The sequence below is a fragment of the Stegostoma tigrinum genome, chromosome 12, assembly GCF_030684315.1.
Source record: "Stegostoma tigrinum isolate sSteTig4 chromosome 12, sSteTig4.hap1, whole genome shotgun sequence".
Taxonomy (NCBI): Eukaryota; Metazoa; Chordata; class Chondrichthyes; order Orectolobiformes; family Stegostomatidae; genus Stegostoma; species Stegostoma tigrinum.
In genome coordinates, this window is record NC_081365.1 from 32,523,291 (window position 1) to 32,595,379 (window position 72,089).

At 40.9% G+C, this 72,089-nt stretch overlaps 1 protein-coding gene across 1 annotated transcript; it reads left to right on the forward strand.

The window, feature by feature from the left end:
* The first annotated feature begins 23,785 nt into the window (after positions 1–23,785).
* Positions 23,786–40,752, forward strand: LOC125457346 (uncharacterized). Its single transcript, XM_048541499.2, has 5 exons — positions 23,786–24,097; positions 29,209–29,580; positions 32,821–32,847; positions 39,890–40,008; positions 40,495–40,752. Exons 1-5 carry the CDS (start codon positions 24,016–24,018, stop codon positions 40,567–40,569), a joined length of 675 nt encoding a protein of 224 aa, XP_048397456.1. The 5' UTR covers positions 23,786–24,015; the 3' UTR covers positions 40,570–40,752.
* The last annotated feature ends 31,337 nt before the right edge of the window (positions 40,753–72,089 follow it).

Here is a 72,089-nt window from a genome sequence, read left to right on the forward strand (position 1 = left end):
ATAAGGGGAGGTCGTGCCTGAAAAATCTGTTAGAATTCTTTGAAGAGGTAACAAGTATGTTAGACCAGGGAAACCCAGTGGATGTTATCTATCTAGACTTCCAAAAGGCCTTTGATAAGGTGCCTCACGGGAAGGTGCTGAGTAAGGTGAGGGCCCATGGTGTTCGAGGTGAGCTACTGGCTTGGATTGAGGATTGGCTGTCTGACAGAAGGCAGAGAGTTGGGATAAAAAACCCATTTTCAGAATGGCAACCGGTGACGTGGTGTCCCACAGGGTTCAGTGTTGAGGCCACAGCTGCTCACCTTATACATTACTGATCTGGATGAAGGGACTGGGGGCATTCTGGCGAAGTTTGCCGATGATACAAAGATAGGTGGACAGGCAGGTAATACTGAGGATGTGGGGAGGCTGCAGAAAGATTTAGACAGTTTAGGAGAGTGGTCCAGGAAATGGCTGATGAAATTCAACGTGAGCAAATGTGAGTTTTTGCACTTTGGAAAAAAGAATACAGGCATGGGCTATTTTCTAAACGGTGAGAAAATTCGTAAAGCAGAAGTACAAAGGGATCTGGGAGTGTTGGTCCAGGATTCTCTAAAAATTAACTTGCAGGTAGAGTCTGTGATTAAGAAAGCGAATGTAATGTTGTCGTTTACCTCAAGAGGGTTGGAATATCAAAGCAGTGATGTGCTTCTGAGGCTTTATAAAGCTCTAGTTAGGCCCCATTTAGAATTCTGTGTCCAATTTTGGGCCCCAAACCTCAGGAAGGACATGCTGGCCCTGGAGCGTGTCCTGCAGAGATTCACACAGATGATCCCTGGAACGGTAGGTTTAACGTATGACGGACGGCTGAGGATCCTGGGATTGTACTAATTACACTTTAGAAGGTTGAGGAGAGATCTAATAGAAACTTACAAGATAATGTATGACTTAGAAAGGGTGGACACTGGGAAGTTGTTTCCGTTAGGTGGGGAGACTAGGACCCGTGGGCACTGCCTTAGAATTAGAGGGAGTAAATTTAAAACTAAAATGAGACGACATTTCTTCAGCCAGAGAGTGGTGGGCTTGTGGAATTCATTGCCGCAGAGTGCAGTGGAGGCCGGGACGTTAAATGTCTTCAAGGCAGAGATCGATAAATTCTTGATCTCACAAAGAAACAAGGGCTACGGGGAGAGTGCAGGGAAGTGGAGTTGAAATGCCCATCAGCCATGATTTAAATGGTGGATTGGACTCGATGGGCCGAATGGCCTTAATTCCACTCCTATGTCTTATGGCCTTATGGTCTTACAATCCTTGAAAATAAACCAGCCGAATTGCAGCAAAAGCATGCTATTGCATAATTGTATTTGTTTCAACCGGCTTCATTTGCTTGAATGCCTACTTTAAAATGGGTGAAAACATGCAAAATATGACATAGGGGTTATATAAAATCATTAATCACCTAAGAGTACAAATAAAAGTCTCATTTCCCACTTAACCTATGAGTCATTTCAGTCAGAACATTTATCTTATTTACTAAAAGTGAGAACTGTAACTTTCAGAAAACAAATCTCTGATTCTTTGTGGTTTAGCGTTGGTAACTTGAAGCTCCTACATTCGCAGCTCATAATTTTTAAATAGCAAATATGCACTAAAGTTTATGTTTGAGATTATAATGTTAACAATCTTCCATTGAGAAAGAATGAGAAGCATATACAATTATGGCAAAATAGGCAAGTTAAGCGTGATGTCAAATAGAAAGAAAGGGTGCACAATGTGGCAAAGATCAGTGGTAGCCCAGAATATTGAGAAAATATTAGCAGCCAGAAGGAGAAATTTGAAAAAGGCTGAAATTAAAAGTATGAGAGAAAGCTAACAAGAAATATAAAATCAATATTAACAGTTTCTACAAGTTATCCAAAAGGAAAAGAACAGCTAAGTATATGAATCACAAAAGCTTGTAAGGAAAGCAAGGATACGTGGAACAGTCCCTCTTCTGCTGCCACACTGGCACTGACCCCCACTTCTTCCTCCATTACATTGATGACTGTATCGGCGCTGCCTGTGCACACACAAGGAACTTGAATAGTTCATCAACTTTACTAACTCCCTTCACCCCAACCTCAAGTTCACCTGGACCATCTCAGATATCGCCCTCCCCTTCATGGACCTCTCTGTCTCCATCTCTGGTGACCGCCTCGAAACTGATATCTATTTCAAGCCCACTAACTCCCACAGCTACTTGGACTACACCACCTCTTACCCACCCTCCTGCAAGAATGCAATCCCCTACTCTGAATTCCTCCATCTCCACCACATCTGCTCCCAAGATGGGACTTTCCACTCCCGATCATCCCAGCTGTCTTCTTATTTCAAGGACCACAACATTCCCCCCTCAGCGGTCAAAAATGCTCTCAATTGCATCTCTTACGTTTCTCACCCCTCTGCCCTCACATCACCTCCCCGCAACATAAACAAAGATGGAGTTCCCCTCGTTCTCACATATCACCCCACTAACCTTTGGATTCAATGTATCATTCTCCACCATTTCCGCCACCTGCAATCCAACACCACAACCAGAGCTATATTTCCCTCCCTACCCCCATTTGCCTTCTGTAGGGACCGCTCTTAGCCCTACCACCCCCAGCACCTTTCCCTGAAACCGCAGTAGGTGCTACACCTGCCCCTACACCTCCCCCCTCACCTCAACCCAAAGAACCAAAAAAACCTTCCACATCAGGCAAATGTTCACCAGCACATCCGCTGATGTGGTCTACTGTATCCACTGCTCCCAATGTGGCCTCATCTACATCAGTGAGACCAAGCAGAGGCTCGGAGACCGCTCTGTAGAACACCTGCACTCTGTTCGCGACAAATGATAACACCTTCCAGTCACGAACTATTTAAACTCCCCCTCCCACTCCCGCTCCGACTCCCACTCCCACTCCCATTCCCTGGGTCATATATCCATCCTGGGCATCCTCCAGTGTCACCATGATGTCACCCACAAACTGGAGGAGCAGTGCCTCATATATTCCACCGCGGGAGCCTTTGCCCAAAGTCTCAATGTGGTCTTAACTAGTTTCAAAACCTCCCCACCCCCAGCCTCATCCCATGACCAACCCTCCCTCTCATCCCTGTCTCTTTGACCTGACACAACCTGTCCATCTTCTCTCCCACCTATCCATTCCTCCCACCTCACTGACCAATCCCCACCACTGCCTTCCTGCACCCACCTATCACCATCCCATCTACCTTCCCCAGCCCCACACCTCTCTCTATTTATTTCAGAGCTCCCTTCCCCCTCCCTCATTTCTGAAGAAGAGTCCTGACCTGAAATGTCAGCTTTCCTGCTTCTCTGATGCTGCCTGGCCTGTTGTGTTCCTCGAGGTCCACACTGTGTTATTTAAGTAAAGGAGGTTATTTATTGATCTTCATTTCATTATGGATAAGTATAAAACTGCGCAGGGAATTCATGAGACCATACCTCAAATACTCTCTGCCATTTTGGTCACCACACTCATGAAAGGATGTACCTAAACTGGAATCAGTTTAGATTAAATTCCCTACAGTGTGGAAACAGGCCCTTCGGCCCAATGAGTCCACACCACCCCTTGAAGCATTCCACCCAGCCCCATTCCCCCTGTAATCCATGCACCCCTGAACACTATGGGCAATTTAGCATGGCCGATCCACCTAGCCTGCACATCTTTGGGCTGTGGGAGGAAACCGGACCACCCGGAGGAAACCCGCACAGACAGTTACCCGAGACTGGAATTGAACCCAGTTCCCTGTGAGGCTGCAGTGCTAACCACTGAGCCACTGTGCCGCCCGTCAAATTCAGTGAAAATTTACTCGGCTGATCCCTGGGATGAAGGGGATTACCTGATACAACCGCCTCCACATAACATACACTACAGATAGTGGCAACAGCAGGGCAAAAAAAATGAAAACCAGCACATGCTTTCCTGACCATTGTAATTTTCTCCCAGGTGTTTCAGAAGCTGACTGTTGCCACTGGATGTAATTTTCAGGGCTCAATAATTGCAATAATGATAGCCAACCTGCTTACTACTCCCGTCAATCATGATAATATCATAAAAAGCTTCTATCTTCCATATCAAAGCACTACATATACTGGAAAATTGGAGGTCACAGCAGTCTACTCAGGAAAAAGCTCCAATTACACATGCAGGAGAGGTTCATAATTAGCGATTGCCATGTGAGAGGAGATCCAACTTAGTTTCATGATCCTATATCCCATGAAAGAGTTTATTTAAAAACTACTCCATTTTACTTTCCATTGACTAAAATTGAATGCAGTATTACAGAGTCTACTGATTTAATCACACAGCTTCCTGCTGAATGAATTAAATTAAAAAGACCACCCTCCGTGATTCTATACAATGATTTATTTTGTATGTTACAGTAATCATTTTCTGTCTCGTTGAATTCAACTGGATTATTTCAAAGATAATGGGAACTGCAGATGCTGGAGATTCCAAGATAATAAAATGTGAGGCTGGACGAACACAGCAGGCCAAGCAGCATCTCAGGAGCACAAAAGCTGACGTTTCGGGCCTAGACCCTTCATCAGAGATCTCTGATGAAGGGTCTAGGCCCGAAATGTCAGCTTTTGTGCTCCTGAGATGCTGCTTGGCCTGCTGTGTTCGTCCAGCCTCACATTTTATTATCTTGGATTATTTCAAAGTAATCTTTGAAGAAAGAAATTGACACATGTCTCATTATCAAATTTGCTTTAAAATGAGAACTGGAAGTAGTGTGCATATAGTGCCAAAACAAATCATGATACAAAAGCTCAAAAAACAAATGTTCAATGGGAAATAAATAGCTTATGTTTCATCTCTCAGTGATGATCATATAAACACTTCCATTTCATTCTAAAAACAGGTCCTTGACTCATTATCTGCTGATGTTTCATCCTGACATGATTTGATTTGATTTGTTATAGCCACGTATCCCTATGTACAATGGGCAGTGTTGTCTTACAGGCAGATAGTACCATACAAGTGCATTATGGTAACAGAACAGAATTTAAGATACAGTGATACAGCTGCCGAGATAGTGCAGAGAGAGTTCAACATTAACATTAAAGTGGCCTATTCAAAAGTCTGATAATTTTGGGAAGAAACTGTTCTTGAATCTGTTCATATATGGAGACAAGTTTTCTATCTCCTACCAGACCAAAGAGGGTGGAAGAGAGTATAACCAGGGTGGGAGGAGTCTTCGATTATGTTGGTTGCTTTTGAGAGGCAGTAGGCAGATGGAGTCAATGGATGGGATGTTGGTTTGCACGAAGGTCTGGGCTGCGTTCACAACCCTCTGTAATTTCTTTTGGTCTTGGGAATTGCTCACTGACTGCAGGGGTATTGTTTGACTTTCCCAAACTATCTTTCACTACAGGGGAGCTATTTTCTTTCAAGCATGGTCTACATTTCTAAAGATCACGATTCTTTGGTTGGAAACTTGGAGCCTAGTTCAAATGTAAGTAAAAGTGAAATGGAGTGGCAATCTGATTATGGTTGCCAATGTTTGGAATATCCAGGCCACAAATGTTAATTACAACACATACAGGTTTTAGAGATAACGTAGAGCAGGATGAACACAGCAGGTCAAGCAGCATCAGAGGAGCAGGAAAGCTGACGCTTCAGGCCTAAACATACAAGTTTTAGTCTTGTTCCAACAAATTAAAAGGAGCTTGCATCGTTCTAATCTGTTCATTTAATGAATCCTCACAAGATGATTAAGAAAGATCTGACATTTTAGTTGTAATTTTAATTAAACAATAATATTCTAATACAATTTTTAAAAAATTAAAAACAAGGGGCAAATTCAACCTTGTAGGCAGTGATGAGGTTTACCAGAATAATACATGAAATGGGCAGGCTTCTCTCATGAGCAAACATTGGACAGTTTAGGCTTGTATCCACTGGAGTTTTTAAGAATGAGAAGTGACTTGATCAAAATATGTAAAATGCTGAGGAATTTTGACAGGTTAAGTGTGGAGAGGATGTTTCCGCGTATAGAAACTAGAACAAGGGTCACTGTTTCAAAGTGAAGGGATCTTTTAAAGCAGATTGGGGAATTGTTTATTCTCTGAGTTGGTCATGATTCTTTGAAATACTTTTCTTGAAAAGATAGTGGAAGCAGAGAACTTGAATACTTTTTAAGGCAGAAGTGGACAGATTCGTGTTAAAAAAGATGTTGAAAAGTTATCAGGATAGGCAGGTATGTGGATTTGCGGCTACAGTCAGATCAGCATGATCTTATTTAATGACAGAGCAGGCTCAAAGGGGCTGAATGGCCTACTTCTGCTTCTGACTCATATGTTTGCACCTAATAGGCAATGTCAAGATAACCAACACAATTGCAGGTTAATTTGTAAAATATTTGCAAAGTACTGCAGAGTCTCACAAATAATTTGCATCCTTTTCTTTTCAGAGTCTTCTTTTAAAACAGAGATATAAAGCCACAGCTTTTTGTAATGTTTGTAGAGTACATAATGTTGCTACTATGAACACGTTTTTACTGTTCCAAGTCAACGATTGTTAGAAATTATTTCGAGCACAATGGAAATCAACGACCTTTTATGGTAACTCTACGTCCTTTTTTCAATCAGACCTTCCTGGCACTAGTCCAGTTGCTGCTCTTTAATTACATAAATATTGGGCAAAATTTTCAGTGGGCGTGTAATCTGCATGTAGAGCAAATTTTATGCCCACTTGCTGACTTCTATTTGCACTCAAATCTATGCTAACTGCTTTGGCATTCTTTGGAAATGAATATGTAAGTAAACCAGCAGCAGAAATGTTTTGCTGTTGTGTGAGAGTATCAAAACTCCCCGTGTCTTCCTTCCTGAAATATGAATTAAAAATCCATGTCACCTAGCCAACACATTAAGCACAATGCGATTAAGAACATGCATTGTGGAGCATTTACACTTTTATTCAATGTGTACTGATACCAGTAAATGCAGAGAAGAAACAAAAAATACAGGCATGATCGAAAAGGAATGAAAACAAATGCCTCAAATGTATCATAAAGCACTGGAGGTTGAAATTTCTTCTGTCTTGAACAATGCACACAACAGTGAAAACTGGAGGAAATATGGTGAGATTGAACATAACTGATTCTTGACAACAAGAAAAGTTTTTCTGGTTTTTCCCTCAAGTTTTCAATGGCAGGAATCAAACCTTACTGATAAGTGATAAAACCCTCAGTTCAGTGTCTTTGCATCTCGTTTATGTCTTAACTTGCCTAATTTTTGTGCAACTTACAATTCTCCCCTCCTCTTCTGAGAAACTAAACAGTGACAATTCCATACTGGAGAAACAAAGCAGGTAAGTGGTAGATGCAACTTGCTGCTTGCTTCTCCAGCCTGTCACAAATGCTTCCTTGAATGGTCCATGGACAATTTCATCATCCAGCCTTTATCCAATGAAGATAGCATCAACTAACCACCAGCCTCGTCACATTTTTGAGGCTGATCTTGGACTGACTCACAATCTACTTCAGCCCTTCAACACTTCACTTTGGACCTCAAGCATTCCTTTGATTTGCAGGCTCCTGGCATGTTGCTTCATGCACTGATACACAGCCGCTGCATGCATCTACATAAGATACAGATTCTGGCTCTTAGCTTCATTTCTTAATACTCAATCACTTTGCCATTATTTGGAGGCTGCAGCTTCTGTGGAAGGCACTTTTTTTTAGCCATAAGGCAGGAAAGGTCAGTGGTTGTAGGGGATTAGATGGGTGAGAGCCATTGAATGAAGATGCTGCATGCAATAGGGAGGTCGAGAAACTGGGGGGTTTGGTGAAGTTTGTGCGCACTGGAAGATTTAGAGTGAGTGTGTGAGGTGGTGAAGAGGGGACAGTTGCACTTACCCTTGTGGAACACAGAATATTAGTCACAATTATCCTGTGTTGCTGTGCGTACCATATGACCCAGAGACAGCCCTGATCCAGGGCCACTACCTGTGTCCACGCCAGTTTTGTTTTCTGCTTTAGCCTCCTCTAGTGGCCTGCCCGATAGAAGCTGGCTCGCCTCTTCCCATTGTGTTTAGACAGATCTCTAGGGCCCTATCTGGAAGAGTAGGCACCAGCTTCCCTCTCTGAGGCATTTCAGTTTCCTAACAGGACAGCAACCAAGATAGTCCCTTATGTTATCACATAGTGAGTAACATCAGGTGGTGTATTGGTCGGCTGATAGTCCTCATTAACAACTACTCAGCCCGCCCCAGCCTGATTGTTATCAACTCCTTTGTATGTCTAACTGAGTTTCTCACTCCTAAGGCTCTATCCTTCATTTCCTCCCCACCCCACCCACCTCCCTATTTTGTGCATATAAACTGGCATTTTCCCAGCCGCCATCAGTTCTGAGGAACCGAAACGTTAACACTGTATTTTCCCTCACAGATGCTGCCAGACCTGCTTTTCCAGCAACTTTGTTTTTGTTGTTGTTGTGAAGGTAGTTCCTAGCATTGCAGCTGCTGAAAGGGCTTGCAACTGGCGTTTTAAATCTTCCTCCAGCGGTTTGCACACTGGAAAGTCCCAGCAGCAGTGGGAATTTCATCTCTCCTGCAGTATGATTACACAGGAAGGATACCATAGAAGCCAGGTGGATAATGAATGAGGTGTGGAGTGAAAGAGAGCGAGAGAAAAATCAGTGCAGCTCGTGATAGTATAGCTGCCAAGAACCCTCACAATCATGTCAGCGCTAAAAATGGGAACATAGAGCAGCAAAATACTGATTTTCTTCTCTGTCACAGCCGGCATTCTGGGCTAGGTGTTACAGTCATGTTGATTTGACATAATGAACGGAAATTGACCAGTGTGCTCTTTAACCTGGAAATGAGTCTGTTATAATGAGGTTCGATGCATACAGGAAACTTAGTGCATAAAGAATATCAAGAAGCAATCAAAAGCAAGAACACAGAAAGTAAAACTCCCAAGGATGAAGCAGGAAGGATATCTGGAATATACCACCAAAAAGCATTAAAAACTCAACAGCAATGAAATGTACTAAGGACAAGAAAAGAAATGCTGAAAATCCTCAAGAAATGCTTTAACTTTCATCTCACTTCCTCATGAAGCCAAGGATAACTTTTGGAAATAATACAACAAAAGTGAAAAAAAAGACAAGATTGGTCGAAATAGTACTTTGTACTCGTACCGTCAGTTAGCTTTGTGCATATGAAATCTATACAATTGTAGAGAATAGATTACTGCTCTGAAGATACACTGTACTTTAAAGTGTCCAGAACTGGTCTTGGCCTGAACGGCTGAGGTAATTGATAATATTCAGACAAGTCTTAGACAACTAAAGGCACTGCAGTTTCAGGCGTTATAGCTTACCCTCTACACGTGGTTTGTCAGCATAATTTCTTCCTCTCGTTCTTCACCGTCCCAATCAATAGACATCCAAATTGTTCCAATATAGGCAAGAGCAAAAAAAAACAGATCCACAGTCAATTCTAGCCATTCTTATGTCCACGAGCATTATAATGGAAAGTCAACTAAATTACTTAGTAATATATTATGCACTACCTATTACAATGTTCCTTTTGTAAAGAACTGTGTTTTCTTCAACTTTAGTAACACCATGAGTGATCTGCTAGAATTCATTTAAGTTGCGAAGACTATACTTAGCACTCTAATGGTGGCTACTGTAATATACGTCAGACTCATTCCCTACTTCTGGCATTATTAGCATCTCTCAAAATATTAACATGGCATAGGCCTGCACTTGTTTTGAAGTTCTTTTATAACACACAGAAAATGTCAAATATTGTAACTGCTGTAAATTACATGATTCCTTAAACATGCAGAAGTGGCTTTATAACTCTTTCTAATTGTAAACCATGCAATATGAACACCATTCTGTGCTCTTCGTATGGTTTTTGAGGATTAAATAGCTTTTCTTCACACAGGAAAAGGTTCTCTTCTTGGAACATGACTGAGTGGATGTCTCAGCGTCTTTATTGAGCTGTGGCAATTGCAATGTACTTAAGAAGGTAAAAGATTTTATGTACAAATGGAGGAGGCACATTAAATCCTACTTTTAATTTATTCATTCTGCTTATTATGGTTGGTTTGGGATGTTAATTATGACTTTCTTGATTATGTAGTTATCATATACCTTTGTCTTTGGCATCAAACTGTGGACAAATCATTTATGTTTTCCTACATTTGAAAACGGCCAACTTTCCAAAAGTAGTCGGCCATGTGAAACATTTTGGGATGTCTCAAGCTCAAAGAAGTGCTATCTAAGTTCAAGGTCTAGATTTCTTCTTTCTGTGAATCATGCAGTGACACACATTTCAGAACACACTGAATAAATACACCCAACAAGGAAGGTAAAAGTGAGGGAGATGACCTATCATTCATGGCTAACTGAAGGACATATCATTCATTGCTAACTGAAAAAGTCTAATGAAAGTTCTAAATCTGAAGAAGAGATACATAATTTTGCGCTGATAATAACAGCTTTGTAGATATTCAAAGATGAAAATTGAACACTGGTCATTTGGAAAGTGAGTCTGCTGAATTAATAATGGAAATCAAGGGGATGGCAGATGAATTGAATGGGTATATTGCACCAGACTTCACTGTAGAGGATACAAGGACATCCCAAAAATAGCTATACATCAGAAAATTGGAGGGAACGAGGAAGCCAGGAAAATTACAATTACCTAGGAAGTGCTTTCTTTTATTCATTCATGGGATGTAGGCGTCATTGGATGGGCAAAGATTTATTGCCCTTTAGAACGTATTCTTGAACTACTGTGTTCTCCATTTGGTGTAGGTAGGCTCACAATGCTGTTAGCGATGGAGTTGCAGGATTGCGACCCAGTTACACTGAAGAAACAGTGATATGCTTCTAAGTCAGGATAGTGTATGTCTTGGAGAGAGGCATGGAGGTGGTGGTGTTCCCATGTATCTACTGCCCTTGTCCTTGTAGATGGAAGTGGTCATGGGATTGGAAGGTGCTGTCTAAGGATTTTGTTGAATTTCTGCAGTGTATCTCATGGATCACACATACTGCTACTAATTAGCATCGATGATGGAGGATGTGATCGATTCTTAAATGCCCTCTGGGCAATTAAGGATGGCAATAAATGCTGGCCTAGCCAACAATGCCCACATCCCCTGAAAAAATTTTAAAAAACTAAATATTTGTGAGCGTAATGCCAATCTAGTGGGCTGCTTTGTCTTAGATGGTGTCTAGTTTCCTGAGTGTTGTTGAGTTGAACTCATCCAGGCAAGTGGAGCATATGCCATAACGCCCTGACTTGTGCCTTGTAGATGTTGGACAGGCTCTCGGAAGTTGTGAAGTAAGTTGCCTGCTGCAGGATTCCAAACCTCTGATTTGCTCTAGGTCCTGCTGTATATGGGCATGGACTGTGTCTTTGTCCGAGGAGTCATGAATGGTGCTGAACGATGTGCAATCATCAGTAATCATCATCCCCATTTCTGACCTTATGATGGTAGGAAGGTCATTGATGAAATAGCTGAAGAACGTTGGGTCTAGGACGCTACCCTGAGGAACTACTGCAGGGATGTCCTGAAGCAGAGATGACTCAAGTCCAATTAACAGCAACCATCTTCCTTTATGCCAGGTATAACTCCAACCAGCAGAGAGTTTTGCTCTCGTGATTCAAATTGACTCCAGTTTTACTACGGCTGCTTGATGCATCTCTCAGGTAAATATGCCCTTGATGCCAAGAGTAGTCACTTTCACCTCTCGAGTTCAGCTCTTTTGTCCACGTTTGAACCAAGGCTGTAATGAGGTCAGGAGTGATGCTGCATGAATTGTTAGTGCTCCAACCTGACAAGTCATTGCATGTGGATGGACTTCAAACAAGTGCTTAGTGAAATAATTGATGCATTAATTTTCATTTTGCAAAATTTTCTATATTAGAGCAAGCTTCTACTAGAATAGAAAGTAGTGAATGTAATTTGTCTGCTCAAAAATGCATAAGACCAAAAGAAGGAATCTCTAGGCTAGTTCACTTAACATCTATTAGAAGGAAGATGATAAGAGATATTAAAGCACAGCATATGGAAAAATTCGAGGTAATCAGGCAGCATCAACATGATATTTTGAAAGGTAATCCTGTTTAACCAATGCATTCGAGTTCTTTGAGGAATTAACATTTGCTGTGGATAATCAGTGGTTGCATGGTACTTAAATTTCTCAAAAATGTCACATCAAAGGTTATCCTGGAAAATAAAGATTAATGGTGCATGTGGTGACAGTTTGGCATGGATAGAAGACTAGCTAAAGAACAGAAAACAAAAACTCGTCATGAATGAGTCATTTTCTGATTGGTAAAATCTAACAAATGGTATACCACAAAAGTCACTGCTGGGACCTCAAAACATTTTATAATTTACATAAATTAATTGGATGGTGTCAACGGTAAGGTTAGCAATGACACAAAGGTAGATAGGGAATTAAAATGTATAGAAGACATAAAGAAGCTACAAGGAGATATTAATAGATTAAGTGAATGGTAAAGATCTGTAGTATATCATAACACGATGTAATATTGCCCATTTTGACAGAAAGATTAAAAACGTACATTATCCAAAATAACGAGAGATTTCAGAGTTCTGAGATGCAGAGGCATCTAGGTATCATAGAACACAATTGGCAAAATGTTAGAATGCAGCTAAAGCAAGCAGAGATAGTAAGAGCTGCTGATGTTGGAGCCAGAGATACCACGGCATGGAGCTGGAGGAACACAGCAGCCCAGTCAACATCAGAAGAGCAGGAAAGCTGACGTTTCGGGTCAGGACCCTTCTTCAGAAAATTAATTAGGAAAGCTATTAGAATGCTGTGTATTGTGAGGAGAATTGAATACAAAAACAGGGAGGTTATGTCTGAATGATACAGAGTATTGGTGATAGCACATCTGGACTGTTAGGTATTTGCCTGCTAATTTAAGAAAGGATCCAATGTGTTGGAAGAAGGTTTACTGAACTAATTCCCAGAATGTGATAGCTTGCCTTACGAAGCAAAGTTGGAGAGGTTGTGCTTATTTCCATTGGAGTTTGGAAGAGTAGGAGTAATTTCATTTAAAAAAATCCTGAGGGGTCTTTACAGGATGCATGTTGAAAGGATGTTTGAAAATCTAGAACCAGAAGTCAATGTTTAAGAAGAAGGAATTGCATATTTAAGACAGACAATGAAAAGAATTCTTTTCTCAAGAGCAATGGAAGACAGAGGAAGCCAAGTCTATGAACATTTTTAAAGCAGATGTCAAGAAATCCTTGATAAGTAAATGAGTGAAAGATTATTTGATGTGGATTAATCAGAAAAACCAGAGGATGAATCTGATGTTTCATTGGCTAATGGTGAGTTGCAGCAAGCTTTTTGGAAGGATTCTCATCACAAGGCCCTTTGAGGTTTCTTGACATATCTTGCCAAATGAACCTCATTAACTATCTATCTTGCCCCGATGGCATCCTTCATATTTAATTCTGTACTTATGTTAACATTCTATTCCTGGAACAGCTTACAAGCCTAATATCAGTGGTGGAGAAAATGCGAAAAGTTTGAAAGAAGTAATAACAAAACATTTAGAAAATATTATCAATATGGAAAAATCCAGCATGGGCTTATGAAACATGCTTAACAAACTGACTGGAGTTTTTGTTTTAAGACATTAACTGGTAGAATAGATAAGGGAAAACCAGTGGCTTTGGTATATTTGGATTTTCAGAAGGCTTTTGATAAAGTCTCTTATAAAAAGTTAGTGGGCTAAGTTAAAGGGATGGAGGTAATACATTGGCATGTAGTGAGAATTGGTTGACGAACTCAAAAGAGAATGGGAAATAATGGATCATTTTCTGAGGGGCAGACACTGGGATAGTGCAAATGGGATGGGGTAAGGATCACTGCTTGGGCCCCAACTATACATATTATAAATAAATGATTTTGATGAGGGAAAAAAACACAATAAAAATGGGTGGGATTGAGTTATGGCAAGGATGAAAGGAGACTCCAAGGTGAGTTAGAAAAGTTAAACCAGTGGTCAAACACATGGTAGATGCATTACAGCCTGTCTAATCACGAAGTTAACTGTGTGGAAAACAGAAGGGATGAGTACTGTATTTACATGGTGATATACTGTGAAGTGTGAATTATAAAGGGACACCAGTCAATTAATGTAGATAGGTGCATACAGCAAGCAATTAGGATGGTAAATGGTATATTGGCCTATTACAATTGGCATGTTACAAGTCACTTTGAGTTCAGAAGTAGGGGATGTCTTCCCTCAATTATATAGGATGTGGAGGAGCCGGTGTTGGACTGGGGTTGACAAGGTCAGAAGTCACACCTGACGAAGGGACTACACTCTGAAATAAACCTGTTGGATTATTACCTGGTGTTGTGTGACTTCTGACATTCAATTATACAAGGTATTGGTGAGAACACACCTGGAGCATAGTTTACAGTTTTGGTCTCCCTGCCTAAGAAAGGATATCCTTGCCATTGGAGGTGCAAGGAGGTTCCTGAGGCTGATACTGGAGATTGCAGAGCTGTTTTATCAGGAGAAATTGGATTGACACCTCTGTACTCAATAGAGTTCAGAATAACAAGAGGGGACCTGATTGAAAATCATAAAATTGTAACAGACCTGTATTATTGCAGTCTCCAGCATCGGCAGATCTTACCATCTCTGGATGCAGGGAGGATGGTTTTTCCTGTTGGGGAGTTGAGAACCAGGAAACACAGTCTCAGGATATGAGGTAGACTAGTTAGGACTGAGATGTGGAAGGATTTCGTGTACCAGTATTTACCATACGAATTTAGTAACTTGTCATCATCGGTAGTGTGCACAGCAGATGCTACAAGTATCAGATAAGAGGACCTGGTGTTCCAGTGACAGGACTGAGGGATCCCCAAGTCATTTTGAGGCTCTGCTTTCGACCATCACTGCTGTCAACTGCAGGCCTGTCACTTGCCAGAAAATAAAAGGTCAGGAAGAACCTGGGCTTATCACCAAGGCAAATGGTGTAAGCACACAGTCTATCATGACTCAACTGATGAATACACAGCAAAAACTGTTAGAAATGGGAGGGATAGAACAACAGACGAGTATGAATAGATGAGAGACAGGGGCTGTGCAGAATTAAAGACAGTAACAAGAGGGCAGCTGGAAAACAAATTTACTTAGCAGGACGGAGGAAATGCTTGACAACTGAAAATATCACAAATAGATATTCATGAACAAGAGAGGAGAGAGAAAAAAAGTACTGTCTGCCGCCAGACTCAGGAACAGTTGCAGGCAGGGGTTGTGGAAAGGGCAGAGGTTAGGCAGGGTGAGGGACTGCGAGGGTAACACAGACCAGTGAAAGGAGGGTTGTGAGGAGGGTAAACACAGAGAGAGCAGAGAGATAGCGAGTGGAAGAGGGTGTAGGAAAGCCAAAAGGTTGAGAGGGCACAGAGAAAGTCAGACACATTTTGGTACACACGGCCAGAAAGGTTGATTGATTTATGCAATGGTGCTGTTGAGGTATGCAGTGAAATGTTTGTGCCTAGCACTGCTTCTGTTTCCTCATGCCATACAAGCGGCACGGTGGCTCAGCGGTTAGTACTGCAGCCTCATAGTGCCAGTGATCCGAATTTGATTCCGCCCTCGGGCAACTGCCTGTGTGGAGCTTGTACATTCTCCCCGTGTCTGCGTGGGTTTCCTCTGGGTGCTCTGGTTTCTTACCATAGTCCAAAGATATGCACCCTAGGTGGACTGGCCATGCTAACTTGCCTGTAGTGTTCAGGGGAGTGGAGATTAAGTGGGTTAAAGGGGATGGTCTGGTTGGAATGCTCCAAGGGTGAGTATGGACTTGTTGGGCCAAAGGGCCTGTTTCCACACTGTAGGGATTCTATGATCTAAATTCTTCACTCAAAGGATAGTGAACATGTGGAATCCTCTATCACAGAAGGTTGTGGGGACCAAATCATTAAAAATATTCAAGAATGATATAGGTCCCGTTTTAGATTTTAAAGGCAGCAAGGGATCTGGAGAGAAAATGGGAATAAGGCATTAAGAAAGAAGATCAGCCATAATCCTCTTGAGTGGTGAAGTGCGCTTGAAAGTTGAATAGCCTATTCCTGCTCCAAGTTTCGATGTTTAACTTGCTACTCACTGGAAATTCTCTGAAACATCACTGAAAGTGATCCCTTGTGCCTGAGCCGCCTTTGAAAGGCTGCAATGCGCCTGGACAGACATTGTCAATCTGGCATTGCCCCTTTCCAGCAAAAACAAACACAAAGCAATGCTTGTTCCAGGCACATAGCCCACATGTTTACCACTGCCTCAAACCTGCATTGACTCACCTTTGTCACTGTTTAAGCCCCAGGCCACACAGTTTGCCTATTTGTAACAACATCCCATCTATACGCCCTCGCTAAGTCACCTCTGTTGTGTCCCCAGTGCCCATGACACCAGCAGCTTGTTGGTGTCCAGCAGGGGAACATCATGCATGGGAAAGTAATTGGACAATTCCAAACAATGAGCTTTTATTTACCGACCACCAAAATAGGGCACAAACAAAACCAATAGAGGCATGAGTTCACCCCGACAAATAAACCAAATGCTGGCACTGCAGTCAATGACTGTTTTACATTCCATGATGGTCTGCTGCGCCCAGCTCTCATCTATGGGAACCAGGTGTCAGTCAGGCCTTGTCTTACTTTAAGCATGTGGTACAGCTCATGTACAAGAAGAGATTCCTCTTCCCCAAAGTCTTCACTCCTCTACTTGGAAGATTGCTCCAATTCTCCATTTTCCTTAGCATTGAATGCATCACCTACTCGTTATTCAGAACACAGGATGCCAGGATGGTTCAGCATATTCTATCCAGACTGTATTGGAGGATCACCCTCCAAAACAGTTCCAGGCAGCAGAAATGCATCTTCAGTGTTCCTACCATCTGCTCCACCATGTCGCTGGTTGAGGCATGAGCAGCATTTTATCTGTGCTACGCTCTGGTCAGGGATTTGCACAATGGTTTCATGAGCCCCGAGTTCCTGCTAAGAGACAGGGATGCTACCAACTGCACCACAAAATCTCCCTTGCCTTGGTTCATTTTATTATGATAAAAATGCTATTTAAATACTAGCTATTATTTTTGAACATAATCAGCTGGCGAAACTTAGCAGAATTGCAAGAATAGCCAGGGCAAATAATCCATGTAATGTAAAGACTGCTGGTGTTTTGGGAGAAAGTGTCAGGCTATTTTATGCATGTTCAGTTGTGCAAGATTTAACAGATGCAGCACTGGTGTCAGCAGAATAAAAGATTTTCATCTAAAGGGTGCAGGAGCAGAAATGAGCACAAAGCATTGAAGTTAGCGGGGCAGGCTGTGAAAGTGGTTTATAAGGCATTGATAAAGAACGACATAGAGCACAAAAGCAAGAAGTATATGGTGAGTCTTTTAAAACGTCGAATTAGCCTCAACTAGGATATTTTGGGGTTGGAAGTATGGGTGGGGATGGAGGGTGTTACATTGACCTGTAAGAGTAGGAAACATGGTGGGCAGGGTGACAATTAAGCAGGAGTTGAAATTTCACCTTCTTGAATGTGGGTTCAACTTTAGAGATTCATTTGACAACTAATTTGTGGGAATCAGATCTCATAGTGTCTTGTAGTGGGTTTCTATTTGTAGTACATTCGCATGTTATGAATACCCATGATAGTGTGTTTTGTTTGTAATTATGTCATTCCTATGTGATAAGTCTGTGGGTCATGAGAACCTTGTGTTGCACAGTTCATGTTCGTTTAATGGTGGTATGTAAATGTCAGGTTTGTGCAGTTGTAGCTGAGGTTTGCAATTTTTCTTCCTGAATGCTCCAGCACGAGTCAGTGAAGCAGCTTACATGAGGGTTTGGGACTAGAAAGAGTGAGTCATTGGGAGAGGTTCTTATGGTGAGGTTGGGGTCGAAGCGGAGGGCTGCCCTGATGAAGGGTCTAGGCTGAAGCATCAACTCCCCTGTTCCTCTGATGCTGCCTGACCTGCTGTGTTCCTCCAGCTTCATACTGTATCAACAAGGGTGAGTCATTGGTGGGGGTGAGGATGGTTTGGAGTGGCAATGGGAGCAGAGAAGTGAGAAGGAGCTGGCGCCTTGGGTGAAGGGGAGTGGTGGGATCAGTCGGATAAGGTGAGAAAATGAGGACCTAAAGTATCGTGGATAATGGGAACTGCAGATGCTGGAGAATTCCAAGATAATAAAATGTGAGGCTGGATGAACACAGCAGGCCAAGCAGCATCTCAAGGAGCACAAAAGCTGACGTTTCGGGCCTAGACCCTTCATCAGAGAGGGGGATGGGGAGAGGGAGCTGGAATAAATAGGGAGAGAGGGGGAGGCGGACCGAAGATGGAGAGTAAAGAAGATAGGTGGAGAGAGTATAGGTGGGGAGGTAGGGAGGGGGTAGGTCAGTCCAGGGAAGACGGACAGGTCAAGGAGGTGGGATGAGGTTAGTAGGTAGCTGGGGGTGTGGCTTGGGGTGGGAGGAAGGGATGGGTGAGAGGAAGAACCGGTTAGGGAGGCAGAGACAGGTTGGACTGGTTTTGGGATGCAGTGGGTGGGGGGGAAGAGCTGGGCTGGTTGTGTGGTGCAGTGGGGGGAGGGGACGAACTAGGCTGGTTTAGGGATGCAGTAGGGGAAGGGGAGATTTTGAAACTGGTGAAGTCCACATTGATACCATATGGCTGCAGGGTTCCCAGGCGGAATATGAGTTGCTGTTCCTGCAACCTTCGGGTGGCATCATTGTGGCAGTGCAGGAGGCCCATGATGGACATGTCATCTAGAGAATGGGAGGGGGAGTGGAAATGGTTTGCGACTGGGAGGTGCAGTTGTTTGTTGCGAACTGAGCGGAGGTGTTCCGCAAGGCGGTCCCCAAGCCTCCGCTTGGTTTCCCCAATGTAGAGGAAGCCGCACCAGGTACAGTGGATGCAGTATACCACATTGGCAGATGTGCAGGTGAACCTCTGCTTAATGTGGAATGTCATCTTGGGGCCTGGGATAGGGGTGAGGGAGGAGGTGTGGGGACAAGTGTAGCATTTCCTGCGGTTGCAGGGGAAGGTGCCGGGTGTGGTGGGGTTGGAGGGCAGTGTGAAGCGAACAAGGGAGTCACGGAGAGAGTGGTCTCTCCGGAAAGCAGACAGGGGAGGGGATGGAAAAATGTCTTGGGTGGTGGGGTCGGATTGTAAATGGCAGAAGTGTCGGAGGATGATGCGTTGTATCCGGAGGTTGGTAGGGTGGTGTGTGAGAACGAGGGGGATCCCCAGAGGAGCTCGAACAGTTCATCCACTTCACCAACACCTTCCACCCCAACCTTCAGTTCACCTGGGCCATCTCCAGCACATCCCTCACCTTCCTGGACCTCTCAGTCTCCATCTCAGGCAACCAGCTTGTAACTGATGTCCATTTCAAGCCCACCGACTCCCACAGCTACCTAGAATACACCTCCTCCCACCCACCCTCCTGCAAAAATTCCATCCCCTATTCCCAATTCCTCCGCCTCCGCCGCATCTGCTCCCATGATAAGACATTCCACTCCCGCACATCCCAGATGTCCAAGTTCTTTAAGGACCGCAACTTTCCCCCCACTGTGATCGAGAACGCCCTTGACCGCGTCTCCCGTATTTCCCGCAACACATCCCTCACACCCCGCCCCCGCCACAACCGCCCCAAGAGGATCCCCCTCGTTCTCACACACCACCCTACCAACCTCCGGATACAACGCATCATCCTCCGACACTTCCGCCATTTACAATCCGACCCCACCACCCAAGACATTTTTCCATCCCCTCCCCTGTCTGCTTTCCGGAAAGACCACTCTCTCCGTGACTCCCTTGTTCGCTCCACACTGCCCTCCAACCCCACCACACCCGGCACCTTCCCCTGCAACCGCAGGAAATGCTACACTTGTCCCCACACCTCCTCCCTCACCCCTATCCCAGGCCCCAAGATGACATTCCACATTAAGCAGAGGTTCACCTGCACATCTGCCAATGTGGTATACTGCATCCACTGTACCCGGTGCGGCTTCCTCTACATTGGGGAAACCAAGCGGAGGCTTGGGGACCGCCTTGCGGAACACCTCCGCTCAGTTCGCAACAAACAACTGCACCTCCCAGTCGCAAACCATTTCCACTCCCCCTCCCATTCTCTAGATGACATGTCCATCATGGGCCTCCTGCACTGCCACAATGATGCCACCCGAAGGTTGCAGGAACAGCAACTCATATTCCGCCTGGAAACCCTGCAGCCATATGGTATCATTGTGGACTTCACCAGTTTCAAAATCTCCCCTTCCCCTACTGCATCCCTAAACCAGCCTAGTTCGTCCCCTCCCCCCACTGAACCACACAACCAGCCCAGCTCTTCCCCCCCACCCACTGCATCCCAAAACCAGTCCAACCTGTCTCTGCCTCCCTAACCGGTTCTTCCTCTCACCCATCCCTTCCTCCCACCCCAAGCCGCACCCCCAGCTACCTACTAACCTCATCCCACCTCCTTGACCTGTCCGTCTTCCCTGGACTGACCTACCCCCTCCCTACCTCCCCACCTATACTCTCTCCACCTATCTTCTTTACTCTCCATCTTCGGTCCGCCTCCCCCTCTCTCCCTATTTATTCCAGCTCCCTCTCCCCATCCCCCTCTCTGATGAAGGGTCTAGGCCCGAAACGTCAGCTTTTATGCTCCTTGAGATGCTGCTTGGCCTGCTGTGTTCATCCAGCCTCACATTTTATTATCTTGGAATTCTCCAGCATCTGCAGTTCCCATTATCTCTCATCCCAGTGAATCTCTTCTGCACTCTCTCTAGTACTATCATATTTTTCCTACAGGCAATCAGAACTGCACAGAGTACTCCAGCTGTGGCCTAACTGTACAGTTTCATCATAATGTCCCTGCTCTTGTATTTCTCAGTACAACACAAGACAATATCCTTTTATTGTCATGTGTATTACATTGCACCATGAAAAACTTTTACTTTGTCTGCCTTCTTATGACAAAACCTTAGGTACAAGTACCTAAGTATAATTTTTGGATACAGCTGAGGAATAAAAGTAGTTGCATTATTTACAGAGTTGAAAAATAAGTTAAAAATAGGACATCATTAAAGGGTTGACAATCACAGTAAGGTAGGAAATTTCTATTAGACCCAGCAGTGTAACAGCTCAGTGCAGGACCTCCACACGTGGTCTGACCACTCACACCAGACCTCAGTCCAACAGCTGTCCCCGCTCTGCTCTAAGACCCAAACCACTCCATGCCAGCACGGAGCTGCTCCAAGGTAAGTGCCAGGATCGCCTCCCTTGCGCCAGTCTCCGCCTGGGAATCACTGCCTCTGTGATGCTGTACAATGGCTCGCTGATCATGATGTTCCTTGGCTTGCAGCCCACGCACCATTCTAGGGCTCGTTGCTCCGGGAACCAGCTGCTGCACCAGTATTCACCTCTGGTGTTGAGGGGAGAGGAGAAGAAAAGAAGGGGGATCAAGAAAGAAAAGGAATAGGCAGAATGGAGGAGCTCTGGCAGGTGTGTCCCACTCTGCCACCATCTTCGCAGTTAGGAAAGAGCTGAGGTGCACTTATTCTGCCAGGGAGTAGTGAATCTGTGGATTTCATTTTGCAGAGCGTTGTAGAGATTCAGTCATTAAGTGTATTCAAGGCTGAGATAGACTAATTTTAATCCACAAGGGAATAAAGGATTATGGGGGAATTGTTGAAAAAATGTGTAGCTGATGAAGCGACAATGATCAGTGCTGTGTCCATTGCTTTTTGTCATTTATATAAATAATTTGAATGTAAACATGGAAAGCATGGTTAGTACCTTTGCAGATGACACTAAACTTGGAGATGTAGTGGAGAGTGAAGAAGGTTACCTCAAAGTGAAATGGGATCTTGATCAGCTGGGCCTATGGGCCGAGGAGTGACAGGTGGAGTTTAGTTTAGGTAAATGTGAGGTGCTGCATTTTGGAAAGGCAAATCAGGGCAGGATTTATACACTTAATGCTTAGGTCCTGGGGAGTGTTGCTGAACAAAGGGATCTTGGAGTGCAGGTTCAGAGTTCCTTGAAAATGGAGTCAGGTAGATAGGATAGAGAAGAAGGCAATTGGAATGCTTGCCTTTATTGGTCAGTGCATTGAGTGTAGGAGTTGAGAGGTCTTGTTGCAGCTGTACAGGACATTGGTTTGGCCACTTTTGGAGTATTACGTGCAACTCTGGCCTCTTTGTTTTAGGAAGGATTTTGTGGAACTAGAAAAGGTTCAGAAAAGATTTACGAGGGTGTTGCCAGGGTTGGAGGGTTTGAGCTATCGGGAGAGGCTGAATAGGCTGCGGCTATTTTCCAGAAATTCTGGACACTGAAGGGTGATGTTATACAAGTTTATAAAATCATGAGGGGCACGGATAGGGTAAATAGGTGCAAGGGAGTCCAAAACTAGAGGGCATAGGTTTAAGGTGAGGGGGTAAGATATAAAGGGGACCTAAAGGGCAAATTTCATGCAAAGAGTGGTGCATATATGGAATGAGCTGCTAAAGGAAGAGGTTGAGGCTGGTACGATTACAACATTTAAATGCCATCTGGATGGGTATAGGAAAAGGAAGGGTTTAGAGGGACAAGGACTAAATGGTGGCAAATGGAACTGGATTTATATAGGATTCATGGTCGACATGAAAGGTTTGTTTCCGTGCTGTATCTCTCTATGACTTTATGATTCTGTCATCAGATCAGCCTTGATTCCATTGAAGAGTGGCACATTCTTAATGGGCTGAATGGTCTACTTCTGCCTCTACATGTTATGGCCCTTATCCTCTCAAATTTTGAAGGGTTGAAATTAGTTCAAGAACACCTGTGATAATGAGGTGAGGCTCAAGTTTGTTGATGCTGATTTGTGAGGACAAAAGGTCACACAGGATGGTGACCATGGGGCAGCTAGGGACCCGATGCTGCATACAGAGCTGCACGATGACCAGTGCAAACTTTGTGAGAGCTGCAACCATTGGTTGGAGCTACATGTCAGGAATTTGTGCGGTCTGGATTCTTGTGTAAGTAGAGGACAATTGCAAGTGGTATGTAAATAAGAGTAGTCAGGCTGATAATTAGAGTGAATAGAAATAAGGTACTTGCCATTCAACATTGAGGTTCTAAAGTCACTATTTAAAGCTTAAGGGGACAATTACAAAACGTCTCATACTTGCTGTAGTTTCACAAATTTCCCACCATTGCGCATGGTACATCTTACTTTAAGAAGTGCAAAGAACAAGCAACTGAGAAGCAAATGATTCTTTTTCCTGGTTAGGCAGGTGATAGAACATTATTTTAGACAATAACTGTGTTGATAGTAGCTTGTATGAACAATCACCTCTTCTGGTAAGTAACCTAAATTTACATTCTGACTATCCTTCAAGGCTGTCCCATCCTTGCTGAGGATTTTATTATGGCTTTGTTGGAATACATTATCTATTGATATTAAAGATGAAGTTCAATTGCAAATGTTTTCTATTGTAGAAACATGATAATTAACAACAATTCTTTCAGTGGATGTAAATTTAAAATCTTAGAAAATTAAATGGCTTTTATTCTGTTTAAGTCTGTATGTAGGAGAATGTTCCGACCACAGACAAATTGCAATTCATAACGGTGGTTACCACAATTCCGGCACTTAGAGAATTCAGATCTGCACTCACTCTCGTTACGCCCATGTGCTTTTACTTCCTGTCACCTGTGGTGCTTAGCATTTTAAATCTAAATGTTCCAGCCAAGAGCTAAAATTCTTTTCACAGTTGTTGTATACACTATTTTAAGTATTAGCTTTAATGATTCTTCAGCAGTAACAGGAACGTGAGCATTAAAAACGACTGTAGGTTTTAAATGAAATGAAGATTCGTCCACCCCAGTGATCTGGGAGACCGAGACCATTGTGCAATCTGTGCTTCCTTCACTCTTAGTGAGAGTAGTAATTCCAACAGCAAAATTCCTCAATATTCTATTCAAATGAATCCAATTGGAATGACATCTCTGGCAGCTTTTATTTTGCTCTGTTTCGCCATTCAGAGTAAGCTCATCATCTGTAAAGGTAGGATTGAGCAGACTGTTGGCTTGAAATTCGTATATTCTGTTTCGTGCACTGTAAATGAAGGCTGCGGGTTTCAATCTGAGTGATACGAGGACTATAGGCTTCGGTCTGAATGATGTGAAGGCTGTAGATTTCAATCTGAATGATATGAAGACTAAGCTTCAGTCTGAATGATATGGAAAGATATATCTGAGATTATTGTTCTTTATTTGTTGAGATAATTCCGTCCAGATAACATTATTCATCCGCTTTTGATTTTTGCTAGTTTTATTATTTCATATTGTGAATGCATTTTTTTGCAATTATCTGAATGAGGTTCCAACAGTAGAAAAAGTCACAGAAATGTATAAAAATATGGAGAAATAGATAATGGAAACCATTAATGGGATCCTTTAAATTAAATCTGCTTGCTTCCTTTAAACTGTCCTAATATTAGTTCATATTGCACTTATACTTAAGAAGTATAATGGGTGTGTAGATTCTTTCTGCAATACAGATAGTCAAACTAATCTTCATTTTCCTCAAGACATTCATAAATTTCAATGACAGTTTTTTTTCACCTTTACATTTCTGATCAGATTTGTTTCAAACTGTATTTTCTTCAAAAGGCTGTGAAAACATTCGCAAATACATTAATTCTGACTTGAAATCAACCAGTTATGTTGTTTTTCATCAGATCCTTTCTTCAGTGAACACATTTTCAATTTTCAAGCTGCTTTATTTTCTAAGTCTCACTGTTTCCCAGATAGAACCATAGAAGTGGACAGAATTGAAAAGATTGGCTTGCCTTGAAGATCCGCCTCGAATTATATATTTTCAATTATGCTTATATTCACACAAGTAAAGTCTTAATTCCAAAGTTTCCAAATCTTTATCTTGCATATTTTGTACATTCTCTGTCAAAGGTACTGTAGTAAAATAATCACAAATATCAAGTTATTTTTGAAAAATAACAATAAAATGTAAATTCCTGTTTTTAACTACAATATTTGGCATGTGTTTCTTTTTGACAAAGCTGCTAAATTTTACTTTAGTTGCTAGTCAGCAGGTGTTACTATTATTCTTGCACCCACAAACAGGATTTTCTTAATAGATTTCTAAGTAATACTACACTGTTTATATTCTTCATCTGTCAAAACTCACAAGTTTTAGTGCATTGTGATCTAATTATTTACAATTTTCCTCAGTTGCTTAGCTGTTAGTCAATATTTACCCTCCAAATAATTTGTGAAATTTGGGTCATTATGAGGCAGCTTGAGTTGCCCACTGATGCAAATGGCGGTTAAATTTAACAGCCATATGCCAAAGTATACCATCACAAATCAATGTGAAAACTCTTTCTGCAGTTCAACACACACCACCCAGGTTCAGTGCTGACCACAGAATTGTTTTGCTCTGGCATTTGGGTGATAAGGTTCACAGGCATTCGCAATGCACATTAAAATCAGTGAAGATGCTAATATTTATTCCTGTTATTAATTAATTACTGAAGTGTGGGTATTATTTGGGTAACAGTGGATTATTAAGACTATATGCATTCATATAAATCTGCATACGCGTAGCTTGCATCCAGAGTGTAAATCACAACCAGCAGAGATTTACATTTCAACAAACACCAGACTGCCCACACTTTATTCTCAGTTGATGTAAAACAGTTGCAGTCATTGTTTTTGAAGCATTCATGGATTTTGTAAACTAGGCTGAATGACCAGAGATCCTTATTGTTTGATCATGACTTTATGAAATGTGGTTAAATTTGGCATATGTGGTAATATGGAAAGATATGGGTTATATAACAAAGTGTTTGCAAATAAATCCAGGGATGAAATCACTGGGAACTGTATTCCAAAATTACAGAACAAATCAAAGCTACAAATCATGGACAAAACACAAGTGGAGGGCACTAATTTAACTTGGGTTCCTGTACGTGTAGATCTCAAACGTTCAATTACATAAAAGCTGGACTAAATTCTGTGAACGTCACATGCTGAAACATGATATAGCATTTGTGAGCTTTAAGAAATATTATTACATTTCTTTGCATTGTTTTATATTCTTTCATTTGTATTTCTGGGAAGATTACATTTAAGGCAGTATTTCACAGAAAGTGATCAATACATGCCTGCAATTACATAAAAAAGCAGAATATTTAGATACATCGTACCAGAACATAAAGTCTTCACCTCATGCTGTATGTGGTACAAAAATGCTTAATGTGTGATTTGGTATCACACCAAAATGAAGATGAGCTTATCCTAATGCAATAACTTCATATGTTACTGCTCAGCTCTCTTACTGTTTACTTCAGTGACAATGAAAAGGGCAAATCATGATTTTAACTGTTTTCCTAACTAAAGCTATAAAATGTAAACTATTACATTTTTTGTGTAGATACTTGATCAAGTCCCCATAGTAAGTATAATGACTGAGTTCAAAACGTAACTCGAAATTATTGTTCAAAACTGCCAGAGAAATAGGCACTTAAAAATTTTTTTGGCCTATGTCTGAATCTTCATCAGAAATCACACAACACCAGTTTATAGTGCAATAGAATATAATAAAATGTGAAGTTGGATGAACACAGCAGGCCCAGCAGCATCTCAGGAGCACAAAAGCTGACGTTTCGGGCCTAGACCCTTCATCCTACTGTGTTCATCCAGCTTCACATTTTATTATCTTGGATTCTCCAGCATCTGCAGTTCCCATTATCACTTATAGTGCAATAGGTTTATTTGAAAGGAGCTGCACTCCTTCAGGTGTTAGTGACAGGGGTGATATCAGACACCGAGTTTAGAAGCAAAAGATCAAAAGTTCACACCATGGATGAGAATGAACTAAACATACCTAGGATACTGTTAAATCTCTAACCAGTTAGAAGGTTTTAGTTGAATAATATGTATATGTAAATTCCTGAATTCCTTTCAAATCACTGTCTTGAGAGAACTAAAGGTGTTATCAGTGTGAAGAAGCGGTGACATTTTAGGCCAGACAATGCATGTTAGGTGTGAGGCCTTGTTTAGAATCTGTTTGTGTTTTTGTTTGCAGTCAGACTGGTTTTATTTCTAAAGTCGGGAATTATAAAACACCACATTGACTGAACAAAATAGAACATATCTGCAAATACAAATTCATGCCATCGGTTCACGTGTGTGTGTGCGTGTGTGTTTGTGTGAGAGAGAGAGAGAGAGAGTGTGTATGTATGAGAGAGGATCTGTGTGTGAGTGTGTTTATGTAAGTGAGCATGTGTGTATGTGTGAGAGTGTACAATGTGCTGGGGTCACCTATAATGCGACATAAACCCAACATCTCGGTTAGGCCATCCTCATGGATACCTAAGTTGGCTATCAGCCTCTGCTTGGTGACTCTGCGTTGTTATGTATCCTGAAGCCTGCCTTGGAGGATGTTTACCTGAAGATCCAAGGCCAAATGTCCTTGACTGCTGAATTGTTCCCTCAATGGGAGAAGACATCTCTGTCTGGCAGTTGTAGCACGGTGTCCATTCATCCATTGTTGTAGCGTCTATATGGTTTCACCAATATACCATGACACACACACACACACACACACACAGTGGTAAATTTGTATTCGCAGATACGTTCTATTTTGTTGAAAAAGCACGCAATTTATAGACAGTCAGTCAATATGGAGTTTTATGAATTCCCACTTTAGAAATAAAACCAGTCTGACTTCAAACCAAAACACAAATAGATTCTGAACAAGGCCTCATACCTAACATGCATTGTCTGACCTAAAATGTCACCTCTTTTTTACACTGATAAAACCTTTAGTTCCCTCAGAGCAGTGGCTTGAAAGGAATTTGGGGATTTACATATACATACTAATCAACTAAAACCTTCTAACTGATTAAAGAGTTAAATCTTGAGTTTGTGTAATACATCCTCATCAGTGGTGTGACCCTTTGATCTTTTACTTATAAATTCATTGTCTGATACTGACCTTCTCACTAACACCTGAAGAAGGAGTGAAGTTTGAAAGCTTGTGTTTTCCAATAAACCTGTTGGACTATAACCTGGTGTAATTTGCTTTCTGAGCTGGTCCACCCCACTCCAACACCAGCAACTCCACATCAATCATCGTCTTATCTGCAAAACGTAAGGACTAAAACTACTTAATACTTCTCTGCATTTCACAATTATTCAGGTCCTAAAATTGAAACATAGATTTCTGTGTTTTAACACAGTTGTTTATGAGATGTGGCTATCGCTGGATAGGCCAGCATTTATTGCCCAACCCTAATTGACCTTGAGGTGATGGTGGCCTATCTTCTGAAACCATTATGATCCTTTTAGGTGTAAGTACCCTACCCATGATACTGTTAGAAAGGAAGTTCCAGGATTCTGACCTGGTAACAATTGAGAAACGAGAGTTATAATTCCATTTCAGGGTAAATTTGATTTGGAGGAGAACTACCAATTGGAGGTGTTGAATGAATCTGCTGCCCTTATCCTTCTGGGTGGTAGAGAGTTTGGAATGTGCTATAAAAGAAACTGGGTGAGTTGCTGCAGTGCACGCTGCTGCATCGGTGGTGAGGTGAGTAAATGTTGAGGGTGATGGTTGAGGTGCCAATCAAGCAGGCTACTTTGTCAAGCTTCTTGACTGTTGGCATTGCACACACCAAGGCAAGTGGAGAGTATTCTTTTACAGAATTCTGCTACAGCTCTAGGTGTGCAACACAGTATCTGAATAGAGCATTTGGATTCTTGAGTTTTATTTATCAATTCTACGGAATGTTCTCAATATAGGAGGGTTATGTATTTCAGGGAATGGGAGTTTCCAAATAATATTCTGAAACTTGCACTTAATGCGAGCAGAAGGAAACAATGCAAGCCAGCGTGCAGTATGTGAGCACAAAGCTCGAATGTAATCAGCTATAAAACGCTGAGAAGAGATACAACTTATATAAATCATTATAACACCTGAAATTTATGTCTGGAAGCCTTTACTAATGTCATGTTTAGATTCCTAGAAGTGCAGAGACTTTTGGATGCATTTATCACAAAACAAAAAGAAACAGAAATGTGTTTTTAAATCATCATTAAATTAATAACAATTCATGATTTTTCTTTTCTCTTTATCTTTTACCTCTACAGAGATTCCTGTAAAACAATACCCTTTGCATCTTCATGTTGAACCTGGGCACTCAGCTACCTTAGTTTGTGCTTTTGAACTTGATGTTGGGAATGAAAATGAGATTGATGTTTACTGGACTAAGCAAGTAAACCAAAGTGAAACCCATGATGTACTCCACATTTCTTCAAAGAGCTTTCAAACACTGAAAACAAACGCAATTCATAATAGCTCTGAAGGATCCTTCAGTTACTCTGGCAATCTAAAACGAGGTGTAATGGTTCTTGAAATGAAAAACATGCAAAAAACAGACTTTGGCTTGTACATATGCAAAGTAGCCAGAACTATACCCCCTCCACCCATGGAAGGAAGTGGGCATGGTACTAACATAGTTGGTAAGAGTCATTTTTTGTCACTATTAAACATTTGTATTCATTAAAATGAGTTATGACCTGGTTAGGCCATAACACCTTTCAGTCGCTGCTATTGAATAACTTGAGAATTTACCTGAGAATGTGGACATGTTGAAATGTAATGTGCAGTCTACTCTACACATCAAAACATTATGCTTTACATCTCATCATAAGCAGTGCAGTCACAGTGTGTGTCAGCTTGTTATGCACTGAATGATTGTAGATGTTTAGTAGGAAATAATCCATATGAATCAATTCAGGACTGTAATTTCAAAAATTTCATTAACCCTCCGATTTGAATATAAGCTACTGTTCTATCGATAGGATGTGAAGGCAGCAAAGGAGTTTTACAAGAATGGTTCCAGGGTGAGAAACTTCAGCAATAAAGAAAGATTTGATAAGTTGTCATTATTTTTCTTGAAGAGAATGCTAAGAAGAGATTTGATAGAAGTTTACAAAATCATCAGGGGTCTGCAGCGAATAGATAGGGAGAAACTGTCCCCACTCAGAGGTAAATTGAGAACCAGAGGGCACAGTTTAAAGTTTTTTGCAAAAGAAGCAAATGCACAGTAAGAAAAATCATTTTTATACGCGAAACCGGAATGCACTGCCTGGAAGTATGGTGAAGGCAGGTTAAATTGAGGCACTCGAGATCGTTGGATGTTTATATATAGAGCAACAATATGCAGGGGTTAGGAGAAAAAGCTGAAGTTTGGCTCCAGGTCAAAATGCTCACACAGCCAGTGCAGACTTGATGGGCCCAATGGCCTTCTTTTGCATGATCTGTGATTTCTGTATCTGCAGAACCTTGCATTGTTACATGACTTCTACAACTTTGAGCTTACCTTTGTCCTAACTTTAGTGCATATGCATTCTGCTCTGAGCTATATATATTAAGTCAACAAAATGTATTTTTGGAAAAATCAGGTACATTAACTATTTATCAAAGTGAGGAATATCTGTGCTGAGAGGTGGAATACTTCACCAATTGTAATCTCAGTGTCAGATTCAAATCATAGATATAATCCCAACAGTGTGAAACCAGGCCATTCAGCCCATTGAATCTGCACTGACCCTCTGAAGAGCATCCCAGAACACCCCTATAACTCCACATTTCTCATGGTGAGTCCACCTAAACTGCACATCTGGACACTTTGGGCAATCCATCTAACCCGCACATCTTCGGATTGTGGAAAGAAACCAGAGCACCTGGAGGAAACCCATGCAGACGCAGGAAGAATGTGCAGACTCCACACAGGCAGTGCCCAAGAGTTGAATCAAACTTAGGCCACTGATGCTTAGAGGCAGCACTGCTAACCACCAAACCAAATGTTGTCAGGTGAAACTTGACCAGATATAGTAAAAAGATCTCTGCTATATTCAAACAAAGGTGTTTAATCCCAGCCTCAGATTTACACAGCCACTTCAAAACAATATTTTTATTGTCTATTTTGATCTCTACACGATTTTTAAAATTTGTAGCACAATATTTTCATCTCCTTTCCATTGAAACCAGGTTTCTAGGAAACAGACTAAAACATACGTACATCGTAATTTTGAATCAACAGAGATTGCAAACAGATTCTATTAGTCTGTCTGTATTTGAACTCATGTCCTGAAGATGAAAAAGTACAGAGGCATGGTTTTCCTTTCACATTTAGGTTTTTAACATGTTATCAAGTAGCTCAGTGAGGGAACCCAGGCATCTGGGACCAGGCTGAAAAAGACAAATAACTGCAGATCCTTACCCAGTCAGATTGAAGGATTGAAAAGTTAATAATGTAAAGACTGAGAAGGGAGCTGAATTAAAGGAGGTGCTTTCGATGCCACACCAAGGTACTGTGAGCGTTAGAGTGATTGGATTACGAAAGTGCGAAAAAAGACTAAAAAGTAAGAGAAATGGTTTCAAATTTGATTTTTTTAAAAAAATCTCCAACAATTAAAACCTGAAGGAATGAGATTCCACATGTTTAATTGTTTATTTGTGCCAAGGAGGCTCTTTGGTAGTAATTAACATATCACTTTTTAAAAAGCTAAAAGTTCTGTTGTACAAATGCAGCAAAGATTACACTATTCAATGCATTTCAACGGGGAGGCAGGCAGAAGCCAAGAGTAGAACAGAGGAGTTGGCACTTAGCTGTGCATCTGCCTCCATCTGAAGTTGCATTTGTGGATAAAAAAGCGAATGCTATTAGCCACACTATTATTCAAAGGTAAAATTTGTGTCAATGTGTCAACCCACTGGATTAAAATTATATCTCATTTATATTGCAGTGTGTTCAATCCTAATTGTTCTTGTAATTTCTTTCTTAAATGTTCTAAAATATTAGGAATCACTAGATACGTTGTCAAATTAAAATATTTTTAAGGAAAGAACTTGCATTTATGTAGCATTTTTCTCAACAGTAGCATGTCTAAAATACTGGGCAGGTAGTGAAGTATTTCCTGTTGTAAATATACAGCAATTTGATAGACAGTGTCATAAACAACAATGAGAAAAATAATTTGGCCAAGTGATGTTCATTGAGGGAATAAATGCTGAGCAGGACAGCCTGAGAAACACACTGATCTCTTCCAATAGTGTGTTGCGATATTTTAGCGAAATATTTCACCTGACAACTAACATCTCCAATACTGCATCAACATTGGATTCTACGCTTGAGTTGCAATCAAGTAGGGCTTGACACCTGCAATGTTGTGACTTAAAAGTGAGAGGGATATCTACACTGATGTGTATGTGAAAAGAACTACATCACAAAATTTGTTAGAGATTTTTCTACAACGTTACTATATGCAGTCGTAAAAAAGCTTTTAATGAGCACGACTGAAACATCTGCTTCTGGTGATGATTATGCTGCTCTTTGTATTCTAACAGAAGTTAACTTCACTATTGCAAAGAATACTGAAACCACAAAGCAATTTATCTCAAAGATTTCAATCACTTGTTCAATCCATTATTCTTATAATACATTATATGACAGATTGGAGACGAGCATGCGCAACATTTTTAACTGACTCAGAAAAATTGAAAATTAATATCTTAAAGAAATTGGAACCTAAAATATGTCAGTAGTTACATATTATGTAAATATGTTACCATGAAATATCTGAACAGCTATGTGTGTGATGACAGGCATTGACAGTCTTTCCGTTACATGGTCATCAATTATTGTTTCTTGAATGAGTCAAATCACATTAAGATTGTTATGCATTCTTTTTCAGAATACACGAAAGATTCTTCCCAGTCAGGTAAGTACATCATATAGAGAAGGAAACACTTTTAAATAAAATAAAGCATATTTGGCAACTTATCACAAAAATTTACAGTTTCTGTACAATTCTGTCTAATAGAGTACATTTAGTTTATGATAATGTAAATGTTCAAAGAAAAAAATTGACTTCACAATAATGACAATTAGAGGACTTTTTAAGAACATGTAGCTTCTTTATTTCTTTAACGGAGGCATTAGCTTGAAAGACTTGAGCAAATAATTCTTTAAAACGGCTGATGAAATAATGCAAATAAAGCAAGAATGGTGATAGATTGGGAAAGGGAAGGTGCAAAGAGACCTGGGTGTCCTCATACACCAGTCACTAAAAGTAAGCATGTAGGTGCAGCAGGCAGTGAAGAAGGTAAAAAGATTTGTTGGCCTTCATGGCGAGAAGATTTGAGGACAGGAGCTGGGATATCTTTTTTTTCTGATGAAGGGTCTAGACCCGAAACATCAGCTTTTCTGCTCCTAAGATGCTGCTTGGCCTGCTGTGTTCATCCAGCTCTACACTTTGTTAGCTGGGATGTCTTGTTGCAATTGGTGAGACAGTATCTGGAGTAACGTGCAGGTCTCCTTATCTAAGGAAGGATGTTGTGGTTATGGACACAGTGCAACAAAGGCTTACCAGACTAATGCCTGGGTTGGCAGAACTGACATATGAAGACAGACGGGATTGGGTAGGTATGTATTCTCTGGAGCTTAGAGTGAGGGGAGATCTCACAAGAGACTTACAGAATTTTGGTGGGACAAGACACAGAAAAGATGTTCCCAGTATCCAGGGCTTCCGGAGCCAGGGGTCATCATCTAAGGATACAGGGTAGTATATTTGGTACTGAGAAAAGAAGAAATTCCTTCACTCATTGAGTGGTGGGCCTGTGAAGTTCTCTGCCACAGAGAGCAGCAGGTAAGGCCAAAACATTGAATATTTTGGAAAAAGAAATAGACATGGTTCTTAGGGCTAAACGGATAAAAGGGTCTGAGAAGAAAAACAAAAACAAGAGTATTGAGTTGGATAATCAATCATGGCAGAGCAGACACAAAAGGCTCAAATGGAATTCAGCTCCTATTTTCTATGTTTCTAGTGTTGTGAAGACTCTAACCATTATGTGTCAATACTTTTCAGAGTCACTTCAGAGTTTAATGAACTGAGCATTGCAGCCCAATATCTAAACAAGTCTTGAAAATATTTGTTTGATTACTTTTATTTAGCATTACTGAAAATCTAATTCCTTTTGGAAAATCTTTGTTATTAATTATTTATTTAGAGTCTTAGAGAAAGTAGCATGGAATCAGACCACTTAGCCCAACTCGTCCATGCAGACCAGATAGCCTAAATGAATCTAGTCCCATTTAGACCGTAACACCATAAGACATAGGAGTGGAAGTAAGGCCATTCGGCCCATCAAGTCCACTCCGCCATTTAAATCATGGCTGATGGGCATTTCAACTCCACTTCCCTGCACTCTTCCCATAGCCCCTGATTCCTTCTCAAATCAAGAATTTGTCGATCTCTGCCTTGAACGCATCCAACATACCGGCCTCCACTGCAGTCTGTGGCAATGAATTCCACAAGCCCACCACTCTCTGGCTGAAGAAATGTTGTCTCATTGCTGTTTTAAATTTACCCTCTCTAATTTTAAGGCAGTGCCCACGGGTCCTAGTCTCCCCACCTAACGGAAACAACTTCCTAGTGCCCACCAATTCTAAACCATACATTATCTTGTAAGTTTCTATTAGATCTCCCCTCAACCTTCTAAACTCTAATGAGTACAATCCCAGGATCCTTAGCTGTTCATCATACGTTAAACCTACCATTCCAGGGATCATCCATGTGAATCTCCGCTGGACACGCTCCAGGGCTAGTATGTCCTTCCTGAGGTGTGGGGCCCAAAATTGGACACAGTATTCTAAATGGGGCCTAACTAGAGCTTTATAAAGCCTCAGAAGCACATCGCTGCTTTTATATTCCAACCCTCTTGAGATAAATGACAACATTACATTCGCTTTCTTAATCATGGACTCTACCTGCAAGCTAACCTTTAGAGAATCCTGAACCAACACTCCCAGATCCCTTTGTACTTCTGCTTTGCGAATTTTCTCACCGTTTAAAAAATAGTCCATGCCTGTATTCTTTTTTCCAAAGTGCAAAACCTCACATTTACTCACATTGAATTTCATCAGCCATTTCCTGGACCACTCTCCTGTCTAAATCTTTCTGCAGCTTCCCCACCTCTTCAGTACTACCTGCCTGTCCACCTATCTTTGTATCATCGGCAAACTTCGCCAGAATGCCCCCAGTCCCTTCATCTAGATCAGTAATGTATAGGGTGAACAGCTGCGGCCTCAACACTGAACCCTGCGGGACACCACTTGTCACTGGTTGCCATTCCGAAAAAGAGCCTTTTATCCCAACTATCTGCCTTCTGTCAGACAACCAATCCTCAATCCAAGCCTGTAGCTCACCTCGAACACAAATGGGCCCTCACCTTGCTCAGCAGCCTCCCGTGAGGCACCATATCAATGGCCCATATCCCTCTAAACCTTCGCTATTCATCTCAGCAGGCAGAAATCTCATGGGAGGATTAGGTAAACGAGATGAATAATTTCCTAACATTTTTCAAATTATTGTACTATCGAGAAGATGATCCCAGCAATCTCTAAATAGCATGACTGTTTCTTCAGTGTAAAAGACCCGCTTATTACTTACAGAGCTATGAAAGAGTTCATGACTTGGAGCGTTGTTTTATTCATCATGAAGAACTCATGCTTGAAAATTGTGGTTCTGTAGGTTTCAAGAGTTGAGTAGAGCATTCTCATTCTGTATCACTGTTTACTAATTCAGTTCTATGTGACCCTCTCTTGAACGCTGCTGCTCCTCTTGAACATTTAATCTCACAATTGTCTTTGCTCATTGCTTGCACTGGATTTCATACTGTAATAGCTTGTCTTCCTTAGAATCAGTGATTTATCTCTAATAATATATAGGTAGTTCACATCCCTCTTTAAGTTATAACTATTGCAGAAATACATTTAAATTATTATTATTTAATACTTGTTGATTTTTTTTGGGGAAATTTTTTACAATGTCGTAATAATGATACCTCAGACTTTGCGATTATGATTTGCATACAAACTGTGCATTCAGCTTCGATGTGGGCTAGTGCAATGAGATGGAATCAATACTTATGTTATTTATACTCAGAATTTGGACAGTGGTGGTTTGTTTTCCATTACTATCTGCCTGAGAAGTTGGTAGTGTGTCTTCTCCCAGAGCAAATGTTTTCTTAAAACTGAGTAATCGGTTTCTTAGGCAACTTCAGAAAACACTAAGAGTCAACCACAAGAGAGTGACTCAAGTCACATGTAGATCAGGACAACCGAGGGTGGCAACAAAGTTCTTTTTCTAAAGGACATTCTGGAGTAGTTCTTTCTCTATCATAATGTTGTAGCTCTCATGGTGATTTGTTCTGATACTAGCCCACTACTTGCCGTGTTATTTGATTCAGTTTTGGAATGAACAAAGAGACCTTGGAGCTCAGGTGCATGGTTCCTTAAAACTGGAATCACAAGTAGACGGTATAGTGAAGAAGGTGCTCATCTTTATTGGTCAGTACATTGAGTAAAAGAGTTGGGAAGTCATGTTACAGCTGAACAGCACGTCCGTTAGGCCACTTTTGGAATACTGTGTTCAGTTATGGTCTCCCTGCTATAGGAAAGATGTTGTGAAACTTGAAAGGACTCAGAAGAGATTTGCAAAGATATTGGCAGGGTTGAATAGTTTGAGCTATAGGGAGAGGCTGAATAGGCTGGGGCTATTTTCCTTGGAACATCGGAGGCTGAGGAGTTAAGAAAATGATCAGGGACATGGATATGGTGAATATATGTGGACTTTTTTCCCAGTGTACTAGAGGGCATATGTTTAAGGTGAAAGGGGAAAGAATTAAAAGGGACACAAAGGGCAACATTTTCATGCAGAGGGTGGTGTTTGGAATGAGCTGCCAGAGGAAGTGGTGGAGGCTGGTACAATTACAATATTTAAAAGGCATCTGGATGGGCATATAAATTGGAAGAGTTTAGAGAGATATGGGCCAGATGCTAGCAAATGGGACTAGACTTATTTAGGATATCTAGTCAGCATGGACATGTTGAACTGAAGGGTCCATTTCTATGATGTACATCTCCATGACTCAATGATTCTATACCACAGTGGCATTTGAACTTAAGGGGCTGAATTTTACTAAAAAATGGTGAAGTATCAATTTTGGGGAGGTTCATAGGTGGTTGCTGTCAGTACGTTCCAGTGAGTTAGCTCACAGAATTCTCTGCTGTTCATCTCAATGTGAATGCACCAAGGTCCTACGGTACTGTCTTCACTCTATCTTGCAGTCATCAGCAGTGGAAGTGCTCACCATTGCTGACTCCTTCTGGTATTCCAGCTGGTGCTATACCTAAAGCTCAATTGTGCACTAGGCCAATCACTGCCAGCTACAAATAGCCCTTCACAGTACACATAGTGGGAGGAATACTTTTGAGGGCTCTGAGGCATCACACTTGATATGATTGCATTAGAATATCACATTTGTAAAAATATATTGCTACTTTTTGTCATTGTAACTGCAACTACAAGAGGCAATTTACAAAGTCTACCTGTCCTGAATACAATGCCTTGTCGGAATCCTGTCTAAGGTTACTCTTACCCTACAATCCAGTGTAGCATAACGTCAAGTTGCTGTTCAATGTGGGAGTATCAGATATTGCAAAGCTTTCAAACAGTTGAAGATATTAACTTTTATTGAATAACAGGAAAAACAAAGCAAGCTGCTTTTGCTTCAAAGCAAACAGGGGCTCTTTACTTTTTGAGCAGCAACAACTTTGCAGTTAATCAATAATCGCTTCACACAACTAGATCCATCGGAAGCAGGTGTCAATTTAATCAGAGAGTCATACAGTACAGAAACAGACCCTTTGGCCCAACTCGTCCATGCCTACCAGACTTCTCAAACTAAACTAGTCCCACTTGCCTGTGTTCAGCCCATATTCCTTTAAACTCTTACTTTTCATGTATCTATCCAAACGCCTTATAAATGTTGTAACTGTATCTGCATCCACAGCTTCCTCTGGCAGTTCATTCCACATACACACCACCCTCTGTGTGAAAAGGTTACCCCTCTCCTCTCTTTTCTCTCACCTTAAAAATATGCCCCCTAGTTTTGAATTGCCCCCACTATAGGTTAAAAAATCTTTCCTATTCACATTATCTGTGCCTTTCATGATTTTATAAACCTCTGTAAGGCCACCCCTCACCCTTCTATACTCAGTGCAGCTCCCAAACTAATGTACCACTAATCCCCAAAATGATTGCACTAGACCTTCAGGACTGACCATGGCCCACTCTCCACACTGTGGTGGTATGGGACCTCTGACTCAGAATACCAATCCCAGCGTCCCTGACCGTGTTTGATCCCTCAAACTGAGATCAGACAGTGCCTCTGACTGACTGTGTTGACACACTCTGACTAACAACTGTCTCCCTTGACTTTGTTAAGGACTACTCCTCTTAGACTTTGTGACCTGGTTGTTTGGCTGAATCACGTGCAGTGTGTTTGCCATGTAAGCTGCTAGCAAGCACTGCAGGTGTGACATTGATGTAGCCACCAAGACTATAATCCCTTGACTGATCACCGCTGACAGTCATGACAAGCTGCTGGCTTTGTGTCTGCAATCAAAGGCGAGACAAACAGAAATACTGAGAACCTGTAAGCTGTGAGTAAGATGGTCAAACACAAAAAGGTAAAGCAAGGCAGAAATGCTGTACGCATCCAAGTGGGCACAAAGTGAGAAAGCAGGTGAAAACCCCAGAATTACAGCCTGCTCCAAGACATGAGATGGATACCTGTCTCTGTATACATAGCAGCCTGGCACTAGCATTACTAATGAAAGGTGTTGGTGCCCCCTAGAGTGCAGGATTGAAATGGATAAATGAGTTGGGGATGTGCAACAATGGTTTGGTGTGGCTGGTGTGTTTCAATCTCCACAGACAAGGATGCAGGTGGCTGCTGTCCATGGAGCATATCCTGAGGTTTTGGTGCCTGCTGTCTGCCCAGGGTGAAGCCTGAAGGAGCAATCAGTGAGCTGGAGCTGCCAGGTTCCCACTCTGACTTTCACGTGGGCAATTGTCACTCTCCAGCTTCCCTCCACCAGAATAGCAACCTGCTTAGAGCTAACAACAGGGACAGGCAATTGCCAAGTGATATTGTTGTTAGACTACTATTCCAGAGACACAACTAATGTTCTGGGGACTGGAATCAAATCCTAACAAATTTAAATTCAATATAAATTTAGAATTAAGAGTCTAACGATGACCTTGAAACCATTACCGATTGTTAGATGGACCCATCTAGTCAACTAATGTCCTATAGGAAGGAAGTTGCCATCCTTACTCAGTCAGGCCTACATATGACTCCAGGCATAGACTAATGTGGTTGATGCTTATCTTCATTCTGGGCAATTAGGGATGGGCAATACAAGCTGGCCTAGCTGATGATGCCCTCATCATGTGAGTGAATAATAAAAAAAAGAGTGTCAAGGTGAAATTTCATCTGGAAATTATTCTTTTGCCCCTTTACCTGTAATAATGACAAACAGAGTAGGTATATGTCAATTTTAAAATATTATGTTAGGATACTAGTAAAATAAACTTTGTCATGGAAAATACAATTAAGGTTAACAATGTCAGCATAAAATACATTGTTGGATAACCATATATAATAAACTGTGTACACATAATTATTAATTGTAATAATTCTTGCACCCAGAATGTATATATGTTCCTAAAGGATGAAGCATTTGAAGTGTTGCTGTAATTGAAATACCATTGGAGTTAGGTATTTTTGTGCCCAACATTGGCTTTCATTTGTTTTCACAAAAGCAAAATGGAGGCAATACTTTATAAGATGTCTTGATTAATTATACACAGCAAGCAAAAGAGACTTACATTTAATTTATTTGATTTTTTTTAGGAGCTGGGAACAGAACATATCTACATCAGCATTGTATCAGTGAAAATGCATTTATTACAATAATTGTGAGCCTTGTTATATACTCTCTTATTATGACAGTCCTTGCAATAGTTTGTTGGGTAAGTTGGTTTACAGTATCTTTATAATGATGTCATTATATACTGTAATTGCACTGATTGACAGATGATAAAGTCATAATCAGCAGTTTCCATCTGAATTATCGAAAAGATAAGTAAATTCCTAGAATTAGATTGTCTCTTATCTGCATTAAAATAACATTCTTGTCACAAGCACTGCTTAATGATGTTTTCTTCATTAATTAATTAAACACAAATTAGACTAAAACACTACTCTTTCATGGAGCATGAATAAAACTCGCAAGACCAGCATTTATTACACATTCCTAATTGCCCTGGAGATGGTGGTGGTGAGCTGCATTCTAGAAATGCTGCAGTCCTCCTTGTGATGGTACAATTATAGCTCTGTTATTAACACAAAATAAATAGTAAAATTAGTTGATTTATAATGATGATGCAATGCTTTCTGAAAAACTATAATTTTAGTAGCATTTTTTTGATGAGTTATTTTTCTTTTAAACTAAACAGATTTACAAAAGAAGATCAAGTGAAGCACAGAGGGACTCATTGATATATGTAGACATGAGAAAAAGGAAAGAATGAAGTGAAACGAGTGAGGACAAATTAACTTGTTTTCATTCTTGGAAATCTAATGTTCTTCATACGCTAGGCAATGAAACTCAAACTTCAATTGAAACAAACCGCATGGACACAATCGTTTTAAGTGTACTTGGTTAATTCTACATTTGTCATCTGTATGCAATCACATTAAATAACAATCCTGCATATAGAGTGGAGTCATATATATATGGGCATTTAGAAGGTCGGACTCAAAAGTGATTAAGTCATCCTAAGGCTATCCTAGAGACTGCCAACAGTAGAATCCTAAGTAGAGTGTACCATTTAATCCAATTTAGGATTTACCTTCCCTTCAATGGATTTGTTCAAACAACAATCTGAGGAAATGCAATGGTTTTTCTGAATGGTTTATGTAATGATATTACCCAAGGTTACATTTTAAACATTAATACAGAAGTTGCAAGTGTCTGACCAATTATCTGTTGTTCTTCCAAAGAGAGTCTATCTGTCTGGAAAATTTTGTGAAAGCCATTTAGCTGTAACATATATACTTATTAATTTATCAACATTAGAATCATAGTGGGTCAATTTCTGCATAATTCCTGTTCTTCAAAAGTACATAAAATATTCTTTTGCAGTCCACATGGGTTTATCTCATCAACATTTACTTCTGATAAATGGTGAGTAAGAATTTTAAATGTTGTTATGACTAGCATAAATTTCCACAAGGAGATTAAGCCCAAACTTCCCTATTTATAAAGCTCACTACAACAGCATTGTTAACATCTATTGGGAGGCCAGTTAACTAATGTGGCTAGCTGGTGGTTCAGAATAACTCAAAAACTCAGGTTAATTCCTGGGACCAACTAAAGTAGAATTGAGATCTTATGATCTTATGAGCACTTCAACTGGATCACCTAAATCTCCCTTTAAAATAATAAAACTGTAATTGTCTCTTGCTGAATCATCATAGGAATTTTATGAATAAAACATTCTGAGACATATGCTACACAGAGTTATACATTTAATGGACAATAGGAACTTTTATTGCAATATCTTTAAGTATTACTTGCATCTCCAGATTGCTTTTCTTATATACTTTTTTGGATGCCTCCAGAATATTTTCTAGCTCCTGGTAGGAATCAAGACAACTTAGGCTAACACAGATGTAAGATAACATTCATACGCACCAATGTTATTTGTGAATTGTGTAGAAAATTCTACCTTCAAGTAAAGATTTGTCCCAAGAAGTACCTAGAAAAATAAATTCTGTAATTCTACACTGTCACACACTGGAATGGACTGAGCAAGCTGTGAAATTGCTGAATATGATCTTTGAACTAAAAGTAATTTTATTTGGATTTGTTCGTTAATAATCTACAAACCACGTTGTATTTCTGAAAGTATACCATAATATTTTCATTGCAATGTAGTATTGGTGTTAGATCATTAATCTCCTCATATATCAGTCGTCGCAATGCTGGACAGTCAGAAATCACACGACACCAGGTTACAGTCCAGCACGTTTATTTGAAATTCCAGGCTTTCAGAGCTTCAGTCCTTCTTCAGGTTTAGCGACATCAACAGTGGAAGGACTGAGGCTCCGAAAGCTTGTGTTTTCACATAAACCTGTTAGACTATAACCTGGTGTCATGTGATTTCTGACCTTGATTTTGTAATGCTGAAACTTAGTAAACTGAGTGAGTTATGGTCAGGTCCATAAGAGGGAATGTAGAAAAGAAACAAGGCAGTCAACCTAATTAAGCCCCCCGTCCCGCCTGTTATGTATAATAGTCTCCCTGATGGTACTAACCTACTTATCTGAGAGAAATCAGTATTTAACTAAATGCAACTATAAGACGTTAAAATATCAGTAGAATGAGGCCATTTGGCCCATTGAGGAGGTCCATAGAAGGTTTAGAAGAACGATTTGGAGGAATGAAGTCACGTGAGGAGCGGTTTGCTCCAGTTTGCTCTGCCATTTGATCACGACTGAAATGTTCCTCAAATCCATTTTCCTCCCTTCTATACGTAACCCTTGATTTCCTTAGGCATCAAGGACCTGTCTATCTCTACCTTAAATACAATCAATGACTTGGCCTCCACAGATCTCTCTGGCAATAAGTTTCACAGGTTCAACATCCTGTGGCTGGAGAAATTCCTTCTCATCTCAGTTCCAAAGGCTTGTCCCTTCACTTTGAGGCTGTGCCCACAGGTCCTAGGCTTTCCTAATAGTGAAAACACTTTCTCCATGTTCACTCTATCCAGGTCTTTCAGTATTCTGTAAGTTTCAACCAAATCCTCTCCTCATCCTTCCAAACTCCAAGTACAAACCCAGAGCCCTCAACCGCTCCTCACGTGACTTCATTCCTCCAAATCATTCTTCTAAACCTTCTATGGACCTCCTCCAATGCCAGCCCATCTTTCCTTGGGTACACGGCCAAACACTGCTCACAATATTCCAAATGCAGTCTGGCCACATCTTATACAGCCTCAGCAGTACATCTCTGCTTTTGTTTTCTAACCTTCTTGAGATGAATGTTAACATTGCCTTCCTAACTGCTAACTGACCTTGCATGTAAATATTAACAGTACCCTGAACAGGAACTCCCAAGTCCCTTAGTGCTTCAGATTTCCAAAACATTTCCCCATTTAGAAAGTAGTCTATGCCTCTATTATTCCTGCCGATGTGCATCACTTCCCACTTTCCTCCCTTCTCATAGTTGTGTTCTTATTTGCTGTACCTGAAGTTAGAGTTCTGAGCTTTTTTATTACTTGTGCTATTAATATGTCCTGGAAACTTTAATAACCTCTGATGAACCCTCCCCTGACCTTTATCCATTTTCCATAATCTTCCATACAACTGAACCCACCCCCGCTATTTAATTTAAAGCCCTATCTACAGCTCTAGTTATGTTATTCCCAAGGACCCTGGCTCCAGCATGATTCAGGTGGAGCCCACCCCATCAGAACAGTTCCATCTTTCCCCAGTACTAATGCCAATGATACAAGAATTTGACCCCATTTCTGTCATGCCAACCTTTGAGCCATGTGTTTATCTCTTGAATCTTGCTGACCCTGTGCCAATTAGCCCAATGGTATCAATGTGGACTTTACCAGCTTCAAAATCTCCCCTTCCCCCACCGCATCCCAAAACCAGCCCAGCCTGTCTCTGCCTCCCTAACCTGTTCTTCCTCTCACCCATCCCTTCCTCCCACCTCAAGCCGCACCTCCATTTCCTACCTACTAACCTCATCCCACCTCCTTGACCTGTCCGTCTTCCCTGGACTGACCTATCCCCTCCCTACCTCCCCACCTATACTCTCCTCTCCACCTATCTTCTTTTCTCTCCATTTTTGGTCCGCCTCCCCCTCTCTCCCTATTTATTCCAGAACCCTCACCCCATCCCCCTCTCTGATGAAGGGTCTAGACCTGAAACGTCAGCTTTTGTGCTCCTGAGATGCTGCTTGGCCTGCTGTGTTCATCCAGCTTCACACTTTGTTATCTTGGATTCTCCAGCATCTGCAGTTCCCATTATCTCCAATTAGCACTTGGCTTTGATAATAATCTGGAGGTTATTGCCTTTTTTGGTTCTGCGTTTTAACTTAAACTCAAAATGCTCAAGTTCTCTCAGCGGACCTTCTTTCCTTACTCTGCCTATATCGTTGGTACCTACATGGACCACGACAACTAGATCTTTCCCTCTGACTCCAAGTTCCTCTGTAACCCAGGTGAGATATCCTGGACCCAGGAACCAGGCAGCTAACACAGCTTTTGGGACTCTCGATGTTGGCCACCCAGAACAGGGACTATCCCCCTGGCTATTATATCACCAATTACAACCAGTTTTTTTTTCTTCCCCTCTTGAATGGCTCCCTGTACAATGGTGTTGTGGTCAATTTGCTCATATTTCCTTCAGCCCCCATTCTCATCCACACAAGGTGCAAGAATCTCAAACCTATTAGACAAGCTCAAGGGCTGAGCTTCCTCAGCACTGCCTCCTGGATCCCTCTACCTGCCCCACTCATAGTTATAGTCTCCTGCCTTTGACCACTGACCAAATTCAAGGTAGTTATTCCAAGGCAGTGATGCTTCCGTGTATCTGCTACTCTTGTCTTTCTAGGTGGTAAAGGTCCCAGATTTGGAAGGTGTTATTGGAGCTGCCTTGATGAGTTGTTACAGTGCATCTTGAAAATGGTACACATTGCTACCACTCTGCTTTAGTAATGAAGGGAATGAAAGTTGACGGAGATGGATATGGTATTTCAGTATCTGATGTGTCACAATGGCGCTGAATGTTGTGTAATCGTTAGCAAACATCTCCACTTCTGAAGGAAGGTCATTGATGAAACAGCTGAAGACAGTTGGGTTGAGGGCACTACCCTGAAAAACTCCTGTAGAGATGTCCTAGAGCTGAGATGATTGACCTCCAATGAACACAACCATCCTCCTTTGTGTTATGTATGACTCCAACAATTGGAAAGCTTTCTCTAAATTCCATTGACTCTAGTTTTGCTACGGATCCTTGATGCCACATTCAGTCAAATGCTCCTTGATATAAAGGGCAGACATTCTCATCACACTGTTGGAGTTCAACTCTTTAGCCCACATTTCAACAAAGGCTATAATGAGGTCAGGAGACAGGAGCCAAGTGGCCCTTACCACAATCCAAAGTGAGCATCAGGAAGTAGGTTGTTGCAAAGCAAGTGTTTCTTGATAGCATTGAAAACCCTCCATCATGATGTCTGTCACTATCATCATATTAGAGGGATAGATTTACAACAGATCTAGTAGCATTGGCCTGGGCATTCATGAGGCATTGCAGGTCATCAGCAGGAGCAGAATTATGTTTAGTTACACGTTACAGCTCATAGCATAGTATTTGGCTCACTCTACCATTAACATTAAGCCCTCTTTCACCATTTTACTGATGAACAGGAGCAGACTAATAGGATAACAATTGGCTGGGCTGGACTTTTATGAACTGAACATGTCTGGGTTATGTCCCACATTGTCAGGTAGACACCATTGTAGACCAATGCTGGAAATATTCGACTAGAAGTGCAGTTGGTCTGGATCACAAGTCTTCAAAATGATTGCTGAAGTGTTTACAGTGCCCATAACCTTTGCAGTATCCAGGGCCTTCAGCCATTTCTTAATATTAGGTAGAGTGAATTGAATTGATTGAAGATTAGCATCTGTGATGCTGCAGTTCTAGATCACTAACTTGGAAATTCTAATTGAAGCTGGATGCAAATATTTTAGCCTAGTCTTTTGCACTGGTGTGCTGGAATTTCCCTTTGTTAAAAAGGAGGTAATTAGGAAGCCTCCACCTCCTTTAAATTAATTAATTGCCCCCCCTACCATTCGGAGTTTAGGTCTTCTCTGTTAGTCAGCCCTATCTATTACATGCTGCATCCAATATATGGCACGCAAGTAGTCCTGCTTTGGAGTTTCACCAGGTTGATACCTTATCCTTAGGTATGTCTGGTGCTGTACCTCGCATTGTCTCCTTTACCTTTCAGGGTCTGTCTCTCTGTTTGGTGGATAATGTAGGAGATACACTGGACCTTGAGGTTACAGATTGTGGCTGAATATAGTTTTGCTGTTACCGAAGGCCCATAGTGTCTCAGAAGGCAATTTGAGTTTTTAGATCTGTTTGAATTCTGTCCTATTTTGCAAGGTGGTAGTGCTGCATGACATGATGGACAGTATCCTCAATGTGAAGACTGGATTTAGTCTCCACAATGATTGTGTGGTGGACAAACCCGCTGATACTGTCACCGATACTGTCACTTTGTTGGTTTTTCAACTTATGCTTTAGACCCTAGCAGCCTTGTTCTGAGGACTCAGCTCATTTGATCAGTAGTGGTGCTGCTCATCTATTATTAGTGATGGACATTTAAATTCCCCTACCCAGAGCATATTCCATGCTTTTCCAACCTTTAGTGTTTCCTCCAAGTGATGTTCAACATGGGGGACCATTGATGCTTCAGCCGAAGGGGTTGTGGTATTCAGCAGGAGGTTTCCTTTACTATGTTTGAACTGATACCATGTGGCTAATGGGGTCCAGAGTTAATGTTGAGGAAATCCCAGGGCAACTCCTTTCTCAATGTAAACCAATGTGGCATCACCTCTGATAGGTCTATCCTGTCGATGGAACAGGACATTCCCAGGGATAATGATGGTGGGTCCTTGGACATCATTTGAATACAACTCTGTCAGGCTGTTGCTTAACTTGTCTGTGGGACAGCTTCCCAATTTTGTCATAATACTCCAACTGTTGGTAAGGAGGCATCGTAGGGTTGATTGGGTTGTGGTTATCATTGTCATTTCTGGAGCCTGGGTCTATGCCAGGTAGTCTGTTCAGTTTTATCCCTTTCCTTAGGCTTGCTAGTGGTTTGATTAGCTTATTACATCATTTCAAAGGGCAGTGAGTTACCACATTGCTGTGGGTCTGGAGTCACGTGTAATCCAGACGAGAAAGGATGGCAGATTTCCTTCCCTCGAATATATTAGTGAATTTAGGTATATTTTGCATTATGTTACTTATACTGAGTAAGAAAGTTGAGGTAATAAATTTTTCACTGTACCAAAACCTCGTTGGAATGGTGCACAAAACAGGCATATATAGAGATACTCAGGCTAAGAATAAATGTTGCTTAGGCCCATTTGGTCCATTCTTTTAGTCTAAAACCTGCTGAGATCTTCTCCCTGCTTGGGTATTATAAAGTCATTCCTTTCTGCAGTATATTACCTGTCCATATTTTCTAATTAAAATATCTTTGAAACTTGTGATTTCATCAAAAGAAATTAACTTTTGAAACTTAAGTGATTAAATGTGGTTTATATTTATTCTGAATAAAAATAATACTGTAAACAATCTTTTGAAAGTCAAAAATTTCTTACATCAACTTTGTTTAGTTTTGTTACAGTTCCATTACTTGATATTACCATATCTTAATGTGACTACATCTTTCAGATCAATCTGGGCTATATATTAATATTGCCAACTAAGATCCAAAGACTCTCATCTTTAATTCCTGTTAAATTAAAATGCCGTACATAAAATAAGTGCTTTAACATTATTTGCACATTTTCTAAGTGCTAGACACTCTAAATCTTAGCAAGACTGTTCATTTGTTATAAACTCTATGAATTTGTGTTTGCAATTTTTTTCTGCTGATTTTCTATATGTTACTTCAACATATTGGCATATTGAAACAACATGGGCTTTGGCAGGAAGTATGGCAGAGTCACATGAGAAGTCCAGTGAGGCCTATCTTGACTTCACAAGGTACTCAATGCATCCTTTAAGCAAGTTCTAGGCATCGAGGTGAGTTTCTCACTGGGAAGTTGTCCATTAAGGTGGAATAGTGCATATCAATGATCGGACTAACAGCACATCATTCCTCATTAATATGCAGCTTCCCACTCTACCACCCATCACAAGCAAACCAAGTGCCAAGAATTCTCAACTTGGAAGTCAGAGCGGGTGTCTGGCGAATTCAGCTCTCCACTGACTGTGAACAGCTTCCATGTTGATCTCAGGGCACGATCCACAAGCTCCACTCATCCGTAGACATTGGCATCTGATATGTGCCAATTTCTCAGAATCCTCATGGCACCTCTCCAATCAATTGCAGAATGCTCAGGAAGTATAGTCTTGTATTACAGGGCATATCAGCAACAAGCTCTGAGAGGCTGTTGCAAGAACAGTTTACATACAGGGCCAGGCATCCACCTCATAGATGGGACCAGGCTATATCCCAGCATTGCACATTTGCTAGCTTAGCATTCATTTACTTCGCATCACCCTGCATGCTCGCAGCATCCTGCCTTGCTTCACTTGCCTTACTTTGCTTTGCCTTGCCTAGCCTATTGGCATAGCCACGCAACCAATAGCTTGCCTTGCCAGTTCAAATTTAAAGTTAAAAAAGAGATAGATTAGGAGTTCAGCAGTAAATGGGCAGAGACAGGAGCAGAATTAGATGATGTTTTACAAGTGGAAATACAGCCTTAGTGATGACATGGATACTTGTCAGGATTTCATCTCAAGATTCAACCAGCTGCCCAGGATGGAATTAGTAACCAGGGAGTGGAGTGGGGCCCAAACACGGTGAGTGGAATTTTGTTTTTTTAGACTAAGTGTGGAAGCAGGCAGAAAGTAAGAGGGACTTCTGCTTGGGAACATGTCAGGCTATTCCAAATGATTGGTTTGCGCACAGCCTTCTTCGATGTGGGAAAACATCAACCCTAACACTGTGAGTGTTTAAATGAGTATGAATACAGATTTAGTAGCCTATATCATACAATACATTCTGATTCATTTTTGAAAAACACATTATAATCAATAAAAATTCTGATAGTTAATATAACTAGGCACCACTAGAGGGCAAACTTTCAAAAGGACAACCATCAAAGAAAGTTGCAATTAGAGCCATATTGTGCCCTCCAGAGGTGTGAAAATTATTTGTAATCAATGGATGACTTTGCCGAAGTGTTGTCACCATTCATAGAGCTACTTAATGTTAATTACCTAGAACTTTCTACCTACAAGAGTGTTAGAAGTGAAGATGATCAATAATTTTAAAAGAAAATTAGACAGTGAATTGAGGGAAATAAATTGCAGGACTGGATGCATTGAGTGGGTGGGTGAGGCCTACTGCCTCCTCCACAGAGATCTGGCGTGGACTTGATGGTCTGAATGGCCACGTTCTGTTCTGAGGTGGCTCTGCTATCCTATGTAATTTGGATCGTTATAAATCAGTGAAGACACACAAACTGTTCAGTGCTTTGGTTAGACCACACTTTGAGTATTGTGCAGAATTCTGACAACCTAGAAAAATTCAAATATTGGAGACTGTGCAAAGAAACACCATGATGTGTTGAGGTCTAATTAACAAGTAGGGATTAAAGATCCATGGATTGTAGAAGTGATTTGGTAAAGAAATACAGGGTAGTTCATGGCATTGTTAAAGTAAATGTGTATTTTTTCATTAACAATTTGCGTAAATAGGATAAAGGATCACAGGTTTTATTTTGTGAAAAGTAAATTTATGAATGTTATGAATAAATTAGCACAATGGAGACATAGAATAGATGTATCAGTTGTAGTAATGAGGACAAAACCTGTGCAATATGGTGTCCTGAAGTTAGTCACTTGTACACCAAGTATAAGTTAAAACATGTATTTTGGTGCCAAAACTTGTGGTGATCTGAAATGTTGCGATTCGTGGTAACGCTTATGTAAGTCTGGGAGAACAGAATCTGGAAGTCCAGTGAACCTTACCTTCACTTCAGGAGCAACTGGCTGCATTTTACAACTAGGTCCCAGACATTGTGATGAGATTCTTGCTAGGCAGTGATAAGTGCCTGTGAACAGAGATTATTGTGTGTTAACACAAAATCTAGCCATATTAAGTGAAGTTTCTTTTCTTACTAAGCGCTTCAAGAAACTCGATGCCAACAGTTCCTGATATGAATGTCTCCAGGTTGCCCCTTGCTACTCTGGATGACTACGTTGGATAGCTAGTAACAGCATCACGGGGCACACTGCATGGACGCCAGCTGCATATTCGCTCTGTCCACAGATTCTGGAATCCGAATTCTGCCAGTCTTGGACTGCACTCGCAACTAGGTACCAATTAAGTATTCTATCCTTGTCCTGCTCCTCCAAGCACATAACTCCCTCTTTATTAGCAACTGACCCCCCTTTTTTTATTCATTTGTGAGGTGTGGGCATTGCTGGCTGGACCAGCATTTACTGCCTGTCTGTGGTTCCCCTTGAAAAGGTGGTGGTGAGCTGCCTTCTGGAACGGCTGCAGCCCACCTGCTGTGGATTGACCCACAATGCTATTAGGAGGGAATTTCAACATTTTGACCCAACAACAGTGAAGGTACAGTGATATATTTCCAAGCCAGGATGGTAAGTGGCTATGAAGGTGACAGTGTTCCCTTGCTGCCCTTGTCCTCGGTCGTCGGTTTGGAAGGTGCTGTCTGAGGATTTCTTATTGCCTGTTTATTATTTGAATGCTTGTAGAAGATTTTGAGTTTTCTTCATTGTCTTATGTTTCCTGATCAATATGTCAATGTACCTTTATGAGACTCACTCGTGATATCGTTGCTGTACAATACCATTTGACCCAAGGATGTAAAGGACTCATACAGCATCTTACCCAGGGATCACTTCAATCATTGTACACTGCTTGAAGAATGCTTCTCAGTTGTAATCGAATAGTTTAATGTGAGCCAGATCCTAATGTAATTGTGAATGGAATGTTTGTATATAATAATTAGCTGTAAAAAAACTCCTGTTGCAATATTCAATACCTTAATATCCATGCTCAGTTTCTAATGTTACAAGGGATAATGTAAATTTTTGCCACATCAAGTAAAATACCCTGCTGGAGGCAAACTCACATCATCCTCACATTCTGAGGAAGAGTCACTGGACCTGAAACGTTAACTCTGTTCTTTCCTTCACAGATGCTGCCAGGGCTGCTGAGCTTTTCCAGCAACGTTTTTTTTGTTTTTGTTCACATCACCCTTTATTATTAATTGCCATTCTGTTCTCAGATTCTTTCTCCTCTCAGTCTATTGCATTTAGCTTGGATCATACTGCAAGACTCACTTGACATGTATCACACACCCTAATTTCCTTCATTGTATTGTCTCTTCCTCTCTTACCCAAGGAGGCAAGCCTTCTCCCACTGTTGGAATGTGCCTAGCCTGAACAATGAAACCCTAAAAATGACTCATTTCTTGGTTCCTGTTTTTCCTTCACGTTTTTAATTCAATTTTATCCTTGCTAGATCCTTCGCATCCCATTAAGCTAGGCTGTATTCCAATTCAGGAGCTTTACTTTACATTATCCTTTCATTACTCTTCTTCATGGTTAGTCTAAGCCGTATGATGAGCGCACTTACTCAAGTGCTCCCCTGGAGACTTGGTCAACATTGGTGCAATTCATTTCCCAGGAACAGATCCATGAATGTCTCCTTCTTAGTTATATCGAGATAATATTGGCCAAGAAAGTTGTCCTGGATGTATTTCAGAAATTCCCCACCCCTTTACCCTTCATCCTATTCAATACTGAAGTAACAAAGACGGCAGCATGATCTCAAACTTCCGCTTCTACTTTTGGTTTCCTTACACATTTGTTCCTAAGCGCAGGCAAACGAAATAAATTGTTGCATAATTCTTACATTGATTATTTTGTTATTCCAAATGAAACTTTTTTGTGAAACTATTACATTACATAGAAAATCATAATCATTGTATTTTATGTTTTAGATTACTGCATGTCTGTTTTCCTTTGTACTACATGCGTTCTTTCATTAATACTCATAAACATTCAGATGGCTCACTTCTCCAGCAAAGTTTTAAAACTTTATAAGGAACACTATTTAAAACAAACGTAGCATAAAACGTACTCCATCTCCAGCCATGTGCAGTTATTCACAGTCTCATAGAAGCATGTGCCCAACTTATTTTTATTCATTTCCTGGCAAGATGGCAGCAGAGTAGGATGCCCCAGCTGGAGCTCCTCTGCGCTACCCATTCTCTTTCTACTTTTCTTCCCCCCACTTTTTCTGCAGTGTTTTGTTTTAAACATTTAGCTTCTTAAATTTACCTCGAGGGGAATGGAAGAGGCGACTACCGGACTGGAACCCATTGCAGACAAGTCCCAGACCAGGCCAGCAATGGGGGGGGGGGGGGTGAATCCCAGACCAGAGGCTGGCACAGAGAGGCAGCACCCAGTGGAAAGTCCTGGAGCAGAGGCCACCACGGGGAGGTGAGGCACTTGCAGCCTGGAGGTGAGGCATCAAGTTTTGAAGCCGGACGTAGTCTGGAGACACGTCCTGGGGCGGTCTAGAGGCTTGGTGCTGGTACAGACTCAGTGGAAAGGACTCTAATTTAAATACTCACTTATGCTGAACTTTTATCTATTATTCTTTCAATACCTAACCAAATACTTAAATACCTGGACCTAAGTATCTTATACCTAAGATGGAGCCATAAGACCATGAGACATAGGAGTGGAAGTAAGGCCATTCGGCCCATCAAGTCCACTCCGCCATTTAAATCATGGCTGATGGGCATTTCAACTCCACTTCCCTGCACTCTCCCCATAGCCCTTGATTCCTTCTGAGATCAAGAATTTGTCGATCTCTGCCTCGAAGGTATCTAACATCCCGGCCTCCACTGCACTCCGTGGCAATGAATAAACAGGCCATAAGTGACAACATTGCAAATGTTTCACTGCACTCATTTCAGTGCATGTAACAACAAAGCTAAATCAATTTAGTATATTTTCCCAAATGGATTTGTGATCTACCAGATTCTGAAGTTTCAGCACAGAGTTCAGAAAATACTCAAGCACCTGAGCCAGTTTCTTCCTGTTAAAAATAATGACTGTCGTTGACCTTTAGGTTTTAATTCTCCTTTGCTGAAATTGTTACTTCCTCCCTTGCTCCTTCAGTGCTAAACGTCATCCAATACCTTCTTGAAAGGTCATTGTACCTATGGAGTCTTGAAAGTGACTTATACCAGGGTACTTGCCTAAGGTCGAAGCTGTCCTTAAACGTCACTACACAGATACATTGAGCAATGATAAGGAGCACAAGCTGTGTCTATGTTCCCTGACTGCAGTGCAAGGTTGTTCAAAACTAATATGGCACACTGACTGTACTGATAAACATTGGAATCTTAACATGATACCTGGTTCTGAACTTGTTTCTTCTTTATCAGTATAACTAAATAGAAATCACTGGATCATACTTTAAAAATGTTGTGCTGTGCTCAGCTACATTTTGCAGATGGGAGGACGAATGCTTGATTTCATTTTGCTGTCATCGAAAATTGAGAACTTTAACTCGTTTCATTGGTGATAACAAGGTGTGGAGCTGGATGAACACAGCAGGCCAAGCAGCATCTTAGGAGCAGGATCCTGCTTGGCCTACTGTGTTCATCCAGCTCCACACCTTGTTATCTCGGATTCTCCAGCATCTGCAATTCTGATTATCTCATTTCATTGGTCATGGGTGATAAATGATGTAACGATCTGAAGAAGATTTTCTATCAGACGAATGTGTTCTTTAATAACACTGTGTCCAGTATGTACTGTCCTTTTTGTAAGTTATTCCTAAATCAAACATACAACTTCATTTTGCAGGTTGTCTCCTAATTAATAGCAATGCTAGGTCTTACTATTTACCATGCACACTTATTTACTGACATTTGTACAGCAGTGTCCTCAAATAGCACCTAAAAATTACTCAAATTTTTGGAAGATCTGGAACAAAACCAAATTATCTTGAGCAGATGCTTGACTTATTGATCTATGGATAATGTTAGGACATGCTATTAGACAGGCATATGATGATAGTATAAGGTAGGAGTGGAGGTTAGATGGACCTTAGGCTTAGGATAAAAGTTCGGCACAACATCAAGGGCCGAAGGGCCTGTACTGTGCTGTACTGTTCTATGTTGTATGCTAGGTCAAGCATGCCAGCAAATTGCATACCGCTACAGAAAGGGTTAGGTGGCCATGGGAAGCATTAGGACGTAGGAATATAGGAATCACTGGTCAGAAAATAAAGTTCAATAACTTTCTGTCATTGTTATTCATTGTATTGAATAATAATGGAGTCGTGAACTGATTATAGCATTCATTCCCTATCGTTTCAAATACCGTCCAGTTGTGGAACAAGAGAAATCCAATAGTGGAAACAAAATGGAAATTGCTGGAAAAGCTCAGCAGGTCTGGCAACAGATGTAGCAAGAAATCAGAGTTAATGGTTTGGTTCTAATGACCCTTTCAATAATGGAAAGTTTTGGGAATCATAGGTCCAAAATCAACATGTTCCTCTTAAGCCCGCAATAATCTTTTTTCACTTCCGGTATGTCCTTTGTATTGAATTCATCTTAAATCTCTGCTGTCTTCCTTAACTAAATTATTGCATAACTTGCCTGATAGTCTCATTTAATCAGTTAAATGTGTGTTCAAGCTTAGAATCTCTGCTTGGATCATTGTATACCACCATGAAGGATACATTCTCCTGGCTATATCAAAAACCTTCAAGAATCACTCCAAGAATACTTGCCAATATCCTAAATTTGGTCTTCTTAAATCTGAGCAATTTTGTTTCAACTTTAGCAATGTCTCTAACTACAGTAACATCAAATGTGATCATTGTGATTGTCAAAACTTAAAGCCTTATACTCAAAATCAAATCCAAATTTTGCCCCTTCAGAAATCTGTTACAAACTAGGGGCAAATAATAAATGAAGACATTGCCACCAATTTTTACACACTCAAAATTATTTTTTATATAACTGGCTAATATGTGGAGATAGGATGAGTAAGCCACTATTTCCAAACTCTCCAGCATTGAACCAAGCCTCCTTTAACAGCTTATTCCACATCTACAAAATCTGCTATCTAGAAGGGCATGGACAGAAGATTTGTAGGATCAACAATAGCTCTTAGTGTTCTTTCCAGTCACACACCATCTTGATTTGGAAATATACCACTGTTCCTTCCCTGTTACTGGGTCAAAATCCTGGAGCTCCCTTCCCAATAATACAGGAGGTGTATCTACACCAAACAGACTTGCATCTGTTCAACAAGGCCAACTTCAAATAAGTAATTACAATAGAGATGGGCGGATTTGCCAATGTTCTGCACATTCATGAATGATTCAAAAACAAATTTCCACATTTTCAGACATCCATTTCAAGTGAATATTGCTGACAATGAAACATTTGTAGAGTACACCTGTGGTGGTGCATTCAAATACCATCTAGCTGTGGCACAAGAGAAATCCAATAGTAGAAACAAAAACAGAAATTGCTGGAAAAGCTCAGCAGGTCTGGCAGCGTCAGTGGAGAGAAATCAGAGTTAATGTTTCAGGTCAAGTGAACCTTCCAATAATGGAATGTTCTGGGAATCATATGTCCAAATTTTGTTTTAGCTTCAGATATGTCCTATATATTGAATTCATCTTAAGTTTCTGCCATCTTCCTTTATTAAATGCATTACTGCATAACTTGCCTGGTGTGCAAAGTGACTTCCCTTCACACTACTTTGTATGAATAATGTAAGTGCAGTCTCAATGCATTATCAGATTGGGCCTCAGAACAAATCAAATGATGTGGAGGTGCTGGTGTTGAACAGGGATGGAGAAGGTCAGAATTCACATGACATCAGGTTATAGTCCAACAGATTTACTTGAAGTCACAAGTTTTCAAAGCACAGCTCCTTCACCAGGTGAAGTGAAAAAAAGCACACAGGCACAAAATTTATAGGCAGAGAGATCAAAAGATCATACAAATGGTGTGAGTGGAGTGTTGACAGGCTGAATAATGTCTCTCCAGGTGATCAAAAGTGTCAGATGGTGAGAGTAAAGTGTCAACAGCTAAATAACAAGCAAAGGTATGACCTATAATCCGATTAATTGAGGCAGAGAGATAATTACAAAACATTTAAAATAAAGTGGCGCTGGAGACAAACCAAATAGCTGGAATAACATAGTTGTATGCGAAGGTCTAATCAAAGTAACAAATAATGCAAAACTGTACAAACTAATTAAGGTAGACAGATCATAACACATTATCAATGTGATGGTGTCAAAACAGAACAGTAAGGAAGATTTTACAGATACAGAATAGTGTGGTAGGGTTACATGTAGCATGACATGAATCCAAGATCACGGTTGAGGCTGTCTTCATGGGTACTGAGCTTGGCTGTCAGTCTCTGCTCAGCAACTCTATGTTGTTGTGTATCTTGAAGTCCGCCCTGAGATCAGGGCTGAAAGTCCTTGACTGCTGAAGTGTTCCCTCACTGGGAGGGGCCATTCCTGTTTGGCAATTGTTGCGCAGTGTCCATTCATCCGTGTTGGATCAAAAAAGACTGAGAATTCCTGAGAACTGAACTCGTCCAAGGAGCACGTTTCGGAATCAGCCTGGATTTTAACACTGAATTTATGCCACACATTTTTACAAGATCAAAAAGTTTAACTTTAACAGTAAAATTTTGTATTAATACATTTGTTCATCTTTTCCACTGTTCACTTCACATGATGGTTACACGTAAGAAAGGACATTGGGCGCATTCATCCTGAACAACACCTAATTCCACACCATCTACCCCCATTTCAGCAATTAATTGTTTCTTGAATGATTCCAAGTTTGTTGGTTCCATTATTCCACTTGGAATCTTTGATCATTTTTGAAGATTTTCCTGGTATCATTTCTAAATTTGCATTTTTCTGATTTGAAACTTGGCCTCTAACTTTACTCCCACAGTTCAAGATAATTTTCCAGATTTACCTTTTCCTTACCACTTGATACCATCTCAATATTTCTTCTCAGGCACTATTCTTCAAGGCTGAACGATGTATGTTTCTGTGGACCTTCCTCTTAATACTGCAATCAATCTTGCAGATCTTTACTCTGCTGTTACATCATTGTATACAACCATTTTGTTACAGCGGTGATGGCGGTTTGCATCCTTTCGTTTATGACCTATCCATGTTTGACAGGGGCTCGAATTTGAGTTGCTGCAAAAGGAGAAGACTGCATTTATAATGTTCGAATGCACTATTTTAAGAGACAACTACAACAGTTTTCTCTACTATAGCTGCTATATCAAAGCAGGTTGTTTTTGTTGCTGTAGGTGAATGTTGCAGACTACTTCCCTGGAAATTCATGTATTAATGTCTTGAGATGAATAAATTGATGTGTGGACATTTCTAATACAATTTATTATGTCTTTAGTCCTTGATGTTAATGTGTACTGTCAGGTGCAATATTGGGATGGTTTTGCACAAATCTTACCTGCACACTTGGTGAAAAATATCCTACTATGAGTTTTCTGGTTTGACCCCATGCTGCAGAAAGCAAGCCATCTCTTACTAAATGCAGGAGTCATTAGAATAATAGAATATTTATGTACTCAAAAGTCTTTAACCAGATCTTCACATATTTTACGTGTAGCAATGGGTATTTTTCGAACATACCTCATTCAGCTGAATAAATATGTATCAGTTTTTGAGTTATCTAAGTCAATGGTCATAAACCTCATCACTCCTGAAAATTCCTTGGTGGTAGTGATTTGGTAACAATATGACCAATCAATCCAAAACAGTGAAATTGCAAAAGGACCTTCCAGAAGAACAAATCTACTGGACTCTAGGGCATTTCATTTTTCTGGGGTGTTTTGTTTTGCAGTGTATTGAAGAGAAAGTTCAGCATGGTGGGGGTGCGGATGCTAAATTACAGCGCAGAATTGTAGCTTTTAAATTTCAGAATACTACAAGGGCTTAAACGCTCATGTTTGCAATTTCTCCAACAAGAGATTAAGTCACACAGGAACTTTGTGCAGAAGCTCAGACTTCAAGACTCCAAGACGCTGTGTGCACTGTGAGCCTGGGCTGGGTTGTGACCAGCCGTTCCATCTCAGTAAGGCGCCCCACCTTTACACACGTGTGACCCACAGCACACCGTGTACAGGCTTCCAGAGATAGGCTTCTGCAATTAGACGGGATTTGTGAGTGCTGACGATTGCTACTTACTCTTTATTCCTGGACAGACCTCGAACGAAGAGGACGGGGAACTATTTAATCACAGCGTGTGAATCTTTGCGTTGTGAGGCAGATAGCAAGCGGAGGTTTCCAGACTGGTGGTCAGAGAGGTCAGGAGATTGATTGGGCATTGTGGTAATCTTAGATGCAAGGAATCCCAGCTTTTACTCAAAAGGTTAGAGCCTGGCTGCAGGGAGAAGTGATAGACTGGGACATCGAGAACCAGGACAGAAAGCTGAAGCAGTTGGAAGTCAGGGAATCTCGAGCCTGGAACCATCGCACAGGGTGACAGCAATACAGAATCGGGGAAATTAGGGTCAAAGATTTGAAGAGCACCAGCGGGACAAAATATTGAAAGGAAGAAGAGTCAAAAGAGAGAAATAAAAATGGGACCAAACGTATTAAACTGTAAGTTTTTAGTAATGAGCAGCATGGTTCTAGTTCTGTGGATTCCCATTCATCCGGTAACAACCTATAGCGTGGGCAGGGGAAGCAGAAAGGACTCACCGCCTGGTTGGAGCAGAAAGGTATTTAAGATGCTGAATGGGAAAGTGCTTTGTCGAAGGCAGGCAGACCCAGACCAGGTTGGTGAGCTTCTCAGAGAGGGGGATTTATCCATTGACACGTTCTGCAAATACCTCTCAGCTTCAAGGAGAAACGAAGACGGCACCGGGAAAGCCGATGCTGTAAATAAAAGGCTGGGGTTTGTGGAACAGATTGAAGATGGGTCAGATCTGATGGCACTGGTGAGCTCACAGGATTGTCTGAATGCTTGGGAGCGACAAATTCTTCATGCCTTTTTACAGACTGGATTGCCCAAGTCCATCTTCAGCTGGTGTGATGCCGAGAAGGGAATAACACTGAAATCCAAACCAGGTTTAAACATGCATTCACCACACCGAATAATAACGCTGCCATTAATACAAGGTGAGTAGAACAATACTCTGCATTCTATCACATCGCTAGTACTGTAACATGAGAAAATGCGTAATGAATTGATTTATTGTCTAAGCATTTTGATGATAACCATAGAGTTCAGTCTTAAATATATCTTAAGTAATAGTTTTGGAGAGGGGAAAAAAGCCTTCCTAAACCACCAAACATTATTCCAATGTACAATCCTGAAAGAGTGTAAAATAAGCTGTCATTGTTGCAATGAAGGAATATCTGAAACCATTCTCAGCCATTTAGGCTTCAACATAACAGTTAACTTCCAAGAATTGCAAAGAAAATAAGATAAATGTGCAGCCACATTAATAGCATAATGCTGAACAAATCTGAAGAGAGTTATCGAAAAAATTGATAAGGGCAGATTGATAGATGTTGTTTACTTGGATTTTAGTAAAGCCTTTGACAATGGTAGACTAAGTAGTAAAGTTAAATCAGATGGAATTCGGGGTGAGCTTGTCAATTGGATACATAATTTGCTTAACAGCAGGAGAACGAAGAGTGGTGGTGGAAGGTTACTTTTCGGAACTAGAGGCTCGACGCCAGTAGTGTTCTACAGCGATCAGTTCTGGGTCCTCTTTTGTTCGTCATTTATATAAACAATTTGGATGAGCATATAGAAGGCATGGTTCGTAAGTTTGCACTTGACACCAAAGTTGGTGGCATTGTAGGCAGTGAAGAAGGGATCTTGATCAAATGTGTCAACATGCTGAAAAATGAAAAGTGGAGTCCAATTTGGATAAATTCAAGGTATTACATTTTGGGCAACAAGGGCAGGACAAACACAAATAATGGTAGGTCCTTGGGTAGTGTTGTAGAACCAAGGGACTTAGATATTCAGGTACATAATTCTTTGGAGCTTACGTCACATATAGACAGGGTGGTTAAAAAGGCACTTGGCATGCTTGCCTTCATTGCTAAGTCCTTTCAGATTTGGGAAGTCATGTTGAAGTTGCACAGGACGCTGGTGAGGCCTCTTCTGGAGTACTGTGTCCAGTTGTGGTCGCCCTGCTGTAGGAAGGATATTATTGAGGTACAAAGGGTTCAGAAGAGATTTAGCAGGATGTTGCTAGGTGTGGAAGGTTTGAGTTATGAAGAAAAGCTGGATAGGCTGGGACTTTTTTTCCCTGGAGCGTAGGACGTTGAAATGTGACCTGATAGAGCTTTATAAATCAAAGGGGTATTGATAGGGTTAATGGCACGTGTCTTTTCCCTGGAGTGGGAAATTTCAAGACCAGGGGGCATATTTTTAAGGTGAGAGGAGAGAAATTTAAAACAGGCGTGAGGGGCAAATTTCTTACACAGAGGGTGGTTCGTGTGTGCAGTGAACTTCCTGAGGAAGTGGTGCATGAGGTTACAGTTACAAGTTTAGAAGACACTTAGACAAGTACATGGTTTGGAGACTTTGAGCCAGGACCAGGCAGATGGAACTGGTTTAGTCTGGGATTATGTAGGGCATATACAGGATGAACAAAGGGGTCAATTTCCGTGCTGTATGGTTTAAGTTTGAATGTCAACAGTATGTCCAAACTCCTGCTGCATTCTGGCTTTAGCATTGTGCTGTAGGTTGTAGAATGGAATCATACAGGATAGAACCTGGCCATCAGCATTGTGCTCATTCTTGGAAAGAAATATTCGGTTTACTTCCCTGTTATTTCTCCCCAGCTCTTCAAGTATTTCAGGCCAAATTACAAGGAACAGAACAGTTATTGCATTTTATCACGTGTTGGATTAAAAACACATCATTTAATGGAGCAAATTTTCTCCATCTCAGGTTCTGAAGTTGCCACTCACTGTCATCTGTTATTCTTCAAAAAAAAGACAGCGGGACCATATTGATCCCTGACTGGGTTGAAGTTGAGTTTTGTTATTTCGTTTAGGAATATTGATTTGCAAAGTTGTGTTACTTCGGTTTTTATTGCATGCACCATTGCAGTGCAACTGCAAGAGTACAGCTGCTCCTAAGGACAGCGTTGTACATTAGGCTCCTGCTGCCCACCCAGACTGAGAAACTGGAATAAGTAATAAGAATTACAGTTGGATTCTCACTGTAACACTTCAACATATTGTGAAACCACAGCCTGATGCTACAATTACACATTAAAATGGAATGAGCATAATAATCCTGTTCGGTGGCCTTGTAATTTTATAATGAAAATCTACTCAATGTAAGGTGTAACTGGAACAACAATGTTTTTAGATACTTGACATATGCTCTTTAGTAAGTCATAAATTTATTAAGCAACCTCGAGTTTTAATTAATTCATGAAAAAATTGAGCAACAAGATGCAAGTGCCGTTTTCATCACAGGAGTTCATGTGCAAATTAAACAACATTGTAATCTTAGGGGTAAGAAATATATTTAACAAACAAGTTCTTATATGTTTTCAACACTTCTTGATCAAGAGATTTCGAATGTAATTAGTCAAGGCATCCCTGTTGTTTCTGGAAAAATTGAGAGTCAACTTAAGGGATGAACATCAATGGCTGTAGTTAAACTTGTTTAAAATTGTTAGGGATACAATGATAAATAATAACTTTAGAGTACCTTAGGTCACATAGAAACAAAAGCAGAGCGTCAAATTGCTTTACGATTCTGTTGTAAACTAAAGTATCTCTGCCTGTTCAAACAGTCAGCTGGAAAGAAGAGATTGAGCTGGAGTTCCAGAATTCACTGGAAAAGGGAACATTGAAAGAGGTCAAGCTGTTAGGTGCCTACCTGGTGTTCTTTTTAGGTGACAAAGAGAAAGATTGGCTTCAAAGTGAAGGGAGGAACTTCAGTGTTACTCTCAGAAAAGGCAAATGGTCTAAATATGAAGTAAGTACATTTCATTCGTGCTATTCAGCAGGTAAATTTTGGAATTGTTGAAGGGAAATTAAAATTTCACATTCCTCTACTTCCTCTTTCAAACAAAGGTATCTAGAGGCTTTCCCAAACTATTTAGGGTGTAATTCCTGCCTTCTGGCTGTTCACATCTTAAAAACAGAACAGTAATCTTACGAATGTACATACAATATACAAATTAGGAGCAAGAGGAGGCCATTCAGCCCATCAAGCCTGCTCTACCATTCACCAAGCACATGGCTGATTAGATTACTCCCAACTCTCACCTATCCCTGATAAACCCAGTAATTTCGGGATGCTATAAATTTAACAGGCTCAGTGAGTGACAGACCAGAATCTATTTTACAACTTGTTGTTTGTCATGGAATCCCTGCAGTGTTGAAACAGGCTATGTGGCCCAACAAGTCCACACCAGCCCTCCAAAGAGCATCCCACCCAGACCCATTCCCTACCCTGTACTAGTAACCCTGCATTTCCTATGGCTAATCCACCCAGCCTGCAAACTGTGGGCAATTTAGCGTGGCCAGGCCTCATAACTTGCACATCTTTGGACTGTGGGAGAACACCTGAGAACCTGAAGCTGGAATAGAACCCAGGACCCTGGTGCTATGGGGCAGTAGTGCCAACCATTGAGTCACCATGACACCCATTGTGTTGTTAACTGAATGTGTATTGTGTAGCTAGTGTATATACAATATAAGAGTTTAACTTGATGAGAGTTTCAAGATATACAAAATCCTGGAATACCCTCCCTCATAGCCTGGAGAAGATGCTGGTGGGCTATGAGTGGAACAATGAGTGTTCCTACCTCCTAAGGACCGAGGCTGTGCATGCCCCAACTCGCCACCATTTTCTCTTCGATATCAGGGATTCGCGACCTTGTCATGTTCCATGAACAAATAAAAACTACATGCATATCACACTGCAGCATGACCATGCATATTCAGTATTGAAAGAGCTGTGAGCATGTATGAAAGCTCTGACATTCTAAAGAATGTAATGTAAGTAGATTAGAATCAGCATGCATTGCACTGACTCCTGGAGTGTATGACAAAAAAGAAGCTAACAGTGGCTCAGGAAATCATCACTGTCAAAATTTTTTAATAAAAATGTTCACTAGGGCTTTTACTCCTGTATTTCTCTCTTTAATTCTGTTAGGCAGTGTCCCCTCGCAGATGGCAGAACCAACAGCCGGAAATCGCCAGCAATGTATTATTTGACTAGTTATCATGGACCAATTTCTCACAGCAGTTCAGACTTATTTGGGACTCCCATTAGATCTCACTTCTGCTTGCCTATTTTCTCTGTGCGATATAATCTAAACTTGAATACGAAAGGAGCAGCCTGCATTTCGTACAAGTCTGAGGAGCTGCACATCATTTCTCAAAACACAGTTGTAAAGATGCCACATATGCGTTCTGGGCTTCATCATAATCCTAGTGTTCTGATGATCACTTGAAGTAGATGAAGTTAGCAGTCAGCTTGATAATTGATTAAACATGCACATTTCTTATATCTTGCTTAAGAATTACATGTTACAATACCATTCAATTTATAATTTTCGTCAAAGACTATCTGCTGAGGCTACTTCTCACAACTTGTGCCTTTAACTTAATGCTGAAGGTTGCTTCATAGAACATTGTAGAGCAAACTATGACACTGAACCACAAATGAAGATATTGGATCAGATGACCAAAGCCCTCGTCAAAGTGGTAGATTTTTTAGGAGCATCTCATAGGAAGAAAATGAACTGGAGAAGTGGAGAGGTGCAAGGAGATATTCCAAGGAGATATTCCCGAGCTTAAGGCCTGGGTGGCTAAAGGCATGGCCACCGATCATGTGGCAATTAAAATTAGGGATAGATTTGAGGTTAGACTTAGGGGAGTATGGACATCTTAGAGAGTTATCACTTGTTCGTGATAGAAGAGAAGGGAGGTTTCTATAAGAATTGGGGGATGGAGAAAGACAGAGAGTGATTGTACAAACATTGCTAAAAGGAGACTTCATAGCAGCTAAAATATATTTGGCCTACCACTCAACTGAGTATTGTCATTTGAGTTTCAGTGCCTGTGTGTTGCTAGGAGTGAAGACCATACATTAAAGATTGGTGGACCATATTAAACAATAGGTTCCATTGACCATTCACAGCTGGCAGAATACCTCATGTCTACAACGAGCCTGAGATCGCAAGCCTCAGAAAATATCCCCCAACCCGCCTAGTCTGGGAATTATGATTGACAGTTAGCTGATCTTGTTGCATCTCCATACTGATAATCGTACAGCTAATCAGCAGCTGTTGTCTTGCTGCATAAAATACTGACTTTTATTCTAAGCATGTTTCTTGCATCCTAGTTTGAATGAGTACAAGATGAAAATCTTCAAATTCTAGTCTTTGTCTAACAATGTTTAAGTCTATACTACCAAGCATTTACAAAGAATATTCATTGAATGACTGGAATTGACATTTTTTTGAGCACCTGGAGTTTTGCTTTCATTTGGTTCGGGATTAATCACTGAGATCTTCATATGGTATTTCTCCCTTTATCTTAATTGAGTAATTCTCTAATTCTTGTTCTTTTAGCCTGTGTGTGTTGACAGTGACTCAAACTATATCATACTGGAGTTACCAACCAAAGCCTGCAGATGGTTTTGTTCCAGATCGCTTCATCTTTCAATGCGCCTGAGGCCCATAACTGTTGATGGTAAGTATTATTTTATTGTCACCTCCTAAATCTGGGGCTGTTGTAATCAAATAATTGCTATGTTTGGAAATAAAGTATTTTGAATTCCTGCTGAAGATTCCATTCTCAGTTTGGTGTGCAGCAGCAATCACATAATCTGATAAAAATTGGTCATGGTTGTGCCATAGAACACATTGCAGGTCCTTCAGCCCACGATGTTGTGCCAAACCTTTCCCCGAAACCTAAAGTCTATCTAACCTCCACCCCTACCTTATACTCTATCTAATAGCTGCTTAAATGTCCCTAATGAGGCCGACTCCACCACCTGCTCCAGCAATGCATTCCACACCCTGACCACTCTCTGAGTAAAGAACCTACCTCTGATGTCTCCCCTATATCTACCTCCACTCACTTTAAATCCAAGCCCTCTTGTAATAGCTACCTCCACCCTAGGAAAACATCTCTGCTATTATTAGTATTGGACAATTTTCAGGCCTTGGCATGGCAACCAGATGGACAGGCTGTCAGATCTTGCTTATGTTAATTTTGTGAAGCTTAACACCTGTTTCAAGTACCAAAATAGGAGTTAAGTAGCCCTGAGCGAAGCTGCTGTTGGTCCAACTCAGATGTGTCCTTCCTGCATAGATACAGACAAGTAGTTATCAAAATAAACAGTGGGTAATTTTTGTTAGGTTGCTGCTTCCAGCTCTACAGCATCCCTGATTTGGCTGCCAACCAGTGATCACTTCTGCCCACCCTTTCTGACACTTAATCGGAGGGTTGCTATGGTGAGACTAGCACTCTCAACCCTCTGCTCTGAAGCCTGAAGGAAGTTTGTTGCCCCACATTCCCAAATCTACAAAAGGAAAGTCCTTACCCAAAATTTCCATTAGTCCCTTCTTAAACCCCACCCTCTTCAGCCTTCAAAATGGCTGCTGCTGGGTTAAAAGTCCTTCTAAACCTTTGTAAAAACTTCCAGAATTACACTGCTCTCTCCATCGTCTGTCTTGTGATCCTCCAGTTTACCCCTCCCACGAGTAGACTGATCATTTACACTTGTTACATTGCGCAGGTGTATCTCTACATAATATTGCACAGAAGCTGACTCGTAAAATCCAAACTTGGTTAAAATATGAACATTTAGAAAGGCTCATCATGAATATTGAAGTATTCTTAGTGCCTTGAACATGAGTTACAGCAGTTGAATAGAATTGAGCCTAATCAGGTGAAATATTGACCAGATTATGTGGAATCTGCCCTGTCAGTGCTGCAACACAAGACTATGTGTAAACTGAGTATTATAGTTGATCAGATACCAGATTTGTCATTAGCCACTGCTCACCTCACTGATTTTTATTTTAAATCAACAGAAAGAAATGGGTTAACTGTCTCACAGCCGAATTGTGCCAAAGGCCTGGATGCTGCCCAGTGCCAGGAATCCTTACCACAGAAATTACTGTTTGGCTGGGATGAAAAACGATACACGCGCATTCCACCCATTATTTTTGCAATCCTCAAAAACAAACGATCAACCAAAAACAAGGACCATTAGAGTGTTTTGCTCTCCTCCTGCTGAAAGGAGTGGGCAAATAATAATGGCAGAAGAGAAAGAAATCCAAGGAATATGTGCCTGACAAGACTTCAAAATGATATTCTGTTTATTTCTGAAAAATGCATGTATGGCACTTTGTACTCGCATGCAGGAATCTTCACATACATAAATGTGTTCTTTTAGTAAATTGCTGTACTAGTATTATGTCAGGAAAGCACTTAAACAAAAAAACATTTTTAAAATGTTTATCATTATGCAGTTGTGCATTATGCTTTGACTTGTTACAGATTTTGTTCTAGAAGTTCTCCTACTTTCAAGACTTTGTGTCTGAAAATACTCTATAAAGATGGTCATTGTGATTTGCTTGAACTATGAAAACTCAAACATTTATCTCTGATTGAGATCACAAAAAAAAATGCCTTGATGTGTTTTGAGTTGTCCATAATTATGTGACTATGTTCCAATCAAGATGAAAATTGTTTACGGCCTACAATGTGTAGCAGTTGTTCGTTTGGCACCTGGCTGATTGAGAAATGTTTCTGCAATAAGGAGGAATTATGGCACAGTAGTGAGCATTAATTCTGAAAAGAGAGGGTTTTTTTTGTTTATATTATCTACTTGGGAGAAGTGCTTTCTGTTAGGTGCAAGAATGGAAAAAAAAGTATTATAGTTGCACATGTCTTAAGTACTGTAACTTATTTTCTGCTATATCAAAAGGACTGTACTGACTGAAGCACTAAAATAAACATTGAAAATCATGACAGTGACTGCACTGATAATGGTGTCATATACATGCAAACACAATTTACAGGATGAGTATTTTCAGTCCTTCAGTAACATTTCTAGTGTTTTACCATTACATAATTGGGATGTTACTTCTTTGGAGTAGCAAACTAGGCAGAAGTTGTTCTGCCAGTTTTCGAAAGTAAAATCCATCCTTCCTGAGGTTCCTAATATGATTTGACCTTTCTGCTAGCCACCGACCACAGCCTGAATGAGCTTATTACATATGCGTTCAGGGTACTGCAGCCCTGAATATACTGGTGTTAACATCACAATGCAATGAACTGCGTTCAACAGCAGCCTTGGGCAACTGTCTGTTTGGAGTTTGTTCTCCTTGTGTCTGTGTGGGCTTCTTCCCATAGTCCCATGATGTGCGGGTTAGGTGGATTGGCCATGCAAAATGGCCCCATTGTGTCCAGGGATGTGCAGGCTAGATAGATTAGCCATGGGAAATACAGGGATTAGGTGGGCTGCTGGGTCTTGGTGGGATGCTTTTTGGAGGGTTGGTGCGGACTGGATTGGCTGAGTGCCCTCTCTCCACACTGTAGGGATTCTGTGAAACATCAGAATAGGAGTAGGTCATTCAGCCCATCAAGCAGTTTCCGCAATTTAATACAATCATGGCTGATTGAACACTTTAATGCTTTTTACCCATATTATCTCCACAATCCCTTTACATCTCAAAATATATACAAAGACTAAGCTTCCACAGCCTCTTTGGTAGGCGAAATCCAAAGATTCGCAAGTCTCTGATTTAGAAAATTCCTCCCCACTAGTTGTAAAGTAGTTTTCCCCTTTTTTGTTTAATTGTGCACTTGGTTCTAGACTCCCCAACCAGGGAAAATATCTACCCTGTCTTTCCCTTTAAGTGTTTTGTAGCTCTAATGAAATCATCTCTCGTTCTGTGAAACTCCATAGAGTAAAAGCACAGTTTGCCCAATCTCACTTCATCAGACAGACCCACCATCCAATGCAACAAGCTTATTAAATCTATGCTGCACTCTCTTACATAAATAACATTTTTCCTGAGATAAGGAAACGAAAACAGCACACAATCTAAATACAAATGAAGCAAGACTTTATTATTCCTGTACCCAAGCCCTCTTGAGATAAAGGCTAATATTCAATCTGCTTTCCTAATATCCAGTTGTACCTGCAAATTAGCCTTCAGTGACTTATTGACAAGGATGTATCTCTGCACATCTGTTTCTAATCTCTTACCATTTAATAAGTACTCTGTGCATCTTAAGTTTCCTAAGTAAATTAGATTGAAGGTATTGAGGCATAGCTGCTTCAGGGCCTATCTGAGAGGGGTAAATGAGGTATCCCCGAACTTGTGGAGTGTGAAGAGTTTCAACAATATTTATTTGTTTAAGTGACTTTCATATTTTGACCTCAGACTTGCCAGCTACTGCTCTTAAGCGTAAGAGAGCCAAATGATGAGCATTTCACCCACATCCATCCACAGTGACAGCTACTCAGAAGTAGGTATGGCATTTCTTTTCCGCTTACCATTGTATGCCTGTGTAATAGAGGAAGACCAAGAGTGTAGCAAAGGAGTGTAGACACTGGAAATGGGAAATTGAAGATATTGCTGAAATACTGAATAGATCGGGCAGGATGTATGAAGGGAAAACAAAGTCAACATTTTAGATGTTTACATTTCTCAACTGAACCACCCACTCTGTTCACTCTTTGGTTATGAGGGTGATGACCGTCTTTAAGACAAGGCATCACTTCAGACAGCAAAAGGCAAACCTTCAATTTCATCCAGCATACTCAACAGGCAGTTGCATTTTACAAGAGAGTCGGGCAATGGGCCCATATCAGCATCACTGCAATGAAACATCAAGATGAGGCTGAAAGGGATGGCTGGTTTTCTCAAGATCCAAGGTGCAATAGGTGGCACTCACTTTGCTTTCTAAATTCTGCTTCAGGAAAGACATCTGATTGGGCAGATGGTGTGTGACACCAAGCAAAAGATTCTCCATGTCAAGAAGCAATATGCTGGAAGATGTCTTGATATAGTCATCCTTCAAATTATCACTCTCCCTGGCTTCTTCAAAGAAGATAATTCAATAATTTAATCAATTTCTTACAGACGGTCAACCCAAACCCTGCTCTCAAGAGAATTTAATATCTTTATACTACAGTTCTCCCAAATCTCTTAATCTCCTAATCATTTCTCATCTTTCCTCACATTTCTGAGTTCAATTTTTTTTTAACAGGAATAACCATTTTGCTGTTTCAGGAATCTACCAAAACGTGTTCTCACCTTCTTTGGAGGAAGTTGGAAATTCAAGTGCTCTCTGAGGTCTCGCAGACTTTTCTGGACAGGAGGAGAATTGACAAATAACTCTAGTTCAGTAATTAGGCTGTCATCCAGATATCATGATAAATGTAAATAAAAGCCAAAAGAACTGTGGATGCTGCAAATCAGGAACAAAAACAAGTTGCTGGAAGAGCTCAGCAGGTCTGGCAGCATCTGTGGAGGAGAAAACAGAGTTAACGTTTCGTTATTGTACAAAATGCGGAGGGATGGAATTGTGGGAGATATAGCAGTTTGGATCGGAAATTGGCTTGCTGAAAGAAGACAGAGGGTGGTTGTTGATGGGAAATGTTCATCCTGGAGACCAGTTACTAGTGGTGTCCCGCAAGGGTCAGTGTTGGGTCCACTGCTGTTTGTCATTTTTATAAATGACCTGGATGAGGTCGTAGAAGGATGGTTTAGTAAATTTGCAGACGACACGAAGGTCAGTGGAGTTGTGGATAGTGACGAAGGATGCTGTAGGTTGCAGAGAGACATAGCAGAGCTAGGCTGAGAGGTCGCAAATGGACTTTAATGCAGACAAGTGTGAGGTGATGCACTTTGGTAGGAGCAACGGGAAGGCAAAGTACAGGGCTAATGGTAAGATTCTTAGACAGGGCTGTTAAGAAGGCATACAGTGTTTTAGCTTTTATTACTAGAGGGATCGAGTTCCGGAACCAAGAGGTTATGGTGAAGCTGTACAAAACTCTGGTGCGGCCGCACTTGGAGTATTGCGTACAGTTCTGGTCACTGCATTATAAGAAGGATGTGGAAGCTTTGGAAAGGGTGCAGAGGAGATTTACTAGGATGTTGCCTGGTATGGAGGGAAGATCTTACAAGGAAAGGCTGAGGGACTTGAGGCTGTTTTCATTAGAGAGAAGAAGGTTGAGAGGTGACTTAATTGAAACATATAAAATAATCAGAGGGTTAGATAGGGTGGATAGGGAGAGCGTTTTTCCTAGGATGGTGATGGCGAGCACGAGGGGGCATAGCTTTAAATTGAGGGGTGAAAGATATAGGACAGATGTCAGAGGTAGTTTCTTTACTCAGAGAGTAGTAAGGGAATGGAACGCTTTACCTGCAACGGTAGTAGGTTCGCCAACTTTAGCTACATTTAAGTCATCATTGGATAAGCATATGGACATACATGGAATAGTGTAGGTTAGATGGGCATCAGATTGGTATGACAGGTCGGCACAACATCGAGGGCCGAAGGGCCTGTACTGTGCTGTGATGTTCTATGTTCTATGGGTCTGGACCCTTCAGAGCCTAGGGCCAAAACATCAGTTTTCCTGCTCCTCTGATGCTGCTTGGCCTGCTGTGTTCATTCAGCTCTACACACTGTTATCTCAGATTCTCCAGCAACTGCAGTTCCTGCCATCTCCACTGCAATCAGCTGTTCTGTCTATTCATAGTACAATCTGAGAGTGGGATTGTGTGGCATGTTTGATAACCATCCTTTGACCTGACAACATTGTTCTCCAAGTTTCTGTGTATCTCAGATTTGATTCAGTTGCCGAACGGGCACTGGTAAAGTTGTGGTTGTTATCAATGTAAAGGTTTCCACCTCTTTAATTAAAACTATTTAGGGATATGGGGTAAAACAGCTGCCATAATTTGCGGTCTTCCCAGAACATGTTTCTGTCTTTTTAGCAAATCTCATCATTTAGGAAATCATCAGCTGCACTGAGGTTGTTACCAAGCCTGGTAACAAAATGTCTGTGGAACAGCAAACTCGCTTGACGAGCCAACTAACCTCAACACCCACAACCAGAGCTACAGATCTCCTCCAAAACCTTAGAGACCTAATGGCACAATACATTCAAACTGGCAAGGAAATGGGATGCACCGAGGATGTTACCAAGCACGGTAACGAAACGTCTGTGGAACAAAAAACCAGCTCGGTGAGACAACCAACCTCTTCAACCACAACCCGAGCTACAGATCTATTCCAAAACCTTAGCGAATCTCATCATTCCCAATATGAATTTTTGTACTTGGGATTACATTTTTGCTAACTCCTAAAAAATGTATGATCGTCACTAAGACTTTGCTTCTATCTTGAAGGGAAGACAAAGAACATATAAATCTGTAAACTTTTCACAAGCCCTTGTAGCAACTAATGCTTCTTTTTCTATCACTTCACATCTCTTCAGCTTCTGTCAATGAATGAAATACATAGTGAATTAGCCTATTGTTTTTATCTTTCTGCAGTTTAGAGAGTACAGCTCCCAGCCCTGTAAAAGATACATCTGCAGCAATGTTAGTGGGTAGCTCCACGTTCAAAGTGAACAAAAATATCAGAGATATCAATCTTTGATTTTTCCTAAAAGGCATCTTTAGTGCATTTTTGCAGCAGAACCCAGGCCCTACTCAATGCCTAGCTTTGCACTGAGGCCAAATGTAGAGAGATACCTTATAAATCGTCCCACTGATTTAGCTGTACTTGTGCTTGATTGGGAGATGAGATCCACTCAAAGTTTTTCAGTAACTGCAAAGATCTTTCCATAGTTTTTTTACTCATTTTCACCATATAATATTTTTTTCACTTATTATACTGCTAAACAAAACTTAGAATCTGCTGAGGTAAAGGAATTATCTATTTATTTAAGAAACATCTCACTGTTACTTTATCTTATCACAAGACTGCAAAAGAATATGGAAGATTATATGACATCGTATCATTTCTTGAGATAACACATACTATCTCACATTGACATGGCAGAATTAACTCCTAACGCCACAATAGCCTGGATTTGAGCATTCCTAGGGAAGTAATCCTAGAAACTTTGGTACAGGATGAACATTGTTCAGCATACACTGAATGATTACAACAGCA

What these genes read in the sequence shown, in the direction of transcription:
- LOC125457346 (XM_048541499.2), top strand. Translation starts at nt 24,016, where the DNA reads ATGAATCCAATTGGAATGACATCTCTGGCAGCTTTTATTTTGCTCTGT. An exon ending in TAAGCTCATCATCTGTAAAG is followed by an intron (nt 24,098 to 29,208) that starts GTAGGATTGAGC and finishes TTACCTCTACAG; the next exon opens with AGATTCCTGTAAAACAATAC. An exon ending in GAAAGATTCTTCCCAGTCAG is followed by an intron (nt 32,848 to 39,889) that starts GTAAGTACATCA and finishes GATTTTTTTTAG; the next exon opens with GAGCTGGGAACAGAACATAT.